General features: G+C 38.3%; 2 protein-coding genes across 2 annotated transcripts; both read right to left on the minus strand.

The window, feature by feature from the left end:
• Window positions 1-14,171: 14,171 nt before the first annotated feature.
• LOC143584951 (uncharacterized) lies at window positions 14,172-17,504 on the minus strand. The gene is made up of 7 exons (XM_077066862.1): window positions 17,279-17,504; window positions 17,043-17,172; window positions 16,256-16,659; window positions 15,093-15,370; window positions 14,757-15,044; window positions 14,394-14,584; window positions 14,172-14,220 (listed from the first exon to the last, which is right to left on the minus strand). Exons 1-7 carry the CDS (start codon window positions 17,502-17,504, stop codon window positions 14,172-14,174), a joined length of 1,566 nt encoding a protein of 521 aa, XP_076922977.1.
• A 5,907-nt stretch (window positions 17,505-23,411) lies between these two features.
• Window positions 23,412-30,137, minus strand: LOC143584952 (DNA glycosylase/AP lyase ROS1-like). The gene is made up of 17 exons (XM_077066863.1): window positions 28,919-30,137; window positions 28,360-28,749; window positions 27,657-27,747; window positions 26,531-27,242; window positions 26,152-26,231; window positions 25,974-26,058; window positions 25,804-25,895; window positions 25,624-25,692; window positions 25,320-25,356; window positions 25,164-25,246; window positions 24,853-25,066; window positions 24,538-24,785; window positions 24,431-24,467; window positions 24,311-24,363; window positions 24,079-24,223; window positions 23,817-23,997; window positions 23,412-23,731 (listed from the first exon to the last, which is right to left on the minus strand). Exons 1-17 carry the CDS (start codon window positions 30,135-30,137, stop codon window positions 23,580-23,582), a joined length of 3,888 nt encoding a protein of 1,295 aa, XP_076922978.1. The 3' UTR covers window positions 23,412-23,579.
• Window positions 30,138-72,089: the final 41,952 nt, after the last annotated feature.

The following is a 72,089-nucleotide window of genomic DNA, read 5'->3' on the forward strand; positions in this document are numbered from 1 at the left end:
ATAATAAACATTCATGTGCATCATGAAAGAAAAATCAAGTCTTTTACTATTAAAATAACAAAACCATAATCAAACAATAGTCCAAAGCAAGAATCAAATCAACACATGTTCATCAAACCTAGGTATACATGAAGTCTAGCCTAGAATCATTATTAAAAACAATCCTAAACAAGTATTGAAAACAAAGAGGAAAGACATGAAAAATAATGAAAAAGGAATGAAAGTTAGAGCGATAAAACCCTTTGCAATTGATCCTTGAACACTTGTACGAAAGCTCTACGATCCTCCTTCTTCCTAGCCTCAAAAACGCCTTCAATCTTCGCTCAAAACTTTGGAAAATCGGATGCCAAAATCCCTCCAATTGGCTAGGTTTATATGATATATTTATACAATGCATAATGGGCTTGGACTTGAAAAGAAATGTTGATCAGGTGACCTAGGTGCCGCGCGGCCCCCCTTGGGAATAGCCTTCGCGCGGGGCGGCGTGCTATAGGAGGATCCAACGAGTTTTGTTTGTTATTTTATGCTATATCTTGCCAAATCTTGATAATTATCTTCCTTAAACTCCAAGTAACGCTTAGAACTTTCTAGACCTTCTATTCCTTGACTTTCTAACCACCATCTACATGAAAATAAATCAAAACTCGTAAGAGAAGTAATCATGTAACCAATGATGAGCAAAACGAGCATAAACTTCGCATGAAAAGATAGAAAGAATTAAGTTTAAGATGCAAGACACCAAAAGAGTTAAAACATGATAAATATATATAAACTTGACTCAAAACCTTAAATAATAAAAGATTACCAAAACATGAACTAAACCGAACCCAAAACATTAAATAAACATAACTTTACAAGGAATTCGAGATGTACAAATAGATGTATATCAAATATCCCCACACTTACTCTTTTTTCGTCCCTGAAAAAGTCTTATGCAGTTGGATCAGAATATGAAAATACAGTCTTAAAAACATATAGGTTAATTTTTTTAAGCTTAGAAGAACGCAAAAACCGCGATCACCAATATTGTTGTCTACTTAAACTCGTGCCTTAATCTTTACCGGGACAAATAAGTTCCGACAATTCATCAATTTTTGTCTTCTTCTTTTTAACTCCACGAACCCTATCAATCTTTCGCTCACCACCACCTTTTTCTCGAACACACTTCACCATTTCCCGAGAACTCGAAACCTCTTGTTCCTTCCCCACACTTATACACACAGAACGGGAACCGTCAAGACTAAGATCCATGCCCGAGATAAATGATTCTATCGAGTGAACTGGGTGACATGGATCAATGAGACTGTCTGGACCACTCGGATGTCTCATGGACTTAGCCAAATAGGTGGCACAATCATCACCGGCTCTAAGAGTGATTTTACTTTCAAACATGCCAATGACCGCCCTAGTAGTACGTAAGAATCGACGACCTAAAATAATAGGAACTCTCTCATCGGCCTCCATATCTAAAACAAAAAAATCAGCGGGGAAAACCAAATTATCTACCTTAACGAGCAAATTCTCTATGACACCACTCGGATACTTAACGGAACGATCGGCTAAAGACAACATCATACGAGTGGGGGTGAGCTCTCCTAGGTCTAGCTTTTCATACAAAGAATATGGCATATGGGTATACTATCTCCTAGATCGGCCAATGCTTGACACGTCGTATCACTTCCGGAAAGACATGGAATGGTAAAAACACCGGGGTCGGGTAATTTCTCCGGTACTTTATTAAGAACTACTGCGGAACACTCTCCATTTAGCGGTACAGTCGACAGCTCCTCCAACTTATCCTTTCTTTTAAGAAGGTCTTTCAAAAATTTGGCGTACTTAGGCATATGCTGAAGGACTTCTACGAACGGAAGGTTGACATTCAATTGCCTAAATATATTAAGAAAATGCCCGTAGTCTTTCGTATACTTTTGATTCTTTAGACGAACGGGATACGGGTCATAGGCTAGGTCAATGGAGTGTGGTGGTGGCCGGACTCCAACCGGCTTCTTCTTGGTGTTTTTCTTAACTTGCGGCTCTATGATTGGAGTTGTATTTTGTGACTTCCTTGGAGCCTCTACCTATATCTCCTCATCTATCAACTCATCGTCCCCACATTCCCTAATTTCTCTACTAACTACCTTCGGACCAAAAACCTTACCACTACGAGTGGAGACGGCTTTCAATTGAGCAGCCGAATTAGTTTGAGGGATACCTGAAAACTGACCTTGGGGACTTTCTTCTAAACGGCGAGCAATATCACCAACAGTCATTTGAATATTGAGAATAGAAGATTGTTGATTCTTGAAGAGCAAATCGTGTTCGGCAAACTTTTTCTGTGTAACTTGATCTCTCTCCAAGATTTTCTTCATCATCTCTTCCAAACGCCCAATTCCACCGTTCGAATCCTGCACATTATTTTGAACATTAGTACCATCGGTGTTATTATTATTATAATACTGACCTTGTCCTTGATTATAAGAATTTTGAAATCCGGGTGGTGCACCGGACGGACGCCAGCTAGAATTATTTTGATTCGGGTTCTCGTAAGTGTTCCAACTCTTACTACTGTTGTTGTAATTGTTGGGAAATCTAGTCTGACCAGCAACAAAATCGACCTGTTGATTCATAACCGGGCACTCCAACGTACCAAGTCCACCTCTACAAAACTCACACCTGTCCACCTTGGACATCAGCTCCTTAACCTCTCTAGTTAGTGATTCCAAAGCAGCAACCACACTAGTATCCAGATTAACCTGGTGTACACCTTGAGAGGACGATGATGTACTAGTGACGGGAGCGGAATTCCAGCTATGTGGCTCTTTGGCATAATCGGATTGAGCAAAGCTCTCAAACATATCGTTACATTCGGTGACATTCTTCTTTCCCAGTAAAATTCCTCCCGCGGCCGTGTCGAACCGAACTTGGGTTTCGTAATTCAGCCCATTGTAAAATTTTTCCACGAGAGCCCATGGTGTGAGACCATTCTGTGAGCAATGGGCTAGCATGTTCTGAAAACGCTCCCAAGCATGACAATATTGCTCCCCCGGCTCCATGTGAAACGAGTGAATCTGATCGCGAAGAATAGCAGAACGTCGTGCTTCCCAAGTAGTGAACGTGCCAGGTGGCTGCGGCTCAAGCCAAGTAGCTGCTTTACCTGCAAGTGAAAATGGAAACATATGTAAGAAAATAGCATCTTCGGTAGCACCTTGTAAATTAAAAGTTTAAAGAACGTGGTAAAGTCGGTTAATGTGAGCTGGTGCATCCTCTTCATCACGCCCCGTGAACTGATTAGTTTGAACGATGTTGTTCATGACGTATGACGGAATCTGCCATGAGTTGGGGTTGTCGATCTGGGGAACGACGATGCATGACTGGTTTCCGGTTAAGCCATCGAAGGCTTGAGCAGCAATTGTTATGTCGTCGGCCATTTGATCTTGATTTCTCGGACTTTCAGGCGGTAATCTGGGTGGTGAATAATTTGGTGTAGACGCGGGTTCTGATGGTTGTTTCTCTACTGACGAGCTAGCCTCGGTCTTCAACAGAGAAAAATCCAGTTTATCTAACGGTGGTCCATGCGAACGAAGATGTGGCATAAACCTTAAAGACGCAACAGACCAAGTGAGTATACTCGAATACTTAAAAATAAAAATAAAAATAAACTAAAACTTAAATTAGACTCCTACGACTCAAACGAAAATAAACAAATAGCACGAATGTAGCAAATAAGTCCAATTAATAATAACGCAATTGCCAAGACTCCCCAGCAACGCCGCCAAAAACTTGATGTGCTAGAAACAGTCAATTAAATATTAACTAAACTAAAAAAATAATAAAAACTAGACTTAAGACTCAACTACACAAAACACCGGCAAGTGAACCGGTCAATTGTACTAAAGCTAAGTAAGTCTGGAAAACCGAACCCACAGGACTCTATAAATTACGTTAATTAACTAATTAGACTCGACTTACGACACGACTATTTATTATTAATGTTTAAAGGGGGTTTTTAAACTAAGATTAAACTAAGAAAGTAAATAAACAAATAAACTAGAAAACAAGCTATTAATCACGAGATCGAAACCAATTAAAGAAAGAATCTACCTAGGTAAGAATCCCATGCATCTACAATCATCAAGCAATGGACAACTAATATGATATGGAAACTGATTTCTAAATATATTCATCTAACAAACTCTAAAGGACCCTCAATCGCATCCAGTAAAATCCTAAAGAATGAATATTAGATTATTAAGCAATCAGTTATATTGATTTCCTCACAGACATCAATTAGGGTTAATTAATAGTATCTAGAGCAAGCAATCTTACAAAACACTAAGCCCTAGATAACTTGATAAGCTAAACACGACATCATGAACAAGGATCAACACAATAAGCAAGAATATTGTCACTAATGTATCCTAGCATGCGATTGACTAAGACATATGAACAACTCCTCACCTTATAGCTATTGGAATTTAGTTGTACATTTAAAACCCTAACCAACTATCAACTAGCTTCTACGATCTAAAAAGCATATTCAACCATAATAATCAAAACACCAAGTAATGATTAAACATAAACCCTAAATCTAAAGAACACAATCAAGAGATATAAGATCTATGTGAACCAATAGTTAATAATCAACCAAGATAATAAACATTCATGTGCATCATGAAAGAAAAATCAAGTCTTTAACTATTAAAATAACAAAACCATAATCAAACAATAGTCCAAAGCAAGAATCAAATCAACACATGTTCATCAAACCTAGGTATACATGAAGTCTAGCCTAGAATCATTATTAAAAACAATCCTAAACAAGTATTGAAAACAAAGAGGAAAGACATGAAAAATAATGAAAAAGGAATGAAAGTTAGAGCGATAAAACCCTTTGCAATTGATCCTTGAACACTTGTACGAAAGCTCTACGATCCTCCTTCTTCTTAGCCTCAAAAACGCCTTCAATCTTCGCTCAAAACCTTGGAAAATCGGATGCCAAAATCCCTCCAATTGGCTAGGTTTATATGATATATTTATACAATGCATAATGGGCTTGGACTTGCAAAGAAATGTTGATCAGGTGACCTAGGTGCCGCGCGGCCCCTCTTTGGAATAGCCTTCGCGCGGCGCGGCGTGCTATTGGAGGATCCAACGAGTTTTGTTTGTTATTTTATGCTATATCTTGCCAAATCTTGATAATTATCTTCCTTAAACTCCAAGTAACGCTTAGAACCTTCTAGACCTTCTATTCCTTGACTTTCTAACCACCATCTACAAGAAAATAAATCAAAACTCGTAAGAGAAGTAACATGTAACCAATGATGAGCAAAACGAGCATAAACTTCGCATGAAAAGATAGAAAGAATTAAGTTTAACATGCAAGACACCAAAAGAGTTAAAACATGATAAATATATATAAACTTGACTCAAAACCTTAAATAATAAAAGATTACCAAAACATGAACTAAACCGAACTCAAAACATTAAATAAACATAACTTTACAAGGAATTCGAGATGTACAAATAGATGTATATCAAATATCCCCACACTTACTCTTTTTTCGTCCCTGAAAAAGTCTTATGCAGTTGGATCAGAATATGAAAATACAGTCTTAAAAACATATAGGTTAATTTTTTTAAGCTTAGAAGAACGCAAAAACCGCGATCACCAATATTGTTGTCTACTTAAACTCATGCCTTAATCTTTACCGGGACAAATAAGTTCCGACAATTCATCAATTTTTGTCTTCTTCTTTTTAACTCCACGAACCCTATCAATCTTTCGCTTACCACCACCTTTTTCTCCAACACACTTCACCATTTCCCGAGAACTCGAAACCTCTTGTTCCTTCCCCACACTTATACACACAGAACGGGAACCGTCAAGACTAAGATCCATGCCCGAGATAAATGATTCTATCGAGTGAACTGGGTGACATGGATCAATGAGACTGTCTGGACCACTCGGATGTCTCATGGACTTAGCCAAATAGGTGGCTCAATCATCACCGGCTCTAAGAGTGATTTTACTTTCAAACATGTCAATGACCGCCCTAGTAGTACGTAAGAATCGACGACCTAAAATAATAGGAACTCTCTCATCGGCCTCCATATCTAAAACAAAAAAATCAGCGGGGAAAACCAAATTATCTACCTTAACGAGCAAATTCTCTATGACACCACTCGGATACTTAACGGAACGATCGGCTAAAGACAACATCATACGAGTGGGGGTGAGCTCTCCTAGGTCTAGCTTTTCATACAAAGAATATGGCATATGGGTATACTATCTCCTAGATCGGCCAATGCTTGACACGTCGTATCACTTCCGGAAAGACATGGAATGGTAAAAACACCGGGGTCGGGTAATTTCTCCGGTACTTTATTAAGAACTACTGCGGAACACTCTCCATTTAGCGGTACAGTCGACAGCTCCTCCAACTTATCCTTTCTTTTAAGAAGGTCTTTCAAAAATTTGGCGTACTTAGGCATATGCTGAAGGACTTCTACGAACGGAAGGTTGACATTCAATTGCCTAAATATATTAAGAAAATGCCCGTAGTCTTTCGTATACTTTTGATTCTTTAGACGAACGGGATACGGGTCATAGGCTAGGTCAATGGAGTGTGGTGGTGGCCGGACTCCAACCGGCTTCTTCTTGGTGTTTTTCTTAACTTGCGGCTCTATGATTGGAGTTGTATTTTGTGACTTCCTTGGAGCCTCTACCTATATCTCCTCATCTATCAACTCATCGTCCCCACATTCCCTAATTTCTCTACTAACTACCTCCGGACCAAAAACCTTACCACTACGAGTGGAGACGGCTTTCAATTGAGCAGCCGAATTAGTTTGAGGGATACCTGAAAACTGACCTTGGGGACTTTCTTCTAAACGGCTTTCAATTGAGCAGCCGAATTGTTTGTTCTTGGACATCTTCTATCTCCACATCACCAAATTGCCCCACTTTTGTGATGACATATGGGCCCATCCACTTGCTCTTTAATTTACCCGGAAACAACTTTAGCCTTGAATTATACAACCACACCTTTTGACCCACTTCAAAAGTCCGTTTTCTCAACTTTGCATCATGGACTTTCTTTAGTTTGTCTTTGTACGCGGAAGCACATTCATACGCTTCATCCCGGATTTCCTCAATCTCATTCAACTTCAACTTTCTCAATTCACCCGCTTCCTTATAAACCGCGTTGACATTCTTGATCGCCCAAAACGCCCTATGTGCTAACTCCATTGGTAAATGGCACCCTTTCCCATAAACTAACCGATAAGGAGTTGTGCCAATAGGGGTTTTGTAGGCGGTCCGATACGCCCACAATGCACATTTAACTTGGAAGACCAATCCTTCCTATTGACCCGCACCGTCTTCATTAAGATTTCTTTGATTTGGCGATTGGACACTTCAACTTGTCCACTTGTTTGCTGATGATAAGGAGTAGCAATTCGGTGATTTACATTGTACCTTTTTAGAAGCTTCCCAAAGTTGAAATTCTTGAAATGTGACCCACCATCGCTAATAATAACCCGCGGGATACCAAACCGAGCAAAAATGTTTGATTGTACAAATTTGCAAACTACCGAATGATCATTAATTCTTGTTGCTACAGCTTCTACCCACTTGGACACATAATCGACCGCAACCAAGATATACAAAAATCCATTCGGGTTTGGAAACGGGCCTATAAAGTCGATTCCCCATACATCAAAAATTTCTAACACCAAAATCGGTTGCAATGGCATTTCATCCCGTTTCGAGATACTACCCAATTTTTGACAATTCAAGCAATGTCGGGCATATTCGCTTGCATCTTTAAAAATTTTCGGCCAATAAAAACCACATTGAAGCACCCGGTAACCCGTCTTTTGACCACTAAAATGACCTCCACACGCCGATGCATGTGCATGAGTCAAAACTTCCCACACTTCAGAATCGGGAATACACCTCCTTATCATTTGATCCGAACCAATCTTGAACAAATCCGGTTCATCCCAAATATATTGTTTCGCTTGGGCCATGAACCGTTGTCTTCTTTTCTTCACCCAGTGACTTGGAATAAACCCCGTTGCTAAATAATTCACAAAGTGGGTATACCATGGTGTAGTCGACACGGCTAACAATTGTTCATCGGGAAACCGTTCGTTTATCTCCATCGGGTCATCAACACCCTCCAATGGGATTCAGGATAAGTGATCCGCTACTACATTTTCACATCCTTTTTTATCCCGAACCTCTAAATCAAACTCTTGCAAAAGTAGAACCCATCTAATTAATCGTGCTTTTGCATCCTTCTTCTCCATCAAATATCGAACCGCGCTATGGTCCGAATAAACGATCACCTTACTCCCCCAAATATACGAGCGAAACTTATCCAAATCATACACCACCGCAAGCAATTCTTTTTCGGTGGTTGTATAATTAAGTTGCGCTTCGGATAAAGTTTTACTCGCATAATAAATTACCACCGGCTTTTTATCAATTCGTTGACCCAAAACCGCTCCGATAGTGGTATCACTAGCATCGCACATAATCTCAAACGGCTTTGACCAATCCGGTGGTTGTAGAATGGGAGCTTCCACCAACTTTTCCTTCAAAACATTAAACACTTGCAAACACTCATTAGTAAAATCAAAAGGAACATCTTTTAATAATAAATTACATAAAGGTTTTTGATAACACTAAAGCCTTTAATAAATCTTCTATAAAAACCCGCATGCCCCAAAAATGACCTTACCCCTTTAATGTTTTTAGGTGGAGGTAAAGATGATATTACCCGAACCTTTGCCTTATCCACTTCCATTCCCTTTTCCGATATCACATGACCCAACACGATACCCTCTTGCACCATGAAATGACTTTTCTCCCAACTTAGAACTAAATTTGTCTCAACACATCTTTTTAAAACTTTTTCTAATTCATTGAGACAATTTTCATAAGTTGGGCCAAAAATGGAAAAGTCATCCATAAATACTTCGATTGACTCCCTAACCATATCCGAAAAAATACTCATCATACAACGTTGGAATATGGCCGGGGCATTACACAAACCGAATGGCATTCGCCAAAAAGCAAATGTGCCATACGGACAGGTGAAAGTGGTCTTGTGTTGGTCATCCGGGTGAATGGCAATTTGGTTATAACCCGAGTACCCATCCAAAAAACAGTAATACTTTTGACCCGATAATTTTTCAATAATTTGGTCAATAAAAGGTAATAGAAAATGGTCTTTAGATGTAGCGGCGTTTAATTTAGGATAATCAATGAAAAATCGACACCCGGTGAGTGGTCGGGTGGCGATTTGTTCACCGCTTTCATCTTTAATTACCTGTATACCTGCTTTTTTCGGTACCACCTGTGTAGGACTTACCCATGCGCTATCCGAGATGGGATAGATGATTTCCGCATCTAACCACTTTATTACCTCCTTTTTTACAATTTCTCTCAAATTGGGGTTCAACCTTCTTTGAGTCTCTCGGGTTGGTTTTTCCTCCTCGTCGGTGATGATTTGTGCATAACTAAAGATGGACTAATGCCTTTTAAATCGGCAATTGTCCAACCTATGGCAGCCTTGTTCGCCTTCAACACCTTCAACAACTCTTGTTCTTGGGCCACTTCCAAATTAGATGCAATAATGACTGGTAATGTGTCATTATCCCCCAAAAACGAATACTTCAAGTGGCTCGATAAATCCTTCAATTCCAACTTTGGTGGACTTGTACCCGAATCAATCACAGCTGGTAGACTTTCAATTTGATGAGTCCATGGTGGTCGTCCTTCTTTAACCGCCAACACGTCTTGATTTTTCTCTTCCATCCTCAATGCACAAAGATGTACCTGTTCAGAAAAATCACAAACACATGCTTCCAAAGCATCGTCCTCATAATCGTGCGGTTCACACGTGTCAACAATATCTGCCATGAAACACTCATCACCACATAAAGCATTAGATCCGTTAGTGAACACATTTAATCTCATTTTTCTATTTCCAAACGCCATATCAACCGTGCCCGATCGATAGTCAATAATGGCATGAGCGGTGTTTAAAACGGTTGACCCAATATAACATTTTGTTGTTGGGTCGAATCAACCGATGAGTAGTCCAAGACCAAAAAGTCAACCGGATAGTAAAATTCTTCAACTTTTACTATCACATCCTGCACAATTCCTCGGGGGAGTTTATGGGACAAATCGGCTAACACAACTGTTGTCTCAACTAGTTTTAAAGGACCAAAATCATATTGGTCGTATAAACCCCCCGGTAAAATACTTACTCCGGCCCCAAGATCTAGTAACGCCTTAGACATTTGAAAATCGCCTACTTGAATGTTAATTAAAGGCGTTCCCGGATCTTGAAGCTTAGGAGGAAGGTCTCCTTTTAAAACTGCACTTACCCGCTCAGTTAAATCCACTCGTAGAGGCACTCTTTGTTGCCTCTTTTGAGTGCATAATTCTTTCAAAAACTTTGCATATGCGGGTACTTGCTTAATTGCTTCAAGTAAAGGTAAATTGACCTATACTTGTTTGAAAACTTCCCACATCTCTTCTTTTTGAGGACCCTTTCTTGAAATTATATTTTTCTTACCCGGGTCAAGTAAAGCCGAAGGAAATGGAACCACCTTTGGGTCTACTTCCTTATTTTCATCGTTTAAATTTGAAGTTTGACCCGGATTTTTTAACGGTTTTTCAAAAGTGACATGTTTAGTGGGTTTATTTGTTACGATTTCATCATCACTTTCATTACCCGTAATATCCTCAACTTCCCCATCAACCACACCCCGTGATAAATCTTTTTTATATTCTTTACCATTTCTTAAAACACTAACGTGATTAATAGGAACATTATGAGAAGAGTTATGAGAAGGATTTACCTTTGTGTCGCTTGGCAATTGACCCTTATTCTTCTTCAACTCGGACACTTCAGTTGCGAGTTGACCCATTTGTGTAGTCAAAGATTGGATGGCCTTATCTCTTACTTCATCCTTTTGCATTTGCGCCTCATCCAGTTGATTTCTTCGTTGCATGTCTTGTTGCATTAACTTCAACATGTCCATAACCTCATTACCACTCGATGAACTTTGACCCGTTGACCCGCTTTGACCGCCACCTCCTTGACCTTGAAATTCTTGATTATTCTCGCCATGATAATTACCTTGATTATTATATTATTGGCGAGGGACATAATTGCTTTGATTTCCTTGAAAATTCGGGTTAGATTGAGTGGCCGGATTTCCATAACGAAAATTAAGGTGATTTCTTAACCCGGGGTGGTATGTGTTGGAGTTCATGTTGTAATTTCTACCACCTCCCCCTTAAATTGCATTTACCTCTTCCACCGGTGCTTGACCTACCGTACATACCTCCTTTGCATGACCCAATTCGTTACAATTTGTACAAATATTGATGACTTGATTAGTGGTTTGTACATTTCGTTCTTCCAAGGCTTGCGGTCTACCAATCGCCGGTCTCGCTCTTCTACCGGTTTGGGCCTTTCTCTTTGATGTAACCGCCATTTGTTCCAAATACGCCCAATCGTCTTGTTCATAATTTGTACCAAATGTACCATTAGTGATCGACCGCAAATCCCGTTCATCCTCCATGCTCAAACCCTCATGAAATGCATTCAACAACTCCCATAAAGCAATACCATGATGAGGACAATTCTTAATCATCATGTTAAACCTCTCGAATGCTTCATGAAACATTTCCCCCAATTGTTGTTGGAACGTTCTCAAACTTCTTCTCGCATCATTGATATTTTGGGCCGTGTAAAATTCTTCTAAAAATCTTTGTTGCATTTTGGCCCAAGTATAAACAGACGCGGAAGGCAAAGTGTAAAACCATCTCTTTGCCTTGTCTTCCAATGAAAACTGAAATAGCACCAACTTCACTTCATCCGATGTAAAACCTTGACCCCCAATTGTGTTGCAAATGGAATCATATGCCTCCAAGTGGAAGTAAGGTTCCTCCGTTGCTAGACCTTTATACTTCGGAAGACTTTGAAGGGAATTGGTTATTACTTCAAATGTCCTCCCTTGATTATTGAGAGGGATAACCACCGGAGACAGATTATTAGTAATTATGGGTCGGAAATGGGCTTCAATCCCCCTAACCATCTCTCTTGCATGCCTTCTTGGTACCCCCATTGGCACTCTTGGTTGACCCATTTGCCTATAAACGGGTCTTGGCTGCGCAAACTGTTGTTGAAAATGTGGTTGGGGCATTTGTGGTTGAAATTGTGGATCTTGAGGTTGCCCTTGCGGTTGTTGAATAATTGGTGGCGGAACTTGTTGATTCACAACAACCGGTGGTTGTTGTTGAACTTGTTGTTGAATCGGTGGTGGTTGCACATTTTGTTGGATAACTACCGGTTGTTGTTGATGCGGTTGTTGAATAACTGGTGGTGTTTGTCTATTAAACCCTTGCACCGATTCCGGATGTTGCCATTGACCATAGGCCAAATTTCCCGGATTTACCCTTTGACTTCCATCACCTCCCATGTAGTAACCTTCCACTTCATACCCCTCGAATTCATTGTCAAACCCATATCCGTCACCTTGTGTTCTTGAATGTTGCATAAACGGTTGGGTTTGGTATTGGTAGTTTGATTGTGATTGTTGAAAGGGTGGTGGTGGTTGATATTGTTGAGATGATGATGACGCACCAAAGGTAGGAAAAAGTTTGGTAATAGGTGTCAATGTGGATGATGTTGCATAGGTGAATTGAGCATTGATGGGTTCAGTTGTGGGTGGTGGTTGAAGTTCACTTGATGTTGTTTGTATATTAGTAGTGATTGGTGGAGGTGGATTTGGTGGAGGTGTGGTCGGGACTGGTTGACCCGAAGTGGAAACTGGTGAATCCATGTAGTTTGATGCTGTTGGAGAACCAAGAAACTTATTCTCCCAAAGTAAGACTCAGTTTCTTCGAAGTGTTTTGTCAATCTCGGGATCAATAACTAGCGGTGATGACCTATTAGATCTTCTAGTATGCATACACCTGTAGGTACCTGCACACTAACACAACCAGCGTAAACTCGAAAATAACAAACAAAAACTACTAAAACTAACACACGTTGCGCACTACTCCCCTGCAACGGCGCCAAAATTTGACGTGAGGTCAAAGACTCACTCAAAGATAAACCGATTACAACTAGTTAGATAGCGGTAAGCGGGTGTCGAACACAGAGATTTTATGGAAAATGCGTTGCTAAGTAGCCTTGTAATTAATCTATATTAAACTAAGCGCAGAAAATAAATTTAATGATTTGGTTGGTTGATGTGATTAATGAAAATAACTAAAACAATTAAACAAGTTTTAATCAATAAGAGAAACAATGCTCTCTCCCGATTTCAGGTTTTCAATATTGATAATGTTAATGTTTACTTTTGTGAAGAACTACATAAACATAATTCATGAAAGTGAGTTTGAAAGTGATCAAAGAGGACGAAGTACTTGGATTATAAAAAACGCAAGGTTATCACTCAATAATCAGTATAGTATAGCAAACCCTAATACTCTTATACTAAATCTCGATTGCCTACGGCACCAAGAACGGATAATCAAGAACACGAATTTATACCACACTAACAATTACAAACAAATACACAATCACCATAGCACAATAATCATATGATCAAAATACTATCTCACCAATAACATAAACAATTAACAAATATTCAATTAGAAAACCTTAAAATTCGAGAGAGAACATAAAGAGTACTAGCCACTCATAATTCGTTTCATCATAGCATAAATCAATGTATGTAGATGGATCTCCAATCCAATTCAATGATTACAAGTGCCCAAATAAAGTACTTGCACTCCCAAAATCGTCCAAGAGGTGTTTAGAATGATGGATAACTCAAAAGACAGCCAAAAACCGATTAAAATAATGAAAGAAAATGGCAGTTACGACTCGCACCGTGGCCCACGGTTCACACCGTGGGTCACGGTGATCTTCTGGAAATTCTGGACCGTGGCCCACGGTCCAACCGTGGGTCACGGTGGTCCTCACGGTGCCCGTACCTGCCACGGTATGGTGCTTTCTATTCATTTTGACTGTATTGAACCGTGGCCCACGGTGGAACCGTGGGTCACAGTGGACTTCAACCCCTCCTTCTTGTTTTAACTTCTTTTAACCTTCTCTCGCGTACTCGATCCCTTAGGTCTCTTCATTATACGTCTTAATAGCTCTGGAACCTCCTTCGTACCTACAATTCATCAATAATACCTTAGTCATCTAATTCCACCAAATAAACCAATACAAAACATGATAATTACGGCTTTAAATCAATTAAGGGTTGTCCCGTGGACCACCCGTCAATACTAACAAGACTCCCCCTGTAAAAAACATTCTTGTCCTCAAGTATTAAAGTCCGGAAACCTCATCTTAAACTCATTCTCGAATTCCCATGTAGCATCTGAAAGAGGAACACCTTGCCAATGTACTAAGACTTGGGAAACAGAGCTGTTACCTTTACGAACCAATATGCGATCAACAATTGCACGCAGTTGAAGCATGAATCTGAGATTTTTGGGTAATGGAATAACAGGCAAGTGCTGACCATGAGCTTTCTTTAACAAGGAGACATGAAAAACTAGATGTACTTGGGCATCAGAGGGTAAATCCAGTTTATAAGCAACTGTACCAATTTTTTCCAAAACTAAGAAAGGCCCATAATATTTAGGGCCAAGCTTTGAATAGTTCTGAGTCTTTAACGAAAAAAGGCCTCAGCTTTAGATAAACCCAATCCCCTATTTCAAAATTTCTTTCACTTTTGTGATTGTCAGCAAACTGTATCATACGGTTCCTGGTTTGGTTTAGATTTTGTTTAAGACTGGTAATCATAGCCTCCCTATCTCTGTGCAATATATCCACAGCCTCTACTTTAGTATCGTTCGGTATGTACAGAATATGTAAAGGAGGAGGGTACCCATATAATGCTTCAAAATGAGTGGTCTTAATAGAGGAATGATAGGTAGTATTGTACCACCACTCTGCCAAACTTAACCGTTTTAACCACTGATTAGGTGCCTGCATACACATACACCTCAGATAGGTTTCTAAAAACCTATTTAATACCTCAGTCTGCCCATCACTTTGTGGATGATATGCAGTAGAATATGCCAGTTGAATACCTTGAATTTTCATAAATTCTTTCCAAAATTGACTCACAAAAAGTGGATCACGGTCAGAAACAATGGTAAGAGGATTACCATGTAATTTGAATATTGTATCAAGAAAAACTTGTGCAACTTGAGAGGTATTATAGGGATGATCTAGAGGGGTAAAATGGGCATACTTGGTTAACCTATCTACAATAACCAAGATGGTATCTTTACCTTGAATTTTGGGCAAACCTGAGATAAAATCCATTAAAATATCAATAAAGATATGAGTAGGGACTAGAAAAGGTTGAAATAGGCCTGGAATAGCTAAAGGCTCATACTTTGCCTGCTGGCATTGGGAGCATTCTTTTACACACTTATATACTTGTTTAGCACACCCCTTCCGATAGCAAAATATTTTAACCTTTTTTAATGTGGGAACATAGAAAAAGTGACCTCCCATTGCATAAGAATGAACAACTCATTTATGTCTTGTTTTAACCGACTATCATCTCCAATCCACAACTTTCTTTTTCTCCTCAATAAACCATCATTCCAAGTAACATGAGGAATATAAGTGTACCCCATCAACTTAGTTAACCAATATTGTTGAAAAGGAGTGGTGATTTTCTGAGTCAATAAGAACTTCAAACTCTTGTGATTCGTTTTTTATATAAACTTCTTAGTAACCAAATAATGGTGCCATTGCTTAACAGCCATCATGATTGCCAAGAGTTCCTTTTCATATACTGATAGAGTAAGTTGGCTTACTGAAAATGCTTTATTGATAAAAGCTATAGGATGATTTTCCTGCAATAAAACTGCACCCATTCCTTTAGAAAAAGCATACGTCTCGATAATAAATGTTTTTTTAAAATCAGGGAGAGCCAACACCGGTGCAGAGGTCAGGGCATCCTTTAACTTGTAAAATGCTTCTTGTACTTCCTTTGTCCAGACGAAAGATTCTTCCTTCTTTAATAATTATGTTAGAGGTCTTGCATGAATTTCAAAGGATTTGATGAATCTTCTATAATAGCCCGCCAATCCCAGAAAAACCCCTTAATTGCTTAAGATTTTAAGGAGTTGGCCATTCTTGAATGGCTATGATTTTCTTGGGATCAGTTTGTACCCCTTGACCAGAGATAATATGACCCAAGTATTCTAAAGCAGCCCCTCCAAATGAACATTTGGACTTCTTAGCCATGAGTGAATTATCTCTAATAAGTAGCAACACTTGTTCAAAATCAGTCACATGTTGAGCCATAGTTGGGCTGTAAACTAGTATGTCATCAAAGAATACTAGAGTGGTCTTTCTTAATAAAGGCTTGAATGTTTCATTCATTAAAGATTGAAATGTAGCCGACGCATTAGTGAGATCAAACGACATCACTACAAATTCAAACAAGCCCTGGTGGGTTCTAAAGGTTGTTTTATGAATATCTCTTTCATCCATTCTTATCTGATCCCTTAAGTCAAGCTTAGAAAACACAGTAGCACCCCCTAACTCATCTAGTAATTCTTCAATAAGTGGAATGGGAAATCTGTTTTTAATAGTAACCTCATTTAACTGTCTATAGTCAACACAAAATCGCTAAGTTCCATCCTTTTTTTTACTAAAACTACATGTGAAGAAAAAGTACTTTTTCTATTTCGAACAGTACCAGCATCTAATAATTCTTAAGTCAATTTCTCTAAAACATCTTTTTTACCAGCAAGATACCTATAAGCTCTTTGGTTGATTGTGACATTTTCATCTTTTAGCAAGATTCTATGATCACAATCTCTTTTAGGAGGTAAAGAAATTGGTACCTCAAAAATGTCTTGAAATTGGTAAAGTAATGCATCTAATTGCTAATTAGGGGTAAAATTAACAATGTTGGTGTCATGTTGAAAGGAACTTGACCCCACAGTTTGCAAGCTATACAGTTGTGCAGTAGCAACATCTTGTGTCAATAAACTTTCCAACTTTTCAGCAGAACATAATTGCATATCTTTTGCATCAATTACCTTCAATTCAAACATCTGGCTAGCCACTTTAAACCTCATAGTCAACTCTTTAAAATTCCACATAATGTCATTGAGAGTTTGTAACCATTGCACTCCTAATCATGTCGTAATTACTTAATGAAATGAGCATTACATCAGCAGTGAACCATTTACCTTCCATACTCCACTTAAAATGCTCAAATAAGTGAGTACAAGCCAACTTATTACCATCATCTATGGTAATACTTAACGCACTGATGGGTTTAATAGGACATTTCATCTTCAAAGCCAGCTCCTTATTAAGAAAATTATGAGTTGACCTTGAGTCAATGAGAATCTGCAGGGGTTTAATTCCGATTGATCCTTTCACCCTCATGGTAGAAAATGAGTTCACTCCCATTATAGCATTCAAAGAAATACATGGGTCTTGTAACTCTTGTCTTAAGAGCTCCATAGAATCACTACAATCTTCATCTATTTCTACTATTTCAATAGAGACTAATTGTTTGTTCTTACAAATGTGGTTTGGAGTGTACCTTTCAGTACATCCAAAACATTCACCCTTGGCTCTTTTTTCTTCTATCTCTTTATGACTTAATCTTCTAGCATTAAGAGACTTAGATTTCAAAGATGGAGTAGGTAACAAGGGCAGGATCACACCACCACCTCTATTGCTATAATATGTGGTTCTTAAAGTAGATGCAGAATAGGATGGTTTATAGTTTGTATGAGCTTTTTTTCCCAAATACCCGTACCCGTACCTGTTCTGTACCCGTACATGTACCCGTACTCGTATATTCGGTACGGGTATGGGTACCGAGATTTACCGATTTTAGGTACGGGTACTTTAGGGTACAGGTACGGGTATTATGGGTATTCGGTCGCCGTTTGGAATATATAGGGAATTTTTATATATATTTTTAAAAAATAAATCTTATAAAATATAATTGAATTTTGATCACTCTAAAATTTAAAATTATGTGGCCCAAAATTTTTTGGTTCATAATCCATTCGGTAAAAGTTTAGGTTATTAAACCTAAATCATTAAAAAATAATAATAAAAAACAATTAAAAAACAAAACACCATACGGCCACCATCCACCAACAACACCAATTCTTCTTCTTTGACAGCCCCTATATCTCTCTCTGCTTTTCGTGAACCATCAGAGTTGAAGAACAAGAACATCAATTAAGGTATTAATAAGACTCTAATATTTGTTTATTCATTAAATTAATGCTCCAACTAAAATAATTAAACTAAATATAAACATACTATAATGATAATCAAAAACGTACAAGAGGGTGTCCAAGGAGTTTGGAAGCAGCCAAGAAACATCATCGCTATCGCCGATTTCCGGTAAAACCGTCCTCGATATGATCTTGTTGCTTTTATGTTTTGTTCACAGAAATAACACACATACTGAGTTAATAAAAATCTTCAATCTAATACTTGTAATATGCTAAAACATGAATCTAAACCGTATGGTCGTTTACATGTTAAACAAAACCGAACAATCCATTAAAAATCGTTAAAACATGCAAACTGTGTTCTTGCATGATTCGTCCAAGCGTATAATTTTTAATGAATTTTGGCTTAAACTGTCGCTAAAAAGTGGCTGTTACGACCCGTCATTATTCTATGATTTTTATTAAAATAGATACATAATAAAAACAAAACAAAAATAGTTTTAAAAACTAGAAACATGTTAGATGGTGTTATAATGTTAATTTCATTTATTTTCTTTGATTTTGAAGGTTGATAACCAGGATACAACTCTACACAAGCAAATAAGGCTACTCATACATAATTTTTCATCATTAAAAATGACATCCAACTACACATCATCAGACCACATGGATTAACTCAAGTAAGTTAGTTATTCTTAATGGTTTGATTAGACATTTTCTATTTTATGTACTAAATACTAATAATGATGTATTTTTTTGTGTAGGACTAGGAGGACAATACATATGTTGAGGAGACCCCGTTTTCCAATCTTGATAATGGTTTGGATTCCGGTAATGCGGAACCAAGTTTAAAAAGAAAACAAGCAACACGTGAGAAAGAAACTCTAAGAAAGGCTCAAAAAGTTTCCAAAGAGAGGGCAGAGTGTTGGCGTGATGTAGTTTACTTAGAAGAAGACGACGGAGTTAAAAGAAGGTATGGAAAGTGCAAGTCTTGTAAACAGTTTATTAAAGCCGATCAATTTAGAACGGTACAAAAGGTCTTAATAAACACGCACATAGATGTGCTTTAATTCCAGAAAATGTTGCCAAGAAAAAACAAAAAAATCTAGTGTTTAAAAAGGAAGGTGATGGGGAAGGTAGTGTTAGCGTTTGGAAACATGATGACGCCAGAATAGATAAAGCTTTGCTAGACTTGTTTATCATTGTCGAACTACCTTTCAAACTTGTAGAAAACCCAGCTTTTATTGAGTACACAAACACATTAAATGGGAAGTATAAATTACCCTCTAGACATACGGTATCTAAGAAGATTGGAAAATATTATGTTGAGGAAAGAAATAAGCTTATGTCTTATTTAAGTAAGCCAAACAATACCAGACTACCGACACTTGGACATCCTCGTGTCAAAGGGTTAACTATATGGTTGTAACGGGTCATTTTATATATGATAACTGGGAAATGCATAAACGCATAATTAATTTTAGGCCCATTGATAGTCATAAAGGGGACGATATAGCTCGTGAATTGTTAGATCTCATTCATGGTTGGGGGATTAAGAATGTGATGACCGTGACCCTTGATAATGCGTCTTCTAATGATAAGGCGATCGATTTTTTGGTGAAAAAGTTGCCCAATTTGTATGATGGTGGGAAATGTTTCCATGTTAGGTGCATGGCTCATATTTTGAATCTTATTGTGAAAGATGGATTATCGGAAAATAATTGTCATGTTGATTGTTTGCGAAAAGCAATTAGGTATATAAGAAATTCAACACAAAGGATAAAGAAGTTCAAGAAGTGCATGAAGGATTTGAATGTTGACCCAAACTAATTTTTATGTGGTGATTGTCCTACAAGGTGGAATTCCACCTATGAAATGTTAAAAATTGCCTTGGACCTTGAAGAGGTATTCTTTGCTTATGAGTTTGAAGACAACAACTATCATCGTGATTTAGAAAGAATTTCTGAACGTTCAGACTTTGATGCGTGTAAAACACTTGTTAAATTTCTAGAAAAGTTTAAGACCAAAACTAAAATTGTATCGGCATCTTCAAAGCCCTTAGCTCACCTCTTTTTTAGAGAAATTTTGGGCGTGGACAAACATCTATGTAAGTGGCCGGTTGACTTAGAAATTTATGTAATGGAAGTTGCAATGCATGAGAAATACAACAAATATTGGGGGAAGTATGATAGGCTTAATGACTTTATATATTTTGCTATTATTTTGGATCCAACTATGAAATTACAGTTTATTGGGTATTCCTTTACAAAGTTAGTTATGTATGATATCCCAAAGGACAAACCTATGTCTGAAAAGGAGATTAAAGTGAAGGTGAAAGATATAATGTTAGTGATTGAGAATAGGTTACATGGCTTGTTTAATACTTACAAAGAAAGGTTTGATAAAGTTAAAAATAATTCAGCGTCTCAAGAAACCCGCAATGAAGATGTTGTGAAATGTCATGGTGATAATGATTTTTTTGAGGAATTTCGATGTTGTGGAATGTCATGGTGATAATGATTTTTTTGAGGAATTTCTTAATGTCGAAGAAACAAACTCGGTTGCAATAGAAACCGAGTTAAAGAGGTACCTACAAGAGCCTAAAGTTAACTTTTCTAAGCAGTTTAACATACTTACATGATGGAAACAAAATGCAATTAGATTCCCAATCGTATCACGGATTGCGAAAGGTAAAATGTTTCAATATTTTTTCAAACATCTTTTACATTATTTGCTATATTAATTTTGTTTATTAACATTGTATTATTGTTAGATATATTGGCAATTCAAATATCCACCGTCGCGTCGGAGTCGACTTTTAGTATGTGTGGTCGTGTACTAGATGCATATAGAACAAAGTTATCAACTAACATTGTTGAAGCTTTAATTTGTACTCAAGATTGGGTGAGAAAATCGAGAAAGCCAATTATTGATTATATAGACGATATCTTAAAAGATGATGATATTGCCATGGGTTATAGTAGTTCTTATTTATTTTTATATATGTTTGGTTTTAAATAACATGTATTAACTTTCTTGTTTTTTTATAGAAATTGAGGCAGCAATAAACAAAGAAAAGGAAAGGAAAAATGGAAAGGTGACTAGCGAAGATTAAAGGAATGTTAACTTTTTTTGCATAAGTTAATTTTGTTTTAAACATTTTGATAAATTTTTTTGTTGGGACTTGGGATACTTTGTATGTTTTGGTATTCATTACTTGATTTTGAATGGATTTATATTATGGTTAATTTGTTTCATTTTTAGTTTTGATATTATGTTTTGGTTGCGGTATTATGTTCTTGGTTGTGGTATTATGGTTTAGGTATTATAGATAATTGATTGTCGGTATCGTATCATTACCAATACCTGGTTTAATGGGGATTTAAAACAAAAGAACAACGAGGTACAAAAGCGAGTATCGTACCCAAAGTACCCGTACCCGTACCCATACCATAAAATTGGGTACGGGTATGGGTACCAACATTTATTGATTTGAGGTACGGGTACTTTCGGGTAAAGGTACTGGTATGGTACCGATCTCATCCCTAGTTTAAAGGATCCAATGGGTTGTACTAGGGACATATTATTATCATTTTGAACTCTAGCCAGTATGTAAGCTTTAGGTAAAGTCCTTGGCTTAAAAAGCTTCACCGGATTCTCAATTTCAGGCTTAATGGCTCTAAGAAACATGCTCAGAGCATACTCATCACAAATGTCAACCCTAGTCAATGCTAGATCAAACTCTTTACAAATTTCATCAAGAGGTTGATTAGTTTGTTTCAAATATGCTAAAGAACCCATAGCATATTGATTAAGGCCTAAACCAAATCTTGAAACTATAAATCCCTTATACTCATACCACATCATGCCATCAATGCTACCTCCCCTCAATCTAACAAATGATTGATGCCAAAGTAAACTTGTATCCTCTAAATGAACTACAACATAACGAACCTTGAGATTTTCAGGAGTGACATCAATATCAAAGAAGTGCTCTGCTCTACATAACCAACCCTCTATATTATCACCACCGAATTCCGGGAAATCTATCACCACTGAACTTCAGGAAATCTATCTTTGTCAAACGATTATGGATGTTATGGAAAGGATGTAGATGCGAATTATCAGTCGGTCCATTCACACCGGTGCCATGATGATGATGATTGTTGCTCAGCGCCTGAACACTGAATACTCTGGATAAGCTCGTTCATTTGATTCTCCATTTGTGTCTTCATTGAAGCGATGTTCTCGGCATTCTTTGTGATAGCCGACTCCAAACGATTCAAGACTACATCGTGCTCTTGCACTCGTTGATCCATTGACATATTACGAGTAGTCATTACTGATTGAAAACTAAATTGAAATTAGGGCAAAATTGATTGAAATTGGGGAAAAAATGAATTGATCGAACGATGATTAATTCTTGAAGAATTGAAACGAAATTGAATGTAACAGAGATTAAAATTGATCAAACAACGATCAATTTCAGCGAATTGAAACGAAAAAGGGAAAAAAATAAAAAAATAACAGAATGAATGATGAACTGAATTTGGTGAAGAAATCAAGCGGGTTCCGAGGAAAGAATTGCTTTGATACCAGTTTGTTAGCTAGAAATTGAGATAAAGAATCAAGATAGAAGAAGATACCACAATCAATAGCTAGTTTTCATTACTCATCAATCAAGTAGTTATACAACGATTGTAATAGACTTCGCTAACCCGACTTCCCAACTAACTATTACAGCTATTGCACTTTTAGTCCTTTTGACTTACTAACTATGACAATATGACCCTTGACTTATACGTTTGATACTAACACATTTTGTACCCAGTTTCAAAAAACACGGTTCCTACTTGGTTCCAGGCAAAACAAAACTTGGAACCAGGTAAAACAAAATTTGATTTGTGCACGTCTAGTCTCAAAGGACTGATTTGGCAGTTGGCCTCAAGTAACTAGTTATCATAAGACTGATCTGGCAGTTGTTAAATAGGCCATGTCCACAGATTGGTCAGTATGTACCCAAAAATTTCACAAAATACCCCGAATAATACAATCTGTTTAACCCAAAAATGAATGAAAATAAAGAGGTTTAAACAAAAACAAAACCCTTTGGTTTCGTGTCATGTTTACGAAAATGTCATCCATTGTTTGTCAAGCAAGTAATATTAGTTGGATTGGTTATGATTGTTAGAATTGTAGGCTTAAGTGAAGGCACACACATTATCTCTAAAATTAATGACAATGTATTATCTGGTTATTCTACATAAAAACATGTGCATTAATTAATTTAATCGTGGAACTTTGATGATGCTTTTAACTTGCTAGCAGGGAAGTGTAGTCTGGCCATAAGCGGACGTGGCGAACGAGTCTTCTGGTCAAAGCCCCTAACACATACAAAACCTCTCCAGAAGCAATACTGAATGCCTTCTGTCGTAAGCCCTGCATACATACATACATTAAACTCGTCAATCGTCTTTTAACGTAATATAAATATATGCCACGTCAGCAAACTTATTATTATTACCTCTGAATATGGTTGGTATTGAAGTTCCAAAGTAGACAGTTCTTCTAGGTAAATTCCACAGCCAACATCTCGGGACATCAATCGGACAAAGGCTGGACTCATGGTCCGCAAACACCTCATTAACTTGGAAGTATGTACCATTGAGTGGGAAGCTTCCTCTCATAGCGGTTCGACAAGGTATCTATTCATTGTTTTTAAATATGTATATCAGATTATTATTGTAAGATAAAACAAACTATCAATGAATTTGCATGTTACTCACCAAAAGTGTCCCTCTCACGGTTTGGGAATTTGCTTCTCGTATGCTGTTGCACCAAAAACATGTTCGTTTGCGACATAGTTTACCCGATTCATGGGAGATACACTGGCCTTTTGGTGGCTGAATTGACTCTGCAGTTTCACCTGATTGCAAAAATAACCAACACATGTTAGCAGCAATTAGATCAAAGTGTGCGCGTGTTGCTTTTAAAATAATATTCTTCTACTTTCCAGATGTCCAAATAGCAAGGAGGTATGAACAAGGATCATCGGGTTCCCGTTTGTCCAGCTGAAATTTAAACATCACATAATTTATAAAAAGAATTAATGAAAATGTTATTCGTGTGCTTACTTACCCCTTCCAAGAGAGGATGTGAATCCGGAAGCTCATAACTGTAACATTATAAATGGTTATTAAATGCATTCAATTTTTAATAGAAAAAAAAAAAGAATTAGTACTTACACTTGGTGCTCAGTTCTTAACTGGCTGACATTTTTAAGTTTAGGCGTCGGGATTGAGGCGGCTTCTGATGTTAATGCAACCAAGGCTCTTGACATGTCACCCTCTGCAACTACCATATTATTTTCCATGTAATTTTGCAAGTTTTCAGTAAACGCTTCCATATTAAGTTTGATCATCGGAATCTCTTCACAAAAATCCTCTATATCAAAATCTTCTTGTATCTTTGCTGCCTCTGGTGTTGTTGGTACCTAATACCAATCAAATCCAAAATTACTTAATTTCAAAAAATTAAGATGAGTTTGTTGTATTCTTTACCTCAATTATGGGCTCCGGTGTTGCTGGTTCTTCAATAACAGGGTCTTGATCTCTATTTTTAATTTCGGGGTGCGGGTAATGATTAATTGGAGGCAGAGTTAGGGAGCCTCGATTATTGACTAGATTAGAGCCTTCACTTCGACCATGCGAATTATGTTCGGTGACTGTAGTCACGATTCTTTTCTCCTCTGATGCTGGAAGTGCAAGTCTAGAACTGCAGTGGAAATTATTGTTAGTCACAAGAATATATCAGATATCATTTATAAAAAAAATAAACAAAAAAGGGATAACTAGATTAAAAGAAAAGAAACCTTGCAAATGCACTTGCAAAATGTCTGCACTCTCCTCTCATTGGACATGAATTGCAGTTTGGTTTGTTTTTGGTACAGAAAACCTGCAGAAATTATGAGGCTTATGTTGCCATCAATTACGGAGGCACTTTATGTTTCTCGTATATATAATGTTACCTTCCCAAAAGTAATCATCTGGTAATGCAGTTCATACCTGTCAGTCAATACAATAACAACATAGCAAAACTTATCAAGTGTTATATCTTCATCTGTTTTAATATCAAACAGCGGTGCATGAAACCATTTGTTCGAAAGATCAGATTATTATAAAATAGTTTCAGTAATCATATTTGGCACACTAAATATATATAAAAGGATTCTAATTTTTACAAAAAGTGTTTCTTAACTCTATGCTGTCCGATCTGCCAACTCTAAACAATGTTATATTTGGTGTGGCAATTCATGATATTTGTTTGCTTACAGAGTTCTCTGGTCAAGCTTGCAGAGTCGTGGCCACAGATATTGTTGGATCGTCTCCAAAACTGGATACCTGGAAACAAACAAAAATGCTAGCATTCAGTCTTATTTCCAAAGGCTTGCAAAAGCAGCGTGTGTGTGTGTAAATACATACATACACACCCACTCAGGATTTGGTGCTCACATTTCTAGAAGATGCAACTGAAGAGACTCAGGAAGTGGTTGCAGGGGTACCCATCCTAGTCTCACAGCTATACGTCCCACATTTGTGTCAACCTAGTTGAACACATACCACATATTTATAACATGAAATTAACACTAGCTTTTTTCTATCTTGGTGATCGTAATTCTTACTGGAAAGGCAAGATGGTGAAGTGTGAGTAGCCGTACACACTCCACACTCTTTAAGCCCAAACCTCTAAAACTTAGCAGATACTCCCTAAACATCGAAAACAGTGTTAGTGAAACTTGAATATGACTTTTCTTGACATAGTAATTAACACAACTATAGATTTGAAGTTGTTTGTCTTACTTGGCTTTGTCAGGTGGAACGTCTCGTAACCATTCAAGATCAATGCTTCCATGGTCCTTTAGAAGTCGATTCAGAAACCCCTGTATACAGTAGTTTTTTTCCCCCTTTAGTAAGGACCTCAAAACATACCCACCATTTGCCATGCTATGCCCACTTTTTCACTAATTTAATACAGATGGCAAAATGGGACAGGTTTGGCACTTTATGTTCTAACTTTTTACAAGTAACGATATTTTGATAAATATCGTTCGTTCATACCATTTGACATTCTTAGCCATTAGAGATAAAACATAGCCTAAATCAACCCACTTATAATTGAACTGGCCCCCTTAGTAATTGATTTATTTATTTTATTTAAAAATGACAGACATATGGGTACCTTAATTCTCTCTGCAAGCATATTGTTCATGCCCCTATCCTTAATGACATCAGAAATCTCGTTAACATTTGCACGCCTTACCGCTTCATAGTCCACTGAATCCATAGTGTCGGATGATCTTTCTCTTTTAATTTTCAACTGTGCAGTTTTTCTCAAACTATCCCAATCAGCATTTTTCTTTTTGCCTTTTCCAGTTTTACCTTTACCTTTATTCATTTTACTACTACCACTTACGGATACTTTAAGAGTGCCATTATCATTAGAATTTGACTCTATGATTTCTGAAACCTCCGCCTGTTGATCGATAGCGCTCGTTAAATTCTCTGATACTACTTGACATTCAAAGACCTTTGTCTCTTGATTGGTAACAATCTTTAATTCTTCAGATATTTCACTTTGTTCACTTGGACTCTTATCTTCACGTTTGTTTTGCGTAACTGTTTTTTCTTCTGTCATGTCAATATGTTCAGCACCAATACCATCATTGCAATTTGTTACAGAAATCGAAGATTGTGAAGTGTTTGGACTTGTATTAACTGAAGAAACAAAATCCTCAACTTCTTTGACTTCATATAAAGCAGAACTTTGATGGTTTAATTTGTCTTCAACATCCAATTGGAATGCTTCTTTGACAGATATGCTTGATTTCTCTTCTTCATTGCTGGTTTTCGGTCGCAGAGGATATCTTGCAGCTAGATTAATGAATGCCGAACTGCAAAGGTGAAAAAACATATTCTGTGTCATGAATTTATGTGGTAACTGAACCCATATACTTCAAAATGGGTTGTTTTAAATTATAAAATGTTCAGAAATATATATATATATATATGTGTGTGTGTGTGTGTGTGTGTGTGTAAAATTTTTTTTATAAAAAGGTGGAAAAGGGAACAAGTCAAATGGGTTCTGTTTAAAGTATTGTTGAAATAGAACTGTTTATGTAAGTATTCAATTCATCAGCTATTTATTTTTATTTTTTTCCAAAATTAAGTAAAACGGACAAAAGTTGTTTCCAAGTAAACTCGACTGACTGGAAACCCTACTAATAATCTACCAGTTATCCAACATCCCTGTTCTGCCACATTCAAGTTTCTACTTAATTAGATAATTACTACTGTATCTATCCTACCTGGACAGATGATCTGATACATTCTGTGTAAGGAAAACACCGATAACAGAGTCTACAACAGATCCCTTCCACCGTGAGAAACGCCGGTCACCTGTAAAAAATGAAATTCGTGTTAACATAAACCTTTTAGTTATTTAAGGCCACATTTCACATAGAAAAAACATACTTTTAGGCCCCGTCTGTTTTTTTAGAGATTTAAGTCTGAATCTGAATACCACATCTGAATGTTAAGAGGTGGTTCAAATGTCTGAAATCTGAATCATTAAGAGGTGGAGGCTAGAGACGAACCTCTAGTCGTCGGAGATGGAGCCTAGTCTCCGGGTTAGAAGTTAATGGAGGCCGGAGACAAACGTATGTTTTTTTTGGGTTAAGAGGTTTTCATACCCACTAAAAGCTCTTACTGGTTCAGATGCTATTAAGACGCTGAACCTCTTAATGCCAGAAAAAAAACAAACAGCCCCACGTCTGATTACGTCTGACCGAATCAGACGTTTTCCTCTATTCAGAGAAAAGAGGCAAAAACAAATAGGGCCTTAGTCAATTTCTACTTTAAGGAACATACTTTCAAAATTAAGTTCTAAGAGTTTTAAAGCTTATAATGAAATAAAATATCAGCATTAACCGGCCATCTTATATTATTATAAACATATAAACCAGGCCCTAAAATAAAAGTTTATATATATATATATATAAAACACCTCACCTTGAATTAGGTGCATCCTTGCAATAAACGAAGCAGCTCTTCCACTAAATACATTTCGTTCTTCTTCCCAAAACTTTGTGTTATCTTCATCGGTCCCATCAATGCCTTCACTATTTATATCTTCCAACAAAAGCCTCCAAACTCTACTTGTCTCATCATCAAGGTCAACTTTAGGACGTGTCTTGATTATTTTTTCATCTTCGAAAGGAACAAGACTTTTGCTGTGTTGATATAAAACTAGACCATTCTTCTCTTGGTATCTTGTTAAGTATGGTACAAGTGCATGTTGGTCCTGTTCCACTTTTTGATCGTTGAGGCACAAAATGTTAAATTGGCTAATGAGCGCATCAGTATCATATCTGCTTTTCCATCTTACGTTTGAAAGGAAACCTGCATTTGTGACCAAATTGCAATGGGTAAAATCTAAATCCTTCAGTTAATTCATATTATAATTATTATTTGTATAGTTTTAACCCGGCCAGTTTTAACCCGTTAACCAACCCGCTCTATTATATTGTTTTTGGTTTCTGTAAAAAAAATGCTTGACTGGTCAGCATACCTAAATGGCTAGTGAGGGACCAATCGTTATGATATGAAGAGGATGGCGCAATCGAGTAATTTTTCTTGGTTCGTTTCTTTGTTGATAGACATAAACTAAAATCAGCAGCAGCAAGAGCTTCCATGCACTTCCAGGGATTTTTAGCCTCAATCAATCCAGCAAACGAAACCATGTCACGACCCCGTTTCCGACCCTTGCTTCTCTTCTTTCTAAATATCTCTACATCACCAAAATATCCCAAAATATTCTTGTAATCATACACTGTTAATAATTCACGAGACCATTTGAATGAAATTGCATTGGATGTGACAGATTTATAACACTTTTCGGTTCTTTTCTTTTTAAATATTGCAGGAAATATTGTATTATCTCCAGTTGTACAGAGGGTAGAATTGTAACTAGCTTCTTTTTCATGACCTTCTTTTGAAAACTTAAGATTACGCTTTGCTCGCGGATGCGTGTTCGCGGCATCCTTTTCTATCTCGGACTTGTTTGGCGTTACAGGACTTACTGAGAATGCTTTTTCATACATTGTTTCTTCTTCAAAGTATATCTTTCTCCTACACGAATTCCTAACCGGTCTAACTGTGGATTTTTCGGGTGTAATATTTTTACTCTTTCCTGTTGAAGAGCCTTTAGGTTTCGGGGTCGTTGACTTTTTGGCTTGACCTTCTTTTACCACTTTCGGTCTGTGTTTTCTTCTCTTCGGTTTTGGTGTTTTCAGTAGAAGCAATTCATCACTGGACGTAGATTCCTCGTCAAAGTCGTCATTCACCTCCAGCTGCCAGATGTCGTCTTGTGATTGCTCGATGATAACCGGCTGACTTGCTGCAGCCAGACCCGTTCTTCCATCTATGTCCGAATTAAGTATATCAGACACCACTCGTTTACGCACTACCCGTCTGGTTTGCTTTGGTGTTATAGGAGGTAACGCAGATGAGATTAACTGTGGTTCGGTGACTGCTGGGGGTGAATTCAGATCAAATAAATACTTCACTCCCTCGGTCTGTGAACCGGGCATGAGGCTGCCGCCGCCTTCCTGTTGACTGTCACCACCGCCAGGACCTTTTGTGGTGAATGCGGCGTCTGCAAGTGCAAGCAGATCAACACAAGGAATGCTAGTCCACATGCTATCCATCAAATACGTCCCGATTGTGGCTTGATTTTCAGATCCATTTTCACCGTTGATATGAACTCTCTCGTTATATATCCAATCCATTTGATGTTCTCCCACATCAATCAACTTTTACAGTGTCAAACATCTTCACTCTCTTTTTCACTGCACACACAGAAAACTAAAAAAATAAATGGAACTCGTCTCTGTGTAACAAAATCTTAAACAATACGAACGAATTCACAGTTAAAACACATTTTTACTTAGTAACTTGCAATGACTTGTAGGCCTCACTCCCCGAACACGATCTGGATTTTATTGTTCATGTTGTTGGATAAGAAAATGATGCTAGTGTTCGTTTATGTTTGTTTGCTAACATTTTAAACGAACATAAACAAACACAAAAGAACGAACATAAACGAAGAATACATGTTGTTAATCAGACATTTACAAACAAACATGAACGTAAATAAACAAACATACATCATTATTAAATGGGTTTTGCCGTACCAAGTTTTAAAGAAAATCGAGATCGGGAAATTCGGGAGCTCATCCCTAAACTAGTTTAGGTTTACATTTACCCAAAGTAATTCGTCACTTTGTAATTGCAACAACAACAACAATAATAATAATAATAATAATTATTATTATTATTATTATAATACTGTGCAAATAGCTCCACTTTTTATATATATTTCAAGTTGGAAAATGTTGTTAAAAACATAACATATAAATATATATATATATATATATAATTATGAAAATTGAGATAAAATGATGATGAAATTAATTGAAAAAAAAACACAAATTGGAGAAGACAAGAGAGTTAAGGAAGGAAATAGAGTGGAAACATGGTAACCTTTGTTTTGTTGATCGGAGGTTGTCGGTGAAGTATGTATGTAGTGGCAGTAGGTGATCGGCGGTGTTGTTGAATGTAGTTGGATGAGAGTCAATCGTATCCTCTCCTATTCTTACTATTCATATTCTTATTTAATTTTTTTAGGTTTACTTTACTCTACAAGGGTACTATGGTCAAACCAATTCACTAGTTAGTAAGAGTAAGCGTTTGTGTCCATAGAGAGAGAAAAAGAAAGACTCAATAAGACTTATGCTCTCAGATCATCTCAATCTCTTTCTTATATTCAGTGTCCTTTGAAGACAAGACTTAATTTATTTACACGTATTCTACACCCTATGCTCTTTCTCTCTCCTTTTTAATCATACTCAAATTATACACTTAAGTTATAAAATTACTTTCACTCAAAACTGATGCTAATCATTTTTATTTTAACGGTTATCAAATTTTTATTTAAAACAAGAAAAAAAATTCTAGGATGATGGAGCTGGAGACATAGCACACACGAAAATAATTTAAGGTTAAAAATATTACAATTGCACTAATAAGACTCTAGTAAATGGATAGGATTTATTGCGTAATGATATTTAACTTCCTAAATGATAAAAATGAATAAAGTTATTTATTTGAAATAAAGTTTTAAAATTAAAGGTAAAAAAGGAATATTACATACAAATAATAAGAAGTTTAGAATCTCAAATTTATAAATTTGAGAAAATCTTTTTATACACAACATTTGTTGTTTTATTACAAGTATTCTCATCACATCAAATATTGACAATTTAAAAAAATGTCTGCTAGTTATCCTTGATAATGTAACATATAGTCCAAGGGAAAAAACTAGACATCGAAAGAACAAACAAAACCTAGAAAAAGATGGTTCTTCGCTATTTTCTACTTGTTTAATTTTCATATTTCTACTTGTTTTCCTTAATATTTTATAAACCCAATTTCCAAATTGGTGTTGACTCATGACCCATTGATAGCTAGGATGAATAATATGAGATGTTAGAAGATTATGTAGGAACATTGACTATTTAATAACCCAATTGGCAAAATTGTTCTGACTCATGACCCATTGATTGCTACGATAAGGGAGGACGGGGGTGGTCCGTGATGCCCCCACCCCCCATCACGCGTTATTAACCATTGAACACCCGTGATGGGGGTCCGGGCGTGATGGCCATCACGTGTGCAAGCCCAAGAAAATTGACCGTTGGGGATTTTAAAAAAAATCATTTAACCTATATAAATATAACTTAAATCCATCTTCAAATCCAACTCAAATCCAACTCAAATACAACTCAAATCCTCTACTACAAACAACATTCTAACATCACACCAATGGGGTTCTTGGAAACGTGGCTCAGATTCAAAGAAAACCCAAACTCGACCAAAGGTTCGGCAAAATCTAGGCGAGCCGACGAGATTTCGGTTACAAGATGAACCCGATGAAGACATACCCACACCCACACGAAGAAAGGATCTTCTTCAAAGAGATCAAAAACTTCCGATTGCAGGAACTACACAACGTCTACCGATGTCACACCCCAACTTAGGGCCTAAGAGTGTGACTAATAGTTGGTACCTATTTTGTAAATATATCAGAATTTAAGGTTGTAAAGCGGAAGTTTTAATTAGAATATTAATATATTTCAAAAGTCGGGAATTAAACACCCGATGGTTGGTACAAAAGTGTTTGAAACATAAAAACCACAATTTACATTATTTTAATAATAAAAACTCCAGCTGAGCCATCAGATCGTCTAATGGCTACTCTTCATCTCCAAACACCTAATCTCGATTACCTAAAAAACAGTTATAAAATACGTCAGCAACGTATGCTGGTGAATATGTTGACACAAAATATTTTTTAATATATAATTATCCCCTCGAGACATCGTAGGCATCAGCCCAACGTGGCTTAGGAAACAATCAAGTTCTAAAAGTCTGAATAACTATTACAAACTCTAGCTCAACTCGAAACCGCTCAGCGAACACTGCAGCGTTCGAGATCGTAGCCATTACCTATATACACAAGATTATCCCCACTCGAACATCGTAGGTTCGGCCCAACGTGGCGGAGACATAATCAAGCGTGATGTGGTGTGCCCACCATCTAACCACATATGAAAGGATCCAGACAAACGTATACGATAGCTTGAGGGCCAGCGATTACCTTTGTTTATAATATTTTAGGGATACGAAATCCCATGTAATCATTTTTAATTACTTGATTTAATAAGTTGTAAAGAGTTGGACATATTCACCTTTGTTATGATTAGTGCAGTTTACTAATATATTCTTCTTGTTACCTCGGACCTATAATACGAGAATAACCTTTTATAAATACTAGATCAACGATCTAGCTTTAGACCTTTAGTCTATTTGCATAATCATTACCTTGATAATCATTTCTCTTTTATAAAATACTTGGATCTTTAGTCCAAGAGGTTTTATTATTTAAACACTACGTTTCTTCTTTATGAAGAAATGTATATACCGAGTTTCTTATTCTTTAAGAAACATTATAAAATCTTTATATTTATAAAGAAATAATATTTTATCTTTACTCTCGTCTTATGAAAACTATATTTCACTTATTATGTAATCAAGGTATAGACTCTACCCTCGACTAGGGTCTAAGCCATATATAATAAAATAATCGGGTAGAACCCCTACCTTGTATGACTTGAAATTCTAGAAACGCCTAAGCTTAACGCGAGCGTGCGAAGTGCAAAGTGCGCCATCAAAGCGCCACATTGCGCCCAACGACCTTCGTCGTCGCCTTCGCCATCGTCCTCGTCCTCGTCCGAGCCCGAGCATGTGCGCGTCGGGTGCTCTGCACCCTCCGCTAGGACCAGTTGGTGCATGCTAAGCATAAAAGAATATTACTATGGAAACTCCATCTCTTATAAAGAGCATCCAAATTTACCCACTTTCCATGTGGGATGGAATTTATCTTTCTTATTTATACCTATGGAAAGGAATTCCATTTTCTTACTTCTTTCCATGTGGGATGGAATTCTTTCCTCCATTTCTTTAATATAAATTCATCTAACTTAATATAATCCATATATATTATTTCTTTACCATATTTATTATTAAATTATTTTTGGGTCCCTCTATTTTCAAACTTGATATTTTAACCCAAAAATAAATATGGTGTTTTTCAAGATGTTACAACCGACGGCTTGTCAAGCAACATGCCGAACATGAACTTGAACGAGCAACCTGGTGACGATCCCGACGAAGACACACCCACACCCACACGGCCGCATCGCAAGAAAAGTGGGGAATCGTCAATGGAAAGGAAGCGGTGGCCAAAGACTTCAACGAATACAAGTCGGCTAAGTTGGCGGAAATGGCTGAGGCGAATGAGCGAAAGAAACTAGCTCTTGATTCAAAATTAAAACGTGACGAGGCGTATATCAACCATTTGAATGAAAACCAAAAAACGTCAATTTAACATTCCTCCTACAACCGCACGAACATCTTGACGAACCCTTTAGATCGATCATACTTCAACGCAAACGCGAGATATGCGACAAGTGGGGTTGGGCAGGGCCGTAGGTTTTTTTTTGTCGGTTTTTTAATTTATTTATCTTTGTAACATTTATTTAATCTTGTTTTATTTTTATTTAATTTAACCTTGTTTTAGTATTTATTTAACCTTGTTTTATTTTTTATAAAAAAAAAACTCATCACACCACCACCCCAACTAAATTCGATCACTAGTGATGGAATGTGGTGGGGTGAGGTGGCACACCACCATTGGGTGTGGTGAGTGATGGATATTTGACCACCCCCACCCCCCTAAATGAGATAAGAGATCTGAAGATTACGATGTAACAATTCGGGTTTTCCATATTCTATTTTTTAACCGTTACCTGACCCACTTATAGATTCGGGCTATTCTATCAATAAAAGTACAAATTTTATCGAGTTAATTAATTGTTATAATATTATTTTTTAATTATTTATTTATTATATATTTATAACTTTCAATATATGGCAATTCTAACCCTAAACTAAGTTTCTATCCAAATATGTTTCCCTCTTTTTAATCCATGGAGTAAAATGCAAATATTATATATAAATAATATTATAACCTATCTTTAATCCGTTTACCCACAACCCAAACCCTAGACCCGATTTTTATGTACCCGTTTACACAATTTCGCGACTTGAACCTCACTTCTCGTAATCAAAATGGTAACTGAATCAAAAGTTGTATTATACATTCCTAACATGGCCTAACCGACATTCTAATTTAGTTATATCGATCAATTTTATCTTTATTCCAAATTACCATAGCCGACACTATTTTGATCTTGTTATACAAGCTAACGATTATATTAATTCAATTAAACCTCCAGTTATACTCTCCTAAACCTCTCCATCATAACCCCTTAAACCAATTTAATTATCATCACCGTTTGCCTGCTTGTTCATCTGTTCGTTTAAGCCGTCACTATTCTTCATAATTAACCAGTTTTATATCATCATCCGAGGTAATTTTTTACCGAATCATGTTTGTCTATGGTCAATTAAAAATAACCCTAACAAAGATTTGATAAACAAAACTGATTAACTCAATTGTGATTTCTAGGGTTTTAAACTGATTGGGTTTTATTTCTGGTTGTTTATATTTAACAAGTTTGAAAGTATAACCAGGTTAGCCACCAGCCCAGTTGGCTGGTGCACCCCTGGTTAAACTTTGGAGTGGCTAGTCGCGGATTCGAACCCCAGCCTTGTTTTATTTTTGGCATTTTTGAGATATAATCCATTTTTTAATATATAATAACACTAATAAACAATAAATAAATTATATTTTATTAAAAACCGACAAGGTTACATGTGTTTTTATATATCATCATTAAAAACCTTATATGTGTGTGTGTGTGTATATATATATGTGTGTGTATAAACATAAAAGGGTTCAAATAAAAAGAAGTTATTTCCTAGAATGGTAAGAACCAATAGAATTTTGACATTTGGCATTTAAACCTTTGGTGAAAGAACAATTGTAGGAAACTATGTCAGTTATAATGATGAAAGAGTAATTGTAGGAAACTATGACTGTTTTTCATAATTTTAAATCTCAACCATTGATTGATATGATCAAATGGCTATGATTTATTTCTAGTCTTTCTAGGAAACTACTTATTTTTAAAATAACTCTCCCCTGTATATGTAACATCCTACCTTTGGTTATAAAAATAATAATAATAATAATATAAATTTCGTCTATTTTATAGTGGGTCGTTATCGGTTTAGATAACTAGATTATGAGTTGGGCTAGTGTTGGGGTAAAAGGATATGGGTTATGGACTTGGGTATGAAAGAAAGAAGGAAAGACCATGGGTTAAGCCCATGATCCATAAATATATAAACCTTTAATACCCAATTTTCATTCATTTACACATATTTCATACACCTCTCAAACACACACTTAAGCTCTCTCTCTCTCTCTCTAGCCGAAATATAGAAGAAGAAACCTGTCCCGATCCAAGGTAATGATAGTATGATATTGTTTGAGCTTAAATCCGTAGGATATGGTCACGAAACGACGAGCCGACACCGTTAAACCGTTTAAGTCACGAGATCCGGGTGGAATCGGGTATAAACCGAACCTATGATGAGCTTAGGGGGCACCCTAGCTCAGATCTGGATTAAACGGGACGAAAAACGGTGAAAAACGAGTTAAAACTCCTTTTTTCCGACGTGTTCGCGGTTTTCCGGCGGCGGCGCCGGAAAGGCGGCGCTGGAAAAGTTAATACGAGGATGTCAGGGAATGTTCTGACATTCCCTGACCTAACCCTAGTTCACTATGGGAACTTAGCGAATTGAAGGGTGATTCGTTAGTTAATTCGCATAAGGGAGCACGACGAACTAGCCTTAGTTCGTCTCTGATTCGTTAGGGTAAAGGGGTAACGAATTACCTTTGATTCGCTATGATCAGTTCGTATAAGGATCAGTTCGTTAAGGTCCAATTCGCTATATGGACCAGTTCGTGAAAGGGGTCCAATTCGTCATAAGGACCAGTTCGCTATAATGTTTGATTCGTTAAAGCCGGATTCGTTATAATAGTTAATTCGCTATGTACTCCCATTCGTTAAGAACTGAATAACGAATCAGAAGTTTAATAAATGGCAGAACAGTCCCTGGACTTAGAAAAAGAATGATTTAATTACAAGGAAGCCCTTAAACATTTTAAGTTAGCAAATTTATAATGATTCAAAATCCTAATGGAAAATGTGTTAAGACAGTTAATGAAAATAAAATTTTTCCAAGCTGACCTGGCAGCTTAACCCCAGCCAGGGGCTCTGCCCCTTGGACCCCGCTAGGGGCTGCCGCCCTTAGAACCCCGCTGCCAGGGGCACTGCCCCCGGACCCCCGTTCGTTGAGGGTAGTAATTAAACTAGAAAAGCGATATGTGTAGTGATAGTTTACTGAAACGTATAATTATTATACAGTTAGTCGAGCACAGCTCAATAAGGGAATAACCGTAAACGGTGAACGCAACCGCATTGAGGTGAGTTTCTAGCCCTACTTCCTTGTTACGTTTTCGGGGCTGTGTGCATACTCGATGTGATAGTTAATTCACTTACCTTAAGTGGTAAGTGTATGCCTTGTATGATTTATGTATGATGATTGCTTGACGGTGCGTGAACGATCTTCGGATATTGCATGTACCGTCAGGTGGTAGCTAAAGATGTGATTGCCATTTATGATGTAAGATAAGATGCATGTATGAATATATATGATGTATGCATAATGTACGTATGATATGTTAATGGTACGTGAACGCTCTTCGGAGATTGCACATATGGTCAGGAAAAGTATTTAAAAACATGTATTGTATGAAGCTATGGAAGAAAGGGTACCGGACCCTAATAATATCCGAGGATGAAGGGTACCGGACCCTAATAATATCCGAGGATGAAGGGTGACCGGATCCTAATAATATCCGAGGATGGAGGGTACCGGACCCTAATAATATCCGAGGTATGTAGGGTGAAACGCCCTTTATAATGTATGGTTAGATATGAATGTGTATGGACGAATACGGAACATGATATGTATGTAATGCGTACCTTCGGGCACGTATATGTGTATGAAAAGTAAGTTATGTGATTAACTAGAACTCACTCAATGTAGCTGACTTTTAGTATGCACGCAGGCAAATAGGTTGAGGCAGCTCGCGTGACTGAAGACACATGTCATGGAATCGAAGATACTGGCATCTCGGAGAAATGTTGTGATGTTTTAAAGACTATGTTTAGTTTTAATTGACTACGAATGTTTTATAAGACATGATTTGATGGTTATGTAAAATGTTATGGTTGAAGTTTCATTATTCCGCGAAAGTTTTTATTAACTCTGATATTTAGAACTGCGTTTATGAGTAAATCCAACACTAAAGTAGGGCTACCTGTAACAGGGCATTACAAGTTGGTATCAGAGCAAAGTTCGAGAGATTTAAGCATCCTACATGCTTAGACTCGAACAGAGAATGGGATTAAAGGAAGAAAAGAAAGAAGATGCCAGTACGAGAATGCCATGTGTCACTCAAGCAAGCTAAGTAAAGGTAAAGTATGTGATTAAATTCACATGTAAAGTAGAATAATGAATGAATGTTTGCGTAATTGCTAAATAAAGAATGTGTGAATTCTAGCTTAATTGCTAGGGATAGGGGTATAAGATGTTATGAACTGCTTGATTGTCGAACTGTTAGAAGTAGAGCCAGCACAAATAGACTCATAAAGGGAAGTGTATAGGACACCATAAGTAACGTGATCAGTAATCACAGCTGGCCACTGTTATTACCTGTTAGCCTTACTATCCTTGTACTAAATGGTTCCTTAAGTGATGATGTTTATGTTTACTTATAGAATACGAATGGCTGGAGCTAAGAAAACTGCTGGAAAAGGAGGACGTACGGGACGTCGGGCAGGCCACGCGTTGTCCGAGAACCGTCAGTGGAAGCAGCTACTAACAATGAGGGATAAGGAAGTGCAGCTGGTCGAAATCCGAGTAACATCGAGGGGTATCAACTTGACCCTGCTGTTCAAGCTGCCATTGCTCAAGCTGGTAGCAGCTGCTGCGAAGAACTGGAATGCTGAAGGGTCTGCTGGAGGCCGTGAAAGAACCGCTGAAAGGGCGGAAGGAGATGGTAAGAAAAATGGTGATGGGGAAGGGGAAGAATCAAGCGTGGTGAAGCCAGTGAAGGTTGATGACAAGAAAAGGGGCCGAGGTGGGTGCAACTATTAGTCTTTCAAAGGCTGTGGTCCACCGGAGCTAACCGGCTTGGGAGACGCAATCGCTACTCTCCAATGGATAACCACGATGGATAAAATTATCCGAATTAGCAAATGTCGTCCCGACCAAGCTGTGGGGTATGCTACCCAATCATTCGGTGAGGAGGCGATGTACTGGTAGGAGACAGTTGAGCAGAGGAAGAGTCGAGAAGAGATCAAGGCCTTGAGGTGGGACGATCTGAAGGAGTTAGTGATGAAATGATTCTGTGCTGATACAGAGATAGAGAAGGTTGAGATGAAGTTCTTAAGTCTGAAGGTGGGTAAGATGATGCACCGAGAATACCTCACTGAATTCAACCGTCTGTCAAGGTTGGTGCCAGACATGGTGAACACCGAGGCCAAGCGGATCAAATGCTACCTTAGGCGATTGCCACATCAAGGCTGGTAGACCAGGTACTTTTGATTCTGCTGTAGGGCTCGCGGAAACGGTTTATGAGGACTTGACAGATGAAATGACTGTTAAAGAGAAGAAGGAAAAGAAGTGGGTCGCGCCTGTCAAACGACCTGGTACTCAGTTATGGAACCCTAAGGACAAGAAACAGATGGTTTGGGAAAGAAGGTCCTGCAAGACATGTGGAAAGGTACATGGTGGCGAGTGCAAGTGGGGTACTGGTTCGGACATGTGCCACAAATGTGGAAAGGCTCATGGTGGAGAGTGAAGGATGGGGACAAATGCCTGCTATAAGTGTGGGAAGATGGGGTATTATGCTAATGAATGCCATGCAAAACCCGCATGTTATAAATGCGGTAAGACGGGTCATATTGCCAGGGAATGCACGGAAGGGGAGGCTGGAGGTAGTGGGAAGAAAGATGCTGATCAAGCAAGGCCGAGGACTAGGGCCTACATGCTGACCCAGGAACAAGCTAGACAGATTCCTGATGTTGTGACCAGTATGTTCTTAGTAAATGGTATTTCTGCTTCAGTATTATTTGATTCGGGTGCGAATAGAAGTTTTGTAGCTGCGACATTTAGTAAACTAGCCAAAATGAAATGTTGCCGAGTGTCTGAAACCTTCGTAGTAGAAACCGCTAGTGACACCTCGGTGAAAGTGATCAAAATGGTTAAGAATTGTAAGATAGAATTAGAGGGACATGAGTTCCCTGTTACTTTGTATGTTATGACCTTAGGAGGATTCGATGTAGTTTTGGGAATGGATTGGTTGTCCGAATATGAAGCTCAGATAGTATGTAAGAGTAGGATAATAAAGCTAAAGTCCTTGGATGGTAGTGCCGTGACGGTTTATGGCGATAAGGAAAGTTCAGGGTTTAACGTCATTTCAATGATAAAAGCCGAAGGTTTGTTAAGGCGAGGGTGCGGTGCCTACCTGACGAATATTGTCAACGCTACGGCCGAGACGAAAGAAATGAAAGATGTTCCTATAGTGCGCGATTACCCAGAAGTATTTCCTGAGGATCTTCCGGGGTTGCCACCGGAGCGAGAGATAGAATTCCAGATAGACTTAGTACCAGGAGCCCAGCCCGTCACGAAAGCGCCTTACCGTCTAGCGCCGTCCGAGATGAAAGAGTTGATGTCCCAACTGCAGGAACTCCTCGATAAAGGTTTCATAAGGCCAAGCGTTTCCCCGTGGAGCGCGCCAGTGTTGTTCGTGAAGAAGAAGGATGGAAGTATGAGAATGTGCATAGACTATCGCGAGTTGAACAAGCTTACGGTAAAGAATAGATATCCTTTGCCAAGGATTGATGATCTATTTGACCAACTGCAAGGTTCAAGTTGGTTCTCACGAATAGATCTCAGATCAGGCTATCATCAGTTGAAAGTGAAAGAGGCAGACATCCCTAAAACGGCGTTTTGGACGCGGTATGGACACTACGAGTTCCTCGTAATATCATTCGGTCTAACAAATGCTCCCGCAGAATTTATGGACATGATGAATAGGGTGTGTCGGCCAATGTTGGATAAGTCGGTTATTGTCTTCATCGGCGATATATTGATTTACTCCAAAAGCGAGTCTGATCATGCCAAGCATCTGCGAGAAGTATTGGAGACTCTGAAGAAAGAGAAGTTGTATGCTAAGTTTTCGAAATGCGCGTTATGGTTGCGAGAAGTGCAATTTCTAGGTCACGTGATCAATCCTGAAGGGATTACCGTGGACTCAGCTAAGATTGAGGCGATAACCAATTGGAAGACTCCGCAGAACCCGACTGATATACGAAGCTTCTTAGGGTTAGCTGGCTCCTATAGGAGATTCATCGAAGGTTTCTCCAAGATAGCCGCACCGTTGACCGGCATGACCCGAAAGTCTATAGTATTAAGTTGGGGTAAGTTTCAAGAAGAAGCTTTTCAGGAGTTAAAGAAGAGACACACGCAAGCTCCAATCCTTGCCTTACCTGATGGTGACGAGGATTTGGTTGTTTGTACTGATGCTTCACATCGTGGGTTAGGTTGCGTGTTGATGCAACGAGGAAAGGTGATAGCTTACGGTCTAGACAGTTGAAAGTCCATGAGAGTATTTATCCGACGCATGATTTGCACCTAGCAGCAGTAGTGCATGCTCTCAAGATATGGAGACACTGTATGTATGGTACTAAGTGTACCATTTACACAGATCATAAGAGTTTAAAGTACTTCTTCGAGCAGAAAGAATTGAAGATGAGACAGAGAAGATGGTTAGAGTTGATAAAGGATTACGACTGCGATATTAAGTACTACCCTGGTAAAGCTAACGTGGCCGCTGATGCGCTAAGCCGTAAGAATGAGGAAGTCATTGCAACAGTAAAGTCATATCAGCTAATTATGAACTCAAGCTTATTTGAAGAAATCATCAAGGTGCAGTCTGAAGTGCTGGTAGATGAAGGGCTAGTAAAGAAAGAAAGGATTTTTGGTCAGCAAGACGAGTTGATGGAAAACACGCATGGTGTTAAGACTAGGTTTGACCGTATGTGGATTCCACGCCATGGAAATCTCAGAGGTCGAATCTTAGATGAAGCTCATAAGTCAAGGTATTTGATTCATCCAGGAGCTACAAAGATCTACCAGGATTTGAAGAGAGACTACTGGTGGCCAGGAATGAAGAACGATGTAGTGGATTATGTTAGTAAGTGCTTAACTTGTTTGCAAGTCAAAGCCGAACATCAAAAGCCTTATGGAAAGATGCAACCGCTAGAGATACCAGAGTGAAAATGGGAACACATCACCATGGATTTCATAACTAAGCTACCTCGTACAGCTAAGCATCATGATACCATCTGGGTGATTGTGGACCGTTTGACCAAGAGTGCTCACTTTTTGCCTATATGAGAGGCTATCTCGTCAGAAACGTTAGCAAGCTTGTTCATAAAAGAGGTTGTATCAAAGCATGGACTACCGTTATCAATCGTGTCCGATAGAGATACTCGGTTTACTTCGAGATTCTGGAAGAAGTTCCATGAAGCCATGGGAACAAGATTGAACATCAGTACGGCGTATCACCCTCAAACAGATGGACAGTCTGAAAGGATGATCCAAATCCTTGAGGATATGCTACGTGCTTGCGTTCTAGACTTTGGAGGATGTTGGGATGATCATCTGCATCTGGCAGAGTTCTCCTATAACAACAGCTACCATTCAAGTATTGGTATGCCACCATTTGAGATGCTTTACGGTAGACGATGTAGAACCCCGGTATGTTGGGGAGAAATTGGTCAGAAAGAGATGGGAAGCCTAGAAGTTGTGCAAGAAACTTCTTCGAAGTTCGACCAGTTCAAAGCGAGAATGAAAGCTGCACAAGACAGACAGAAGTCGTATGCTGATAAGCGGCGACGACTGATTGAGTTTAACGTTAGTGACAATGTGATGCTCAAGGTCTCGCCTTGGAAAGGAATTATTCGTTTTAGAAAGAGGGGAAAGTTGAGTCCGAGGTACATTGGACCGTTTAAGATTTTAGATCGTGTGGGGGAAGTAGCTTATACCATGGATCTACCCGGTGAGTTAAAAGGAATTCATTCAACCTTCCATGTTTCTCATCTAAGGAAGTGTCTAGCTGATGGCACGTCTCACGTGCCATTGATGGACATTGAGGTTGATGAACAACTGAACTACATTGAGCAACCGATATGGATTGTTAATCGCAAAGAGAAGCAACTTCGTCACATGGTCATACCCTTGGTAAAAGTGATATGGAAACATCGAAAGGGATCAGATGCTACATGGGAAGCTGAAGAAGAAATGCGCAAATTTTATCCAAATTTGTTTATGTAATATTTAGGTTTCGATGACGAAACCTCTTTAATGAGGTAAGACTTGTAACATCCTACCTTTGGTTATAATAATAATATAAATTTCGTTTATTTAATAGTGGGTCGTTATCGGTTTAGATAACTAGATTATGAGTTGGGCTAGTGTTGGGGTAAAAGGATATGGGTTATGGACTTGGGTATGGAAGAAAGAAGGAAAGACCATGGGCTTTCCATAAATATATAAACCTTTACTACCCAATTTTCATTCGTTTACACATATTACATACACCTCTCAAACACACACATAAGCTCTCTCTCTCTATAGCCGAAATATAGAAGAAGAAACCGATCCCGATCCAAGGTAATGATAGTATGATATTGTTTGAGCTTAAATCCGTAGGATATGGTCACGAAACGACGAGCCGACACCGTTAAACCGTTTAAGTCACGAGATCCAGGTATAATCGGGTATAAACCGAACCTATGATGAGCTTAGGGGGCACCCTAGCTCAGATCTGGATCGAACGGGACGAAAAACGGTGGAAAACGAGTTAAAACTCGTTTTTTTTCGACTTGTTCGCGGTTTTTCGGCAGCGGTGCCAGAAAAGTTAATACGAGGATGTCAGGGAATGTTCTGACATTCCCTGACCTAACCCTAGTTCGCTATGGGAACTTAACGAATTGAATGGTGATTCGTTAGTTAATTCGCATAAGGGAGCACGACGAACTAGCCTTAGTTCGTCTCTGATTCGTTTGGGGAAAGGGGTAACGAATTACCTTTGATTCGCTATGATCAGTTCGTATAAGGATCAGTTCGTTAAGGTCCAATTCGCTATATGGACCTGTTCGTGAAAGAGGTCCAATTCGTCATAAGGACCAGTTCGCTATAATGTTTGATTCGTTACAAGCCGGATTCGTTATAATAGTTAATTCGCTTTGAAATCCCATTCCTTAAGGACTGAATAACGAATCAGAAGTTTACTAAATGGCAGAACAGTCCCTGGACTTAGAAAAAGAATGATTTAATTACAAGGAAGCCCTTAAACATTTTAAGTTAGCAAATTTATAATGATTCAAAATACTAATGGAAAATGTGTTATGACAGTTAATGAAAATAAAATTTTTCCAAGCTGACCTGGCAGCTTAACCCCAGCCAGGGGCTCTGCCACTTGGACCCCGCTAGGGGCTGCCGCCCTTAGAACCCCGCTGCCAGGGGCACTGCCCCCGGACCCCCGTTCGTTGAGGGTAGTAATTAAACTAGAAAAGCGATATGTGTAGTGATAGTTTACTAAAACGTATAATTATTATACAGTTAGTCGTGCACAGCTCAAGAAAGGAATAACCGTAAACGGTGAACGCAACCGCATTGAGGTGAGTTTCTAGCCCCACTTCCTTGTTACGTTTTCGGGGCTGTGTGCATACTCGATGTGATAGTTAATTCACTTACCTTAAGTGGTAAGTGTATGCCTTGTATGATTTATGTATGATGATTGCTTGACGGTGCGTTAACGATCTTCGGATATTGCATGTACCGTCAGGTGGTAGCTAAAGATGTGATTGCCATGTATGATGTAAGATAAGATGCATGTATGAATATATATGATGTATGCATAATGTACGTATGATATGTTAATGGTACGTGAACGCTCTTCGGAGATTGCACGTATGGTCAGGAAAAGTATTTAAGAACAGGTATAGTATGAAGCTATGGAAGAAAGGGTACCGGACCCTAATAATATCCGAGGATGAAGGGTACCGGACCTTAATAATATCCGAGGATGAAGGGTACCGGACCCTAATAATATCCGGGGATGAAGGGTAACCGGACCCTAATAATATCCGAGGATGGAGGGTACCGGACCCTAATAATATCCGAGGTATGTAGGGTGAAACGCCCTTTATAATGTATGGTTAGATATGAATGTGTATGGACGAATGCGGAACATGATATGTATGTAATGCGTACCTTCGGGCACGTATATGTGTATGAAAAGTAAGTTATGTGATTAACTAGAACTCACTCAGCGTAGCTGAATTTTAGTATGCACGCAGGCAAATAGGTTGAGGCAGCTCGCGTGACTGAAGACACATGGCATGGAATCGAATATACTGGCATCTCGGAGAAATGTTGTGATGTTTTAAAGACTATGTTTTGTTTTAATTGACTACGAATGTTTTATAAGACATGATTTAATGGTTAGGTAAAATGTTATGGTTGAAGTTTCATTATTCCGAGAAAGTTTTATTAACTCTGATATTTAGAGCTGCGTTTATGAGTAAATCCAACACTAAAGTAGGGCTACCGGTAACGGAGCCTTACAGTATAAACATATATATATTTATATATAATATATATATATAAACGAAGATATAAAAATTCTTGTGTCGCGATATGGTCGCTCCCCCCTTTTTTGGAGTCACCAGATTTGCTTGATTTTTGAATGGAGGTTTCTCATGCATTTGACCCAAATTCATGGGTATGAGTCTTACCAACCCAGATATTCCTTAAACGGGTTATAACATCTCATTAAATTAAAAATTATTTTCACCAAATTATTGATGTAAAAATCCTATAAAATAGGATATAATAAAAATTAATAGATGATTTATTTTAAAAAAGATATATATATATATATATATATATTTATTATTTAAATTAAAAAACCAATATATATATTATTTGAATTAAAAACCAATTTGATAGTAAAAAAAATAAACAGGTCTTGGGTCTCATAAAACCATACGTATATTATTAACTTTCATAAATATTATTTATATTTAAAAAACAATTTTATAGTAAAAAATATAAACGGGTCTTGGTCTCATCAAAACCATATAGCTTTTAAACTGGGTTATAACATCTCATTTATTTGTGAAACAATTTATTATCAAACCATAAGTATATTATTAACTTTCATACAATAAAAAAATATAAATTCAAAAAATAAATAAATATTAGAACAAACAATATAAAACAACCCCCGTAATACGGGGGTTAAAAACTAATATATATATATATATATATAATAAAAACTTGTTTTAATTTAAATATTTAAAATGTTTATAAATAAAATTTGTTATATATATATATATTTAAATGATTTAATACTTTTTATACATAAATATCACAAATATGTATTTTATATATATTTATATGATTTGTTTAACCTTTTTATACTTATATATTATAAACATATATTTTTACATAATAAATTATAATATTAAATATATTAACTAAAACATGTTACATGTTTAAGATGTATAAAAATAACAAATCTAAGTAACATATATGTTTATCAAAATAATAATAATTGATCATCAACTTTTTTCCATCCGTCGATTATCTATATTTATTGTTTCCGCACTTATTCTTTATTAGGCTTTATTGTCAAAGTTTGATCTACCGTCTTCATTCTTATCTTAGTATTATCTTCTTTTGCTCATATGTGTAAGGTGAGTATCTCACTTCCCTCTTTTACTAATTTTATTGTTTTGGGGATATATGCGTTAGTAGATATTTATTACTATATAATACTCAATTGCAACTGCTAAATATGTGTGTATACCAATTTATGCCTAACGTGTTATATGCTTTTATGATCTATTTGATACGTATTCGGGGAGGTTCATTGATTTGCTAAAAGTATTCATATAATTATAACTAAAATTACGCTAAACTAGAAACTAAGTAATACTCTAGACTCTTAAACTACTAACCGGCAAGTGTACCGGTCGACTCTAATACAGCTAAGTAAGTCTGGATATCGAACCCACGAGACTATATAAATTACAAAACTAGCTAATTAGACTCGACTAAACGACACGACTATTTATTAATAATGTTTGAAGGGGGGGTTTTTAAACTAATTAATAACTAAACCCTAATTAATAAGTAACTATTAAATTAATTAAAACCTAAGTAATGATTAACTAATGATTAATTAACAAACCCTAATTAATAAAATAATACTTAATTAATTAAAACAAACCCTAATTGAAATATAATAATAAACTATTAAAAACACTTAGATTAATTCAGATGTTAAAGATAGCTACCTAGGCTAGAATCCCCAATGTTGTGGCAATCAAATAATTGGTACACTTAAGTTATGGAACCGGGATTGTAAGATAAACCCTCACCAGAAAACTCGAACATGACCCTTGACCTTCAAGAACACACCTATGGATTTCTAACAAGTTTTAAGACTCACAAGTTTTATGAATTAAACTTCCTTACGGTTATTTAATAATTTATGTCTAATTATCTTTATAACGAAATTCTACCTTACAACGCAGAAAACAAAGATAGCTAAGTAGACTCAATTGACTTAACAGACTAGGTTGACGATCAAACCTAGACGGACTCCTTACGAAGAACTAAATCTAACAATCCTGATCAACAAAGATCTATCAATAACCTATCACCTTACAACTTTCTAGGCTAGCAGCTCACTTTTATCTATTTAATTAGTTTTATTGTTTCTATGATCTTAATGCATATCAATCATAAACTAGTCAAAAACACACAATAATGACCTAACAAAACCATATCCTATGAAACAATCACCAAGGGCAATGTGAAACAATAAATCCAAGTAAATAAAACCAAGCAATCATACGCATCAATTAATTCAAACTCAACACTTTACTTAAAACATAAAAATCAATAACAAAAAAAATCCCAATTACAATCAAACCGAACAAAGGTTCATCACGACCTAGGTAGTTTATTAAGTTTAGCCTAGCATCGTGTAATCTAAATCAAACAAAACAATTAAAACCGAAAACATAGTGAAAGTATAAAGAACGGAAAATCAGAGATGATAAAACCCGTAATCTTCAATCGCGAACGTCTAACTCTTCACCGGTTGTTCTCGTTCTTTCCAAACCTCCATGAAACTTGAATAATAGCTCTCTAAAACTCCAAATTCGTCTGGTGGCAGCAGGTTATGTTCAGGTTAAAGTTAGGGATGTTTAAATACTGAAACAGGGCCCAAAACATAACAAAAACGAAATAAAAATATCATCAGGTAGCTCTAGGCGCCGCACGACCCTAGAGGGCATTCAGGCTGTGCGGCGCGGCGCGGTGTGTGAGAGCGGGGTGGCCGGTCAGACCGGCCTGGTCTGACCGGTTCTCTGTCCGGTTCCTTCCTGACGCGTTCTGGATCCTTGTTTTGGCTCTTTTTCACTCGTTTTTCGCCCTTTTCGATCACGATCAACTTCCGGAACCTACGCAACATAAAAGTGTTAGTAGTATACAAATCTTGGCTAAAATCGAACAGAATCTATTAAAATATTAAATAAAATATACACGGGAAACTAAAATATTTAGCATTATATCAAATATCCCCACACTTATTCTTTTTTTCGTCCCTGAAAAAGTCTGATGCAGTTGGTTAAGAATCGGAAAATATAGTCTTAAAAACATATAGGTTAATTTAAAGCTCAGATAAATGCAAAAATTGCGATCACCGATATTGTTGTCCACTTAAACCCAAGCCTTAATCTTTACCAGGAAAAATAAGATCCGAAAATAATATTACTCGGTAGTTTACACAATCAAGACCCACTTATTTTTAGCTTTTACCGGATCAAACCACCCCAACTTGACTTAAACCTCAAAATTAGCAGATTTAAAATTTTTGTTGCTCTATTTTTTTTCATGAATAGTTAAGATGATCAAGGGTATTGTTTGTCCACCTAAACTTAAGCATCAAAGTCTACCAAACAACCATTAGATACGATTAAGGTACAATTAATTAATAGCTAGTGTTCCTCACAATATGACATACCCCCATTATCAAGCAATACCACAAACCATCACCAAAGGTAAGCATGCAAAATTTTATCTGTAGGGATTACATGTAGCGTAACCCTTGTGATCCGTTTCTTAATGGCAATGAGACGCGAGCAATGGGACACCACATGGCTAACAACGTGGATGATCAAGTCAGTAGTGTATTTGTACTTTTTGTACGTAGTGATCATTGTTTATTGACGTATACGGGTTTTCTCTTTTTAAGCTTTATTTTAAATATCCACAACCCCACTTAGGAATTGTGAATACCCAGATGAATAGATTGCATACAGACCAATGGTCTCCTGACCCGAAGCATCCCATCAATACAAGAATTAAGGTTATAAAACCATACATCAATAAGTGTAAAACACTAAAACTAAGCAGTTTAAGATTTATATAACAGGCTACACGATATACTCTAACGTTAAACCTACCCAAGCATCATATGATAACGTATTCAAATTTCTAAAAATTCATAATACTTATAACATTTTCACATTTCATACCAATAATTGAGGCTTGAGTACGGCCCGACCTTTCATTACTTATTTTCCACCGACAAAAGCTGTACCCACAAAAGATTTCCGTTTTACCCATTTTGTCAAATTGTCCTTTCATTCTCAAGGCTGAGCCTACCGACACATCCCAAGTTAAGTGCGTTTTCTTTTATATTATCTCATATTATTAGTAGTTTGAAAAACCAATTTCCGATAACTATCATCATCTCCCACTTTAACGCAAAAAAACTAAAATTCAAGGGACATTTTTTTAAAAACATTTTTTGATTATTTTTAAATGAACGAAAAATAAAAACGAAACTAGAATTAGTTTAAACACTTGTATCCCATCCCCACACTTAAATTTTGCATTGTCCTCAATGCGGGCACGAGAAACACGACTCGAAAAGAAAATAAAAACAAAAACTAAAATTTATAAAAATAAAAGCAAAAACCTAAAAAATTAAAAATAAAAACATAAAACTAAAAACATAAAAACAAAGTACAATTGAAAAGAATTAGCTGATAATATACGAGACTGTCAATGTGCCAGTCTATTTCCATGGGTGCTCTCCTTACCGACCGCTCACCACGATTTAGCAACGCATTCTTTCTTTCTCAACGGACACGGTCACTCCTCTCGACAAACCTAAGTAACATCAAACACAATATCTAAAAAATAAAAGTTACTTATAAGTCTTAACCAGTCACCAAACACCAACCCTCCAACCCGACCAAATAGTCTAAAATAATATCAGTACAGACCAAATGAAAATAAAAACATCATAAAAAGAAAAAATAAAACATCCTAAATAAATAAAAGATACGAACTTCCATGCTGGTGCGTCATCCCCACACCCAGTTTTCGTCCTCTTCCTCATCTTCTTCTTCCTCCTCCTTCTCATAACCCTGCTCATAAGTGTGACACGGCTCTACATTATCGAATTCGGGATCACCCGGTCTGTAAAACGGTGCTCTATAACCATAGCCCAAACCACCCGGGGCACTGGACCCGCTCGGACCCGCAACATCCGGCAAACTAATCCTCAAACCATTCATCAAATACCTTATCTGGTCCTCTGCCTCAGCTGGTTCTCTCTCATAAGCTGCCTTAATTCATCACACTGCTCTGTCACATATCTCCTAATCTGGTCAAAACCGGACTCCATCCGGTCATACAACGACTCTACAGTAATCGTCTCGGGTCGAGGCTCTCTAACCGGAAACCGAACACTCGGTCTCCCAGATCTGTGTAACGACCTCTGATATCGGGTAGGAAAACCGGCTCTCATAGCCGCAGCAGCCTCGTTATTTGGCGGTGGATGAACTTATGGACCCAACTTAATATCTTCCCACGCTAACGGGTCACTAGCCTTCAAAATACCTGTCTTTCTCAAATCTTTGACTTCAAGATACTCTCTTATGGGCCCCTTTTTTCATATACTCTGTTTCAAACTTCTTAAACACAACCAAATTTTTAGAAATGACCGTGATATATGAGCCCATGTCAAGCTTTGTCCTTTGCTTAGTTCCACCTCGTCTCTCCCGATGGAAAAACCATGCCAAAATACTTGAATAATTAACCGGCACCTTTTCCACCATCGCCAACAAACAAAAAATATCCAACCAATTTACCTTATTATCACCCGAACCCCGTCCAACAAACGTGTTCAACAAAATTCGGTGAATATAACGAAGCACTGGGTCTCAAATATTCGAACTCACCATACTACCCGAAAATGAAAAAATTGCAATTTTATCCCAAAACGTAGCCAATTTCTCCTTACCAAAAGTTACCGGTTTCTTACTCATGAAAGCACCACGTATGCTCGTTTTAAAACCCGGATCTTCCACCTCGTCTTCCGCATATAAACCACTCACTACCCCCAACCTCCGCGATAGTCATCTCATGCGTCTTTCTTCCAAGAGAAAACGGAACCTCATCCGGTTGATAAAAATTACCATCTTTATATTGAAAAGTACTTAAAAACTCAAATGTTATTTCATAGTGTTGCGGTTCTTCAAGACACAACATAGCTTTAAACTTCGGACCCAACAACTCCTCCACCCGCCCTCTTTGACCAACCATATCCAACAAACTCCAATCGATAATTTTAAAAGTGAGGAGATCCGAATTAGCATGATTGTCCATTCGAATATATTCTTGTGAACCTTCCTCAAATTTAAGCAACGAACTATCACTAATATTATGAGTTTTTCTTCTTGTCTCAATCGGCCCATCTTGATATTCAATTATACGAGTTTTCGGCCTAATCGGAATCACCTCGTGGTCGCAAAATCGGACCTCTTTTTCGCTTACCCGCTTCTTTTGACATCCTAAAACACAATTAGACAAGTAAACAAACAATGGGAGTAAGTAAACAAACTAATAAAAATAAAATATTTTTTTAATTTTAGGATTTTTTAATTTTTTTTAGTATTAAAAACTGAAAATAAATTAAGTTTGGTAATTCGGGTTACAAAATATTTTAAACCGACTCATTCGAATGAAAATTGAGTATGCGCGAGCGGTTTTATTTTTTCAAATAAAGCCAACGGAAAACCAAATTTTAAACACTTAACTAGTTTGCAAAAACCCGAAACATTCAGACCGACTCAATATACATTACCTCCTCCCGGCACTTTAATTGTCCCAATTAAACCCGAGTGCCAACAACCCGAAAATTGAATCGAAAACGAGCGGAATTGGCAAAATATATATTATATAAAAGTGTTTTCCAGCTCGTTTTTAACCACTAAAAACACTATGTCCAACATTCCAAACTAAATCCGAACAATAGAAACACTCGTTTAACCCAAACCGACCCAACCGCAACCGCAAAAAACCAATTTTTAACAAGTTCCAACCCCACCAACCGCACTCAACAAACTGAAACAATCTTCCAAACCATACCGACCCGCACCCGGAAACTAACTTATACAACTAACTTTTAACAAAACCCGACAATAAAGTTACAAAACTAGAGTAAAAACTTAACACTAGAAATTATACCTTTGAGTGGTGTAAAACCCGGATGAAATTTGCAAAAACGTAAGAACTTAGGTGTGTTCAAGTGAGAAGATTGGTGAAGATTTGGTTAAAATTAGTGATGTGTTATGATATTAGGATGGTAGTAGGTTGATTTTAAGGTTTAATTTGAAGAAAATTAGCGAAAAAATTGTAGAATTGATGAAGAATGGTGTTAGGGTTCGTGGGTTTTGGGTGAGGGAGAAAGGGAAATTTGAAAAAGTGTGAAAATTGATATACTATGGTGTTAAAAATAAAAAAACTGTTATGGGTACCTCAGACCGAGCCGCGCCACGCGACCCTCTCTTTCCTTGTCGTCGCGCTACACGGCGCTACCCAACTGTTCAGTTTTCCTCCGCGTCGCGCGGTGATGCTTAAGGTACCGAAAGTTTTGACGATTTTTGCCCTCTTTTGCCTTAGAAAAAATTCAAAAATTACCAAGTCTTTGTTATACCCATTTTATGTTATTTTTACGTGTGAAACTTACCTGGCATCTCTTGAATTCTCGTCAAATCCTCTAGTCATGATGGTGATGATTCCTTGAAACGACTCGACGACGCAACAAAACTATAAAAAACTAATGTTAGTGACTCAAAGAAAACAAAATAAATAAAATAAACTATACAAACTCTACATTTGATTTTTCACTCAAGAAGCCCTTTAATGATTTAATTCGATGGGTCGAGGGGAGTTTCCTCCACCTCGATTGAATCCTCCAGCCCTCCAAGATAATGCTTCAAACGATGACCATTCACTTTCCACGAAGTAACATTGTCCGGATTCTCTAACTACACCGCTCCATACGGGAACACTTCCTTCACCATATACGGTCCCGTCCACTTGGATCTTAATTTACTAGCAAATAACTTCAGATGAGAGTTAAATAATAATAATTTATCTCCTTTCTTGAAGTCTTTACCTCCCTTTAGACGTCGATCGTGCAACATTTTCGTCTTTTCCTTGATATCCAACGATCGAAAATATGCCGCATCACGAAGTTCCTCCAATTCATGAATTTGAAAATATCTCTTCCTTGCGGCGTTAGTATGATCAACATTAACCGTCTTAAATGCCCAAAACGCCCGGTGCTCTAACTCATCAGGAAGATGACATGATTTACCGTAAACTAGCATAAACGGTGTTGTACCCAACGGTGTCTTGTACACGGTTCGAAATGCCCATAGCACGTCATCCAATTTCTTCGACCAATCTTTCTGACTTATTCCCACCGTCTTCTCCAAAATTCTCTTCACCCCTCTATTTGCATTTTCGACTTGACCATTCATTTGAGGATGGTAAGCGGTAGAGGTGCGATTAGTAACTCCATAACGAGCTAAGGCCTTCTCCACGATGGAATTACAAAAATGAGTACATCGAACACTAATAATCGCCCGTGGAGTCCCGAAACGAGTAAACAACTTCTTTAGAAACTTCTCAACAACTCTAACGTCATTCGTGGCCAATGCTTGGGCTTCAACCCACTTGGAAACATAATCTATCGGCACTAAAATATACTTGTGACCACCGAAAACGGGAAATGGTCCCATAAAATCGATGCCCCAAACATAAAAAATTTCAAGAGTTTGTATGGGGTTTTGAGGCATCTCATTCTTCGATGAAATACTATCGGTTCGTTGACAAGCATCACACGTCTTATCAAATTCCACTGCATCTTTTACAATGACGACCAATAAAATCCACTATCAAATACCTTCTGGGCCATGGCATGCGCTCCATGATGACCTCCCGTTAAACCTTCATGAACATGTCTCAAAATATCCAACCCTTCTTCCTTTGTCACACATCTTCTATGAATTCGGTCACCACCAATCTTGAAAAGGAAAGGATCATCCCAAACATACCACGTAACATCCCGAAAAAACTTCTTCTTTTGTTCCGTGGTTATCTCTTTCAACACAAGACCGGTAGATAAATAATTAGGAAAATCAGTGAACCGCGACAAACTTTGCTTTTCGGCCGCAACAAAATCAATCGACTCATGGGAAAACCTATCTCCAATCTCTTCCTCATGAATCTCTTCTCTCTTCGGATCTTCTAAACGAGAAAGATGATCCGCCGCAACATTCTTCGTCCCCTTCTTGTCTTTAATTTCTATGTCAAACTCGGAAAGTAAAAGAATCCACGGTATGAGACGGGGTTTCGCCTCTTTCTTGTGAAAGAGAAAACGCAAAGCTGCATGATCGGTAAAAACGGTGGTCTTTGAAAGCACAAGATAGGACCGGAACTTATCAAATGCAAACACAACGGCTAAATGCTCCTTTTCGATGGTAGTGTAGTTCTCTTGGGCATCATTCAACGTCTTGCTTGCATAATAAATGGGGTGAAATTTTTCTCACGCCTTTGCCCCAAAACCGCCCCAACCACATAATCACTCGCATCGCACATGAGCTCAAAATGTAAGTTCTAATCCGGTGGCACGAGAATAGGGGCACTCACGAGTTCCTCTTTTAAAAACTTGAACGCCTTCAAAACACTCATCATCAAATATAAAAGGGACATCTTTCTCTAATAATCGGGTCATCGGGTGGGTAATTTTTGAAAAATCTTTGATAAACCGCCGGTGGGTAAAATAAGCGGGGCTAATACCTTGAATATCCGAAATTCTCCATGCAATTGCCCCTTTATGCAATTTCAACACTTCAATCAACTTTGACTTCTCATCTTTTGTCAACTTAGAAGAAACAATAAAGGGCAAATTTGAGCCCTCTTCTAGGTAAGCATACTCCAAATGTGACAGAAGAACCTTTAATTCCAATGGAGCGGGTTTTTCTACATCTTTTTCACAAATTAACGCACTAACCTCCATAACCTCTGCCAAGCAAGAAACGTCATCCACCAGTTCTTGCTCCAACTCTTTATCCACATCCATCCCAACTAAATCGGCTCCACAAATATAATCAAGACACGTATCAAAACCCAGAATAAAGAAATTGAGAAAATAGACCGAATGGCATGGACCATTAAAATCATCATTATCACCCGGGTGCTTCATCGACTTAGCAACATCATAAGTAACATTCTCAGCACCGACCCGGAGTGTGATCCTCCCGTCATACACATCAATAAGAGCCTTCGCCTTTCTCAAAAAAGGGAGACCAAGAATAATGGGAACTCTTTCGTCGGCCTCCATGTCAAGTACCACAAAATCGACCGGGAACACAAACTTGTCCACTTTCACTAGCAAATTCTCAATAATACCTCGCAGATACTTAACCGAATGATCCGCCAATGACAACGAAATACGAGTTGGTGTAAGCTCTCCCAACTCCAACTTTTCATACAAGGAATATGGCATAAGATTAATACTTGCACCCAAATCCGCTAATTCTTGACTCACATATCACTTCCGAACATACACGTGATTGTAAACACACCCGGATCCGACAACTTTTCCGGGACCCGATTTAACACTACCACCGAACAAACCCCTCTAAGCGGAATAGACGAAACCTCTCCCAACCGATCTTTCTTCTTGAGCAAATCTTTCAAGAACTTCGTAACCTTTGGCATGTGTTGGAGAGCTTCAATAAATGGATGATTAATCTTCAACTGTCGTATCATATCCAGGAAATGCCCGTATTCCCTCGTGTACTTTTGATGCTTGAGACGAGCGGGATACAGAACATGGGTAAGATCAATATCGGGTGGTGAAGGAATTCGACTGGCTTTTTCTCTACTTGTGGCTCAATAATTGGTGTTTTACCTTGTGACTTACCCAGAGCCTCTATCTTAATCTCTACATCAACCACTTCCTCTTCTTAAACTCTAACCCTTTCTTTAACAACCTCGGGACCCAAAACCCTTCCGCTACGAGTAGTAATTGCTTTCAATTGAGCGGTCGAATTCGACCGAGTAGTACCAGAATACTGTCCATGAGGTATTTCATCGAGACGGAGAGCAATATTGCCCACAGACCTTTGGAGGTCAAGCAACGAATATTGTTGATTCTTGAAGAGTAAATCGTGTTCGGCAAACTTTTTCTGTGTTACTTGATCTCTCTCCAAGATTTGCTTCATCATATCCTCTAATCGTCCCATTCCACCACTTGAATCCTGGACATTATTTTGAACATTAGTACCATTGGTGTTATTATTATTGAAATACTGACTTTGTCCTTGATTATAAGAATTTTGGAAGCCAGATGGTGCACCCGCTGGACGCCAGTTAGAGTTATTCTGATTTGGGATCTTGTAGGTGTTCCAGTTCTGATTGTTGTTGTTGTAATTGTTGGGAAACCTATTCTGACTAGCAACGAAATCGACGTCTTGATTCATCAACGGGCATTCCAAAGTACCATGTCCACCCCTACAAAACTCACACTTGTCCACATTCGTCTTAAGTTCCTTTACTTCTTTAGTTAATGATTCCAAAACAACAGCCACACTAGTATCCAGATTAACCTGGTGTACACCTCGATAAGATAAGGATGTACTGCTGACGGGAGTGGAATTCCCGCGATGCGGTCCTTTGGCATAATCATATTGCTCAAATCTTTCAAACATCTCATTACATTCGATGACATTCTTCCTTACCATTAAATTTCCTCCCGCAGCCGTGTCGAAACGAACTTGGGTTTCGTAGTTCATACCATTGTAAAATTTCTTCATGAGAGCCCATGGTGTGAGACCATTCTGTGAGCAACGAGATAGGATGTTCTGGAAACGCTCCCAAGCATGACACTATTGTTCATCCGGCTCCATGTGAAATGAGTGAATATGATCACGAAGAATAGCCGCTTTAGTAGGTGGAAGTATTTCTTGATAAAAGTTGAGCGCATTGCTTCCCAAGTAGTGAACGTTCCAGGTGGCTAGTGTCAAGCCAAAGAGCTGCTTTTCCTACAAGCGAAAATGGAAAAAGATGTAAGACAATAGCATCTTCAGTAGCACCTTGTAAATTAAAAGTTTTAAAAACGCGGTAGAGTCGGTTAATGTAAGCCATTGCATCCTCATAACACGCCTATGAAATTGATTAGTTTGAACGATATTGTTCATGACGTATGACGAAATCTGCCACGAGTTGGGATTAGTGATCTCGGGGATGACGATGCATGATTGGTTTCCTGTTAAGCCATCAAAGGCTTGAGTAGTAATTGTTCTATTGTCGGCCATTTGGACATCTGGTTGACTTTTCGGACTTTCTGGTGGGTGAACTATTTGGTGATGACTTTGGTGTCGAATCAACTTCTGACGGTTGTTTCTCTGCTGACGAACTAGCCTCGGTCTTTAACGGAGAAAATTCAAGACTAGCCAGTGGTGGTCCTTGCGAACGAAGATGTGACATATACCTGAAAACGCAAAAGACCAAGTAAGTTTACTAAAAATAAAAAATAGAACAAAAATAAACTAAAATTTAATTAGACTCCTACGACTTAAACGAAAAACAAATAGCACGTATGTAGAAAATTAGTCCAATTAAAGCTAACAACGCAATCGCCAAGAATCCCCGACAACGGCGCCAAAAACTTGATGTGCTAAAAGTAGTCAAGAAATTATTAACTAAAATTACGCTAAATTAGACCCTAAGTTATACTCTAGACTCTAAAACTACTAAAAGGCAAGTGTACTAGTTGACTCTAGTACAGTTAAGTAAGTCCGGATATCGAACCCACGAGACTCTATAAATTACGAAACTAGCTAATTAGACTCGACTAAACGACACGAGTATTTATTAATAATGTTTGAAAGGGGTTTTTAAACTAATTAATAATTAACTATTAAATTAATTAAAACCAAAGTAATGATTAACTAATGATTAATTAACAAACCCAAATTAATAAAATAATACTTAATTAATTAAAACAAACCCTAATTATATATAATAATAAACTATTAAAAACACTTAGATTAATTCAGATAATAAAGATAACTACCTAGGCCAGAATCCCCAATGTTGTGGCAATCAAATAATTGGTGAACTTAAGTTATGGAACCATGATCGTAAGATAAACCCTCGCCAGAAAACCCGAACAAGACCCTTGACCTTCAAGAAGACACTTATGGATTTCTAACAAGTTTTAAGACTCACCAGTTTTATGAATTAAACTTCCTTACGGTTATTTAATAATTTATGTCTAAGTATCTTTATGACGAAATCCTACCTTACAGCGCGAAAATCAAATATAGCTAAGTAGAATCAATTGACTTAATAGACTAAGTTGACGATCAAACCTAGACGGACTCCTTACGAAGAACTAAATTTAGCAAACCTGACCAACAAAGATCTATCAATAACCTATCACCTTACAGCTTTCTAGGCTAGCAGCTCACTTTTATCTATTTAATTAGTTTTATTGTTTCAATGATCTTAATGCATATCAATCATAAACTAGTCAAGAACACACAATAAATGACCTAACAAAACCCTTTCAAATGAAGCAATCACCAAGGGCAATGTGAAACAATAAATCCAAGTAAATAAAACCAAGCAATCATACGCATCAATTAATTCAAACTCAACACTTTACTTAAAACATAAAATTCATAACGAAACAAATCCTAATTAAAATCAAACCGAACAAAGGTTCATCACGACCTAGGTAGTTTATTAAGTTTAGCCTAGCATCGTGTAATCTAAATCAAACAAAATAATTAAAACCGAAAACATGGTGAAAATATAAAGAACGGGAAATTAGAGATGATAAAACTCGTAATCTTCAATCGCGAACGTCTAACTCTTCACTGGTTGTTCTATTGCTTACCAAACCTCCACAAAACTCGAATAATATCTCTCTAAAACTCCAAATTCGTCTGGTGGCAGCAGGTTATGTTCATGTTAAAGTTAGGGATTTTTAAATACTGAAAACAGGGCCCAAAACTTAACAAAAACGAAATGAAAATATCATCAGGTAGCTCTAGGCGTCGTGCGACCCCAGAGGGCATTCAGGCCGAGCGGCGCGGCGTGTGGTAGTGGGGTGGCCGGTCAGACCGGCCTGGTCTGACCAGTTTTCTGTCCGGTTCCTTCCGGACGCAGCCCGGATCCTCGTTTTGGCTCTTTTTCACTCTTTCTTCGTCCTTTTCGATCTAGATCAACTTCCGGAACCTATGAAACATAAAAGTGTAAGTGGTATACAAATCTTGGCTAAAAACGAACATAAACTATTAAAATATTAAATAAAATATACACGGGAAACAAAAATATTTAGCATTATATCAAATATCCCCACACTTAATCTTTTTTTGTCCCTGAAAAAGTCTGATGAAGTTGGCTCAGAATCGGAAAATATAGTCTTAAAAACATATAGGTTAATTTAAAGCTCAAATAAACGCAAAAACTGCAATCACCGATATTGTTGTCCACTTAAACCCATGCCTTAATCTTTACCGAGACAAATAAGATCCGACAATAATATTACTCAGTGGTTCACACAACTCCGAGGCTATGCCTCAAAATTTAATTTTTTATTTAATTTAAAAATCAAATTATATTGCTTTTATTTTGGAAAATTACTTAAGAATTCCCTAATGTTGTTTTTACTCCCTCACATAGGGCTAGGTTATGTGGCATGTCCTGTAGTAACTGGAATGGGAGAGAACTTTGAGTCGGGCCTTGGAAAAACGGTTCTGAGAAACCTAGGTAAGATGATATTCCTTACCTGGAGGCCAAAGCGGGACAAAACTGTCATATGATCGACACCCTAAGTTGTCAACATAACCACCTTAGCGGTTGAATTCCTTATAATATTTTTAAACCGAATTCACGTTGGTTCATGGCTTAAATTCGGTAACCTTTCCAATTACTGTGTTATATTGTTTTTAATGGTTAGTGGGGTACCCCGACTATCCATTTCTCAACTTGTTTTCGTATTTTTGTTGGAGTAATCAATGTGGTGATTCACGAGATACTCCAACTACCCACATTTTATTTCGTTAGTTCGTTATTTAAGTTGGTAAAGTTAAAATTGCATGGAACGCTCATGGGCCGTCAAACTTCATTGTATTGATAAGTCATTAATTAGTTGGCACAGTGAAAATGCCATGTAATGCTCATGGGCCGTCCGACTCACTTATTTTAAATCGGTATTTAGTTGGTACAGTTAAAATGTCATGTAACGCTCACGGGCCGTCCAACTCCACTACTTTTGTTTGTTAGTTTTGTTGGGCCATTCAAATTGCCATGGAAAGCTCATGGGAGGCCAACATTCACAAATATATTTTGTTAATTTATTGTAAAGCTAACTTAATCAACAAAAATTTTAACTTTTAAACTAACCTCATCATCTCATCTAGTTATCTCACGTTAACCTCGTTAGTTGCGTCAACTCATAAATATTTACACATATGACCCCTCATTTTATACTTGTTTACTTTTATTTCCTGTAGAATGTCTTCGCTCAGAAATCATTGTCATCACCAACATTCATCTGGTTCTCACGATCGCCACTTGGCTACTAGAATCACAAAGGATTTTGCTACTTATATGCGCACAATTATCACCCAAATCCAAAGCCTCAACTCCAATGGATCTGCTACTTCGGGTGCACCGAACAACTATGATTTCTGTAACTTTTTGAGTACCAAACCCACTTCCTTCCGTGGTGAGGAAAATGCCACTAAGCTGCTGCAACGGTTTGAAAATATGGAGAATGTGTCCATCCACTGTGAATGTCCGGACGCCAAAAGGACTAATTTCGCCTCTAGCATGTTCAAGGATCGAGGTATCACATGGTGGAATGCTCTGAAGGCTGACCAAGGATCCGACTTGGTTGTAGCCATGCCTTGGGAGGAACTCAAAGAGGCAATGAAGAAGGAGTTCTACCCTAATCATGAGCTGTAAAGGCTTGAGGCCGAGTTTTGGGATCTTAATCAAGTTGGTGGGGATAACTCCACATACTCTAACCGCTTCCGTGAACTTAGACAAATATTACCCCACCTTGTAACCCCCGAGACCCATGGCATTCAGAAATAAATTCACGGTTTACCAACCATCTTCAGTGATGTCGTGGTGAGTCATTACCCTTTAACCATCGGTGAGGCGATGGACCTAGCTACTTCTCTCACTGATAGTCATGTTAGGGATGGAACCTTGTCTCACAAGGATTCCAAGCCTACTCCCGACAAAACTAAAACCGACTCCTCCACCGATGACAAAGCTGAAACCAAGCCTACTTACAACAATAACCGCTACAACAAGAACAACACCAACAAACGTAAGACCAATCACCAAAACCACTTCGTCAACCAACCATATAACCAACCTCCCAATAACTCTAATTCCCCAAACAAAAGAGCCTACATTGGTCCTCATCCCCTTTGGGCCAAATGTATCCGTCACCACCCTACTCAATCCCCTTGCCGACTGTGGACACAATGCAACCGTTACAGTCACCTTGCTAACGCTTTCCGTGCACCACCTGGTTCGTAAGCTGTTCAAACACGGTCTGCACCCCCTGGTGCTAGACCTTCTACTAACCTTGCTTAGCCCAGTGTTCCTAATACCCATGCTTGCTACCACTGTGGAGACCCTAACCATATCCGCAACACTTGCTCATTTCTTACCCATGCTCATCAAGCCCATGTCATGCCTACACCTCACTATGTTACCCATTCACTACTAAGTGCAAACTACCAACCTTAAGTTTCCTCAGTTTATGCACCCCAAACCTATACTCCTCCAGTGCCTCAGCTTATGGCTCCTCCATCTGTGTTAACTCAAGCCCCTACTATTCAAGATCCACCTTTGAACCAAGTTGCTCAAACCCCTCAGGGGTCTAATGGTCGTTCTTTTATGATGAATGTGAATCAAGATCAAAGCTCTAGCGATGTGGTGAATGGTACGTTTCTCATTGATAATCATTATGCCTCGGTATTATTTGATAAATGTGCTGATAAAAGTTTTATTTATTTGGATTTTGCGTATATTATTGATAAGCCTCGAGATAAGTTACCTAAGCCTTTTACCGAAGAAGTAGCTGATGGGAATTCTATTATTATTTTTTCGGTAGTTCGGGATTGTGTCATAACTATTAATAAAGTCAAGTTCCGTATTAATCTCGTTCCTATGCAAATGGGTAGTTTCGACGTTATTGTAGGGATGGATTGATTAACTCTTAATCGTACCGAAGTTGTTTGTTTCAAAAAATTCATTCGTATAACCCTTGAGAATTGTCGCGTTCTTAATGTTTTCGGTGATACTCCAATATCTAAGGTAAATCTTATGTCTTGCTTTCAAACTCAACGTTATTTGCACAAAAAGTGTGTTGCTTTCATAGCTCCCGTGGTGGAGAAAGAGCGTAAAGAGAAAAAGATATCCGATATTCCGGTTGTACGTGATTTTCCGGATGTTTTTCTTGATGATTTCACCGGTCTTCCTTTTGTTCTTCAAGTTCAATTTCTAATTGACCTTATAACCGGATCTAACCCCGTAGCTAAAGCCCCTTACCCTAGAGATGGGCAAAAAAACCGGTTGGTGAACCGGTTCAACGGTTTAAACCGAAAACCGGTTTTTACAAAAACCGGTTATTTAAAAACCGGTTTGACCGGTTTAGTAACCGCCGGTTCGTATATCGGTTACAAGTTCTAGATAAAAAATCGGTTACTGAACCGGTTATGGAAAAAACCGGTTAATTTTAAAACCGGTTATTATGAAGAAAACCGGTTATTAACCGGTTATTTTAAAAAAAAAAACCGGTTAATTAAAAAAACCGGTTATTAACCGGTTCTAACCGGTCCTAACCGGTTAGACCGGTCCGAGTTTTGCACCAAAAAAACCGGTTAATAAACCGGTCCGGTTATTTAAAAACCGGTTTTTTTCCAGGCCAAGAAAAACCGGTCCGGTTATTAACCGAACCGGTTTTTTTAAAAAAAAACCGATTTGTGCACCTCTACCTTACCCTCTTGCACCCTCCGAATTACAAGAACTTTCGAGCCAACTTCAAAAAACTCTCGAACAAGGGTTTCATTCGCCCGAGTTCTTCTCCTTGGGGCGCACCTGCTTTGTTTGTCAAGAAGAAAGATGGCTCATTCCTCTTGTGTATCGATTATCATGAACTCAACAAGCTTACCGTCAATAACCGTTATCCTCTTCCTCGTATGGATGATCTTTTCGATCAACTTCAAGGAGCCGCATGCTTCTCGAAGATTAATTTCCGTTCAGGTTATCATCAACTTTGTGCTAATGAAGAGGACATCCCCAAGACTGCTTTCCGTACTCGTTATGGGAATTACAATTTCCGTGTTATGCCTTTTGGGCTAACCAATGCATCCGCAGTTTTTATGGATCTTATGAGTCGTGTGTGTAAACCCTACTTTGACAAATTCGTTATTATTCTCATTGATGATATCTTAATCTATTCGAAATACGAGAACGACCACAAAGAGCACCTTAATGCCATTCTTGACCTTCTTCGTAAGGAGCAATTGTACGCCAAGTTTTCTAAGTGAGAGTGTTGTCTTAAAAAAGTTCAGTTTTTGGGCCACATTGTCAACGACAAGGGTATTCATGTTGATCCCGAAAAAATTGAATCCGTTAAAAATTGGAAGCCACCGACTTCTCTCACCGAATTTTGATCTTTTCTTTGTTTGGCGGAATATTACCGTCGTTTCATTCAAAACTTTTCCAAGATCGCGTTGCCCCTCACTGTTTTAACACACAAGGGTAAACTTTACGTGTAAGGGTCAATGCAAGAAGAAGACTATCAAACCCTTAAGGACATGCTTTGAAGACTTCATCGTTTTCTGCGACTCTTCTAACCAAGGTCTCAGTTGCGTTCTCATGCAATGTGGCAACGTTATCGCTTACACTTCAAGACAACTCAAGGTTCATGAGAAAAACTATACGACGCATGATCTCGAGCTTGGTTCTGTTGTATTTTCTTTGAAAATTTGGAGACATTACCTCTATGCTACGAAGTGTGTGGTGTTTACCAATCATAAGAGTCTCCAACACATCTTCAATCAAAAGGACTCAATATGAGACAACTTCGATGGGTCAATTTACTTAGCGACTACGAATGCGAAATTCCCTATCATCCTGGAAAGGCGAAGGTTGTGGCCGATGCTCTCAGTCGTAAGAGGCCAGTCAAATCCATACTTCTTACTTGCGTTTTTGTCTAAAATGATCCTGAAAAGCGTGTTCTCAATGCTCAACATGAATCTGTCATCGAAGGCAATATGTATGATTAGATGTCGTGTGGTGCTGTAACCCAACTTGAAACCAAACTCAATGGTCTGCTTTACTTTCTTAACCGCTTATGGATTCCTGATCGTGATGATCTTCGCACATTTATTATGGACGAAGCTCACAAGTCACGATATTCCATACATCCCGGTGCGGATAAGATGTACGCTGATCTTCGTTCCATCTATTGGTGGCCTGGAATGAAAAAAGACATTGCTCTCTATGTTTCTAAATGCCTCACGTGATCCAATGTGAAAGATGAACATCATAGACCTTTTGGCTTACTCTAGCAACCTCCCATCCCTGAGTGGAAATGGGAAGGTATATCTTTGGATTTTATCACTAAGCTTCCTCCTACTCATAAGAAACATGATAGTATTTGGGTTATCGTCGATAGCTTGACCAAGTTTGCTCATTTCATCCCCATCAAAGAAACGTATTATGTTGATCAATTGGCACGTATTTATGTTGAGAAGATTGTTTGCCATCATGGAACCCCGTTAACTATTATTTATGATCGTGATGGCCGTTTTACTTCTCGCTTTTGGAAGTCTCTCCGATCTGCTTTGGGAACTCGTTTGGATCTTAGTACTGCCTATCATTCGCAACCCTATGGTCAGTCAGAGCGTACGATTCAAACTCTAGAAGACATGCGCCGTCTTGTGTCCTCGATTTTGGGGGCAATTGGGATATTCATCTACCGCTCATTGAGCTCGTATAATAATAGTATTCACTCTAGTATTGGTATGGCGCCGTTTCAAGCATTCTATGGTCGTAAATGTTGTTCCCCGATCTGTTGGATCGAAGTTGGGGAATCTCAAATCACCGGTCCGGAATTAGTTTAAGAGACAACTGATCGTATTGATCAAATTAGTCAAAACCTCCTTGCTGCTCGTAGCCGTCAAAAGAGTTATGCTGATAAGAGACGAAATCCCATTGAATTCAATGTTGGTGATCTCGTTCTACTCAATGCATCCCCTTGAAAGGGAGTCGTTCATTTTGGAAAGAAAGGAAAACTAGCTCCTCATTTCGTTGGTCCTTTTGAAATCCTCGATAGAGTTGGTCATGTTGCTTATCGACTCAAGCTTCCTGTTGAACTCTCTAATGTTCACCCGGTGTTTCATGTTTCTAATCTCAAGAAGTGTCTTGCCGAGGGAAATCTCCACATCCCCCTCGAAGAAGTTCGTATTGACAAGACTATGCATCTTGTTGAGCAACCCGTTGAAATCATGGATCATAAAAACAAAGTAACCAAACGAAGCCGCATTGCGTTGGTTAAAGTCCGTTGGAATTCTAAAAAAGGCGCCGAGTATACGTGGGTGCGTGAAGACCAGATGAAACTCAAATACCCTGAAGCTTAATTTCGCCTGAGGCGACGTTATCTTTAACTTCGCCTTGAACTCAAATTCGCCTGAGGCGATGTTGTGATAAGGCGAAGTTATCATCAACTTCGCCTATACCAATTCACTTAACAGTTTTTAGACGAACTTACAGATGAAGCGAAGTTGTTCTCAACTTCGCCACACCTTTAAGTTCACCTGTAAAGGTTTAATCACAACTTCGCTCGTGGTACAAAGCGAACTTGTGAGTTGCTTAACCGTTCTCTAACTTGTTTTGTTTTGTGCAGATATGGCTGCTGTTGGCGGTGCTGGTGGTGATGACGGTGATGATCAAAGACAGTTCTTTCCGGCCCATAACCAGTACATCACGTTAGATCCAGACACAAGAGGTGTGGAAGACTACAGGGAGATAATCACGTTTCTCCAGCGCTCAAGGATCTTTCATGCGATCACAAATACCCTGCCCATTTCACTGCCTAACATAGAAGACTTTTGGCAGTCGGTATATTATGATTGCAGGCCTGAGCCCCCGGTGATGCGAGCAACCGTAAATGGTCATGCTATACAGTTTTCTTCTGAAGATATACGGTTGGTTTTGCAGTTTGGAGAAGAGACAAGGGATGACCCAACGGAGTTCGTAGCTCCTTTTCGTGATGGAGCGTACCTGAGGATGGGTTATTCAGGTCCGTTGGGGGACACACAGAGGAGGAAAGGTTTTTTACTAGATCAGTGGCGCTTCCTAATGCATGTCTTGATCGTATGCATGTCTGGGAGGAAGGTAGGAACTGATGGGATGGGCGCGACGATGCAGTCTGCCATGATTGCCCTGACTTACAACCGACGATATTCATTTAGTCAGCTGATATTTTACGAGATTGATCGTCAGAGGAGGGCTGTGGCGCGCGAGCGATTTATTATGTATCCTCGGTTCTTACAGATGATCCTCAATCATGTCGCTCCGTCGCTACCGCAGAGACGCCCTATAAGATACGTCGAATGTGTGATGAAACGTATCTTCGCTCAGTGTCGGACTTCGAGCACACGTAGCAAGCCTGAGCTGCGTCCCAGGCATACTCCACTGTTCGGGTATCTTATCAACCCGGGGTATGTTCCTGCAGGAGGGGACGAGTTCAGAGACCCACAGCCACATCAGGCGGCAGCACCCCAGGCTGTATCGGCTGCGCCTGTTGTATCTACTGTTGCCTCTGCTGCTGTGCCAGCTGCTGCATCTCCTGCTGTGCCTACTGATGAAGATGTCGATCTTGATGCTGCTTTTAGCGGCCATGGATTGTTTGATATGGATGTCTCAGGTTCTCAGGTCATGGAGGTTACTAGAGCAGTTACTTCGGTAGCTGACTCTGATCTTGACGAAACATTTGCTGAAGCGAGACGACTGATGGTGTCTCGGGAGAGAACTACTGGAAGGAGGCCGAGAACTGTTGACGAGGATGATGAGGAAGTTGATGAAGAAGAAGCAGTTCAGCATGTGCTCAGACGTTCACGAAGAGAACGGACAGGTATGGGTTCGGGAGCTGGAGAATCTTCAAGGCTGGTACGTTTTGCTCCACCTGCCTTGTCTGGTATGTCTCTTACTCCTTCTACAGCACAGGTTACTGTCGTCGAGACGTCGGCCCCAGCAGTTGTGTCTCTACCACCCCAATCGCTTACTCCACCGGTGGTAGTTGCACGATTTGTTGAGTCGACCGTCACTACTACTGCAGGGTTACCAAGTGTACCACCTGCGGTCACTTCTGCTGCTGATGTCCCGCCGACTCCAACGCCTACTTCAGACTCCGAAAGGATTGCTTCGCTAGAGCGGATTGTAGCTGAACAGTCAAAGACCATACAAAGCCTAGTGGAATCCAATCGCCTGCAAGCATCCCTCCTGGTTGCGCACGGGAAAGTAATAGATGCCTTCAAAGAGTTCTTGGCATCTCAGGGGGAGGAGACTTGTAGGGGAGATGAGTTGAGGACAAAACGGAGAGAAGATCAAGACGATGATCCCAATGCACCGGAAGGTGCAGGTGGTGAGCTGCCAAGAACCTCTCAGGCTCTTGGGGCTTCCACAGCTGAGGGGGAGTCTACAAGCGCAGCCGGTGACGACGTGGTAGATGTTGATGATGATGCTGATGTTGAAGATGTGATCGACGCGTTAAAAGAGCTGGATGAGGATGATGATGAGTTTATGATTGAAGAAGACGTGCTGCCGGTTGATGAGATCGAGAGGATCGGAGAGCAAATTACTGTTGAAAACGTGATAGAGGAAGGGGAGATTGTAGATGACTCCGTGGAACACGAGATTCCGGAGGTTGAGATGCCAGAGATGGGTGATAAGACTGTTGAGGAAGATACTGAATGAGAGGAACAACCGAATTGGAAGGAGGGTTGTGCTCACTGGTTCATAAAGACGAAGAAGCCGGCGATCCCTAAAATGTTCAAAAAGAGTTACAATATTAAGGGATACGCAGAAGCAAATAAAGGTATTATCTGCTGGATATATGATGAGCAGCTGCGGCTCTTCGTGATCAAAAGATACGATGGAATTCAGTACTTCAGGAGAACGTTGAGATCTTTAAACACACTGCCTGAATGTGAGGTAAAAGATTTAGCCAGATTGGGATTGATAAACCGAAGTGAAGACAACATGGCTAGAATCATCGGGAAGATCGTGTGGAAGGAGTGTATTAAGGAGAAGAAGTTTGAGCTGATGAGACCACAAAAGGGGAAACTTGTCGAAGACAAGGATAGGGGTCTGAGAGTTGATGGAAAACCTTGGATGGTTATGAAATATAAACCGATCCGGTGCCTTAAAGAAGTACCGATGAAGCTCATGCCCAAGGACGTGCTCAAAGACCTAAAATGGTGGTTCGTGGACTGTGAGACAGCGGAGGCGGTAATGGAAGATGTGGATGAACAAGAAGTGCTTAGGGTTTACTACCCGATGCATCTTGTTAATCTATCGCAGGTTGATCTGAAGGTGCTCAACGAGAAGAAGATCTTCTACATTCCTGCTTGGAAGGATCAAGCTAGGAAATATCAAGGGGTGGTGTCGGTGTGTGTTAGAGAGGGAGCGCACGCGTAGAGATGCAAGATTACAAGACTCAAGATTTGAAGATCAAGATATGAAGCTACTGCCAAGGGGGAGTCTGTTGGTACATGTATGTCAGTAGTTCATAGTCTAACGTTTGTAATCGAGTCTGTAATGTAATTATGTTTTTGTTTATGTTTATGTTTTTGTAACAAGCGAAGTTGTCAACAAGTTCGCTCAGGCGAACTTGTTGAACAAGCGAAGTTAAGGACAACTTCGCCTGAGGCGAAGTTGTCGTGTTTATATAACTGTTCACCATAACAGTTGTAGGTGTTAGTCAGTTCAAGAGTTCGTGAGTTCGAGGGTTAGCGAGTTACGTGTTTACAAGTCAGTCTGTAATAGTGACCTCGTGTCACGTGTTCGGTTATCAATATAACGTGTTTCGGTTATTGCTCGTGTGTTTGATTTATACGTATTCTACGCTCGTATCTAACTACGCAGGGATTCCGCACCTGCGCAGATAGCGACATCCCGTGTACGATCCGTCCAGGAGCCTACACTGCTAATTCTCTAATTTCGGGACGAAATTCCCAAAAGTAGGGGATACCGTAACAATTCGGGTTTTCCATATTCTATTTTGTAACCGTTACCCGACACACTTATAGATTCGGGCTATTCTACAAATAAAAATACCGCAATTATCGATTTAATTAATTGTTATAATATTATTGTTTAATTATTTTTTTATTATATATTTATAACTTTCAATATATGGCAATTCTAACCATAAACTAAGTTTATATCCAAATATGTTTCCCTCTTCTTAATCCAAGGACTAAAATAAAAATATTATATATTAATATTATTATAACCCATCTTTAATCCATTTACCTGGATCCAACCCAAACCCTAGACCCGATTTATATGTACCCGTTTACCCAATTTCGCGACTTGGACCTCAATTCTTGTAGTCAAAATGTTAATTGAATCGAAAGTTGTATTATACATTCCTAACACGGCCTAACCGACGTTCTAATTTAGTTATATCAATCAATTTGATCTGTTCTTCCAAATTAACATAGCCGAAACTATTTTGATCTTGTTATACAAGCTAACGATTATATTTATTGAATTAAACCTCCGGTTACACTCTCCTAAATCTCGTCGTTATAACCCCTCAAACCAATTTAATTATCATCATTGTTTTCCTTCTTGTTCATCTGTTCGTTTGAGCTGTAATTGTTCTCCACAATTAACCAGTTTTATATCATCATCCGAGGTAATTGTTTATTGAATCATGTTCGTCGTTGGTCAATTTACATTAACCCAAACAAAGATTTGATAAACAAAACTGATTAACTCAATTGTGATTTATAGGCTTTTAAACTTTGTGTTTTATTTCTGGTTGTTTATACTTAACAAGTTTGAAAGTACAACCAGGTTAGCCACCATCCCAGTTGGCTAGTGCACCCCTGGTTAGACTTTGGAGTGGGGTTAGACTTTGGAGTGGCTGGTCGCGGATTTGAACCCCAAACATCCCCTTTTGTTTTATTTTTAGTACTTCTGAGATATAATCCATTTTTAATATATAATAACACTAATAAACAATAAATAAATTTTATTCTATTAAAAACCGACAAAGGTACAGGTGGTTTTCCATATCTTCAATAAAAACCTTATATGCGTGTTTATATATATATATACACACACGCACACACACATGTCTATTAATATATATAATAGATATTGGAGAGAGAAAGTTTAAATGTTGAAATTTAGAGTTTACATAAATACAAGTATAATGTACAACTCTTAAAAGCATCAAAATATTGAGCGTCTTTTCTCAAAGCAGGGACTCCTATTTCAAAATTCAAAATCATTGTTAGAAACTCATCTCCATATATAGGGTTTCTCCTGTCCCACTCTTTATCACCGTCTACGTTGGTCCTCCTCCCTCGGTTATTGAAGCAACAAGAAACATATACGTAGATCGACCAAGATTTTTCTATCTCTGCTCCTCGGCTCCGGCCAACCAACTACAGGTTTAATGTCCGATATCTCTCTTACTTTCGATCTCTATAATATGTATATTTTTTGTATCTTTTTGTTTACTGTTTGATTGTTTACATTATACAATCGATTGTGATCGTTGTAAACTAGGGCTACTATTGGAGTCAAAACAGTTAGAATATACCTGACATCTATTATTAAGTGATTAGCTCTTTATTAGTTCTAGATGAACATCTATTATCCTTTTTTAAATTGGGCCTTTTTATTATAACTTTTTATGCAATTTGTTCGATTAGAAGCATCTATGAATCATGATTTAATTCAAAATTTTCATCACCTTACTCCAAGAGGTAGATGTAAGAATTTGCTCATCTTTTCACTTCAAATTAGTAAATAAATGTTTTTTAATATTATGTAAAAACATGTAGGAACGTGACCCGACAAATTCTGGATGAGTGCCTACCCGAGCCTGCTAGGCGCCTCGGATGTGCACTCTGTGTGCAAGTTTTAACTGCTACCGATGCGAGCACTTCTTATGGGCACTCATTGCTCAGAACGAAGGTAAGTGACCTGCTTTGATAAATCCGTTATTGTTATTATTAAATTATAATAGCTTATTATGTTGTTGCTTTATTAACTTTCTATATTAGGATGTGATTCACATTAACAACCGGGTTTGAGTTTTATTACAAACCGAGTTGCTCTATCAAGCTGAATTTAACCAGTTGCACCAAAAAGAAGATTTGGCTCATGGACTCGAAGGTAACATAATCATAATTCTTTATTATGTTGTTTACGTTCATTTGTAAGGTTTGAATGTTTGATAGTTAGTTCACTCCTATAGATTCACTCCAATATTTTAC

The sequence above is a fragment of the Bidens hawaiensis genome, unplaced genomic scaffold, assembly GCF_021521415.1.
Source record: "Bidens hawaiensis isolate Kalapana, Puna unplaced genomic scaffold, B.hawaiensis_p1.1 tig00033508_1, whole genome shotgun sequence".
NCBI classification, from domain to species: Eukaryota; Viridiplantae; Streptophyta; class Magnoliopsida; order Asterales; family Asteraceae; genus Bidens; species Bidens hawaiensis.

Coding starts and splice junctions, on each gene's coding strand:
- LOC143584952 (XM_077066863.1), bottom strand. CDS start 30,137: ATGGATTGGATATATAACGAGAGAGTTCATATCAACGGTGAAAATGGA. Junction 25,357..25,623: donor AAGCTTGACCAGAGAACTCT/GTAAGCAAACAA, acceptor ATTGACTGACAG/GTATGAACTGCATTACCAGA. Junction 24,224..24,310: donor TACCTCCTTGCTATTTGGAC/ATCTGGAAAGTA, acceptor GTTATTTTTGCA/ATCAGGTGAAACTGCAGAGT.
- LOC143584951 (XM_077066862.1), bottom strand. CDS start 17,504: ATGGGAGTGAACTCATTTTCTACCATGAGGGTGAAAGGATCAATCGGA. Junction 16,660..17,042: donor GATGTTGCTACTGCACAACT/GTATAGCTTGCA, acceptor TATTAAAAACAG/ATTTCCCATTCCACTTATTG. Junction 15,045..15,092: donor AAAGTGATGGGCAGACTGAG/GTATTAAATAGG, acceptor ATGTGTATGCAG/GCACCTAATCAGTGGTTAAA.